The sequence below is a fragment of the Haliaeetus leucocephalus genome, unplaced genomic scaffold, assembly GCF_000737465.1.
Source record: "Haliaeetus leucocephalus isolate CR32 unplaced genomic scaffold, Haliaeetus_leucocephalus-4.0 Scaffold168, whole genome shotgun sequence".
In the NCBI taxonomy this organism is placed as follows: Eukaryota; Metazoa; Chordata; class Aves; order Accipitriformes; family Accipitridae; genus Haliaeetus; species Haliaeetus leucocephalus.
In genome coordinates this window covers 1,776,893-1,848,981 of record NW_010972604.1, presented here as the reverse complement: position 1 = coordinate 1,848,981, position 72,089 = coordinate 1,776,893, and the positions used below count along the sequence as shown (strand labels likewise).

Sequence of the window (72,089 nt, the reverse complement as noted above, 5' to 3'; positions counted from 1 at the left end):
CCAATGTCCTCTCCTGGCTGGTACAGCTGGTACATGCTGGGATTTTCATCTGCCATGAATCCGGGATTTGCAGAGGTCCAACATCTTGCTTTTTCCATCTTTGTTTTTTTAATGCCACTTAATGCCAGTATCACCATACCATCCAGTCTCCTTGAAAGCTGCTGGGCTCCTGTCTATTCCTCTTTTTGCCTCAAACTCATAAACCATCTCTCCCCATTTGTCTTGCCTGGAGAAATAAAGATCATTCCCTTCTGACGGCTGGACTTGGTGGGGATCGCCAGGGTCCAATACGTTGCCAGCAGCCTGTGGGAGATCAGGATCTAACTCTAGAACCGTGTCGTAAATATGGCTGAAGGAGTCCTCTTCTGGGGCTTTGCTCCCCAAGTCAACAGAGTCGTAGTCCTGCATGTCAACATGAGAAGGCACTGCTTCAAGCCTGGCAGCCTCCAATTCCCTTTGGAGAGAGGAGAGAAAAAGTGATGCTTACCCACATCCTGCTGCTAGGCTGTGATTTGGCCAAATGCTGGCCTATTACCCCAGAGAGGTACCTCTTTGCTGGACTCGTGGCAGGCTGACATCGTTATTCAGAAGCATTCAGCATCAGAAACTATCATCTACCTGCTCCTAGCATGAAGCACCACATGATTTTCCCTCAGCGTGGAAAGCTGTGGGATGCTCTGGAACTAGCATGTGCCACATGCTGCCTCAGTGTTGTTGCAGTGGCAGCAAGCTGCTGGGCTGGCAGTGGTTGTCACACACAGCATGCGGTAGGTAATGTGGAGCTGTGCTAATCTCACTGCAGCAGCCTTACGTGCTGTCTTTTAGCTCTTTTTAGGGCTTCTTTTTTAAGATCAGAGGCATTCTGTTGTAGATAGGTCTCTGTGTCTGCTTTCTATACCCTGCACTCAGATTTTAGGAGGTATTTTCCATGAAAGCACAGATAGAGACAAGCAAAAATGTTTATAGCTGTCTGTTGGGTTAAAGACTTCCTCAAGCAGGCAACTCTGTAGGACTCTGTTTCATGACCATGCCTTAGAAAACACATGCTGAAATTTACCATATTTTAGCATTTAAAAACTTTTAATGATGACACTTGTGGCGTATCTACAATGGACACCAGATCTCTATCCTGTTGAAGTGAATGGCCGAATTCCCCATGATGCTGGTGAGGCTGCGGTTTGTCCTGTGGAGGGAAGTGATTTCCCCTTTGGAGCTCTGTGTTCTGCAGTGACTCTGTGAGCTAGTGAGTGAAGGAGGCTGGCACCTATTTTTCTGCTGCTTTACATTATTTTTATATAGGCTAACAGGAAACAGTATAAACTCCCTAGTAAGCAGACAGCAAGTCTCTGTGCCTTGGGGAATTTGGTGAAGGTGAATGCGGCAAACAGAGCCACTCCAGGACAAGTTATCTGACAGCAGAGTATTAACTCCATTATTATATTGTTGGTACCTGAACAACCCTCCTTCTGATCTTCCTCCTCCTACCAAGAATTTGGAACAAACTTTGGGCAGATATTGTGAGAAGCCTCCATCAGAATGTTCTTCCAAGATTATGAAGAGGCAGATTGCACTGGGGATGCACATGCAGGAAGGCACAGACCTCCCACCGTACTGAGCCCACTCCACCAAGACCTATGTGGAGCCCTGCAGAAGCCAGGCTCCCTGCCTGCTGCTCTCCTGCCATGATGGTCTGTCTTTGTGAGACAGCATAGCAATGCCTGAGGGACCATGAGTCTGCTTTCCTACTGCAAGCAATTACCATAGCAATATATGGCTCCATGCTGTCTCATTTACCTCCTCACACATAGTACATGGTGCAGAAGACTCTTGGGTCTTGATTAGACACTAAACAATTTGTCTGACTGGTTCTAACACAGCTCTACCCAAGACAGTTCTAGCTCCCCGCAAAATGTCAGCCAAAGCACAAAAGGGCACTTGCATAAACTTGTCTCCCCTTTCCTCCTCACCTGCTCCTCCCACACAAATTACATCTTTATCAACACAACTATTCCAGAAAAAAAAAAAAAATCAGTGTTGGCCTTGATTGAGTCTGTGAGTTAAAGGCTGGGGGACTTCCCTGGTGTAAGAGCAACCCCTATGGATATTACTAATCACTCACCAGTGGGACTGAATGTCCAGTTACAAAGCTGTGCAAAAAAGGAGTGCAAGTGAATATTGTTACCTGACTGCTTGTTTTTCCTGTTTGATCATCTCTAATATGGCAGAAAATGCAGGTCTCCTGGTGGGGTTGTGATTCCAACAGGCTTTCATGCACCCAATCAGTCTGGTGAGGTTTGGAAAACCAAAATCATGAGGGATACGTCCTAACTCCGTGAATTTTAGAACCTGTTTTTATTTATCCAGACAACAAAAAAAATGTCGCATTAGCTTTCTGAGAACTGGTGGCTGGATGTGCAACTTTGCCCTACAACAAACTTGCTAGCAATAAAAATGGTCTAGCTTGCACTGAATTGCATAATAATTGCATAACAAACAGTAATTTTTATGTGTTAATTGAAGTTAGTGGGAATAAATAGTTCCTTGAAAAGTGGTTTTGTATGGCTATTGTGTAAATTCTTTAGCAATGTGTTTAAGTTTACACTGCAGCCTTTCATTACTGAAGGCAATAAACTGTGTTTCTTCTCTCTGCAGAGGGAATCATCTCCAAAAATGTTACAGGAGCCTAATAGCATTGAGATCAGTACTCAGCCATCACACCGAGAGAACAGGTTCAAAAGTCACTGTAGTGGAAGAAGGGACAAGGTTGTTGACAAACTGATGGACAGAGGCAGCACAGCACAATTAAATAGGTCTCATGCCCTCTGGACCAGACTTAATGCATAATCAAGGAAGGAGAGAGATTCCCATGAAGCCTGAACACAGCTTTCATATGGGAAAATAAAGATGAAAAGAAGAAGAGATTATGGGTAAAAATGCACTTTCCTGTCTAAGAAGGGAGTCCCATGACCAGCATTGCAGGTGCTACACTCAGAAGATTGTGGAATATTTCTCAGTCCAAATATTGACTGAATTATGAAGGAAATAATGACCTCCTGATATAGGCAACATCCACACTTGGGGTGGGAGTGGGGGTTTCTTTCCACACATGGAGGAGAAAATTGGAAAACGGGTCTTCCCATCCCTAGCAATGTTAGAGTTATAGAGAGGCTGATACAGAGTTTCCCCCCAAAACACCCTTACCCTCTTTACCTCCCTGCTGTTCAGTGAGTGGAAAGGTTTCAGTGGCTTGTACATGTGCAGGTTGGTCAACTGTGCTGTTAAAGCTTCCCATATCATAATCCCAAAGCTAAAGACGTCTGATGCTCGGGAGTAGAGCCCATCATTTCTCACTTCTGGGGCAGCCCTATTGAAGAAGTGAACAGGTTGTTGGTCTGACATGTTTCTGTATGCTGTAGAGCTGAGGAGCAAGGCAAAGCAGAGTGGTTCATGCTTTTCAGTGTGGATCCAGACACTTCAGTTCATACTTTGCATTAGTGGCTATGGTTAAGTGTCTATGTGAGAGAATAGAAGGGGGGAGGGGGGGACGACGGGACGGACAGTGGTGCCTCATGGGACAAATACCTAAGCTGTTGAAGAGAAAGGGGGCACAAGGCACAGCAGCATTTTTTTCCATGTTCAGAGTTACAGGAGAATTCGATTTTTGCCAGAATGTCCAAGTTTTCTGCTGGACAAAAAGCCACAAGACAGTTTCTCTGAAGCAAAGAAACAGCCATGTTCTGCTCTTTGGACAGGTACAAGGTAGAATATGGAAAACACAACTTTAAAAGAATACCCCCAGGATTTTCCACATTTTCATAGGAGCTGTAAGAAGCACGTGGATATGTGAAACAAGATGGTGGCTAAAGCCATAGATGGATAAGGTAGAGTTTGTGATAGGAAAATAGGCAGAAAAGAGGGGGGAAGTAAAACAACAATGCACTTACCACTTGGCTGCATCAGTTGGCATAACTTTGCGCACGTAAGGCTCAAAGAGGTTGTCATCTGTCCCTAGATGTGGCAGACAGACTGCTCTTCCCCAGCGACCAACTTTTGCCATCACCTTTCAGAAGACAAGGGAAAGAGAGGGGGGATTTAAATCCACAGCATTTATCCACTCTTCAGCAAAAGCAGCGAGAATTCAGTAGTTATAACAGTGCAGGGCTTGCTGGACAGTTTATCTGTGTTCTGAAAACAGTGACCAGCATCACTGCTTCCCAGTTCAGGGATGAGGAATGATGGATTGACCTGTCTTGACACTCATCTAAGCTAACCTTTCAGAAGTTAAGATAGTCAATATAAACTTTTTATACAGCCTTCCTCACAGGACAGAGCTGAGCAACTCCAGAAAACAATTAGACACTTCTTCCCCAGAAATCTACCTTGACATATGATGAATCTCTCTGGGGTGATTGCATTACCACCTGATTAAGAAAAAATTACTAAAGTTTTTGCAAATGTCCCTGTTAAAATGTAACTAAAAATGCATGCTTCAACATGTGACAAACCAGACTATGACTGTAGTGCTGTGCTCCATAGCATCCATCTGTGTGCACTTTCCTGCTCATTTGCCAAGGGCTCTCTTTGTACAGGGATCTAGCTGGGTGGAAGTAGATTGTCGTTACAGGCAGCAGTGGTCCAAGCAGAGTTAGGGAATAATCTGAAACAAGACAGGATGAGTAGAAAGAAAAAAAATACCTCTGGGCAACTGTGATCAGAGTTAATGTAAATGTAACTACACTGTAGGTCACAGTGTATGATCCTCCTGGAATGAAGATACGCCATGGCAGCAGCAACCTGCTCAAGGCAAGCGAGAAGTTTGACATCATCCATGCTAGGACTTGCAGCAACTTCTATTAGGGACTTGGGGTTGCCATCAAGAGGCTCAGAGATCTGCAAAAGGGATACATGAGAAAATTAGGGAGAGGAGTCAAAGGGCAAATGCTTGCTAGCAAGTTATCACAAACAAAGCAGAGCTCTGCTTCCATATGTGCCCCTCACAGCAGTTTCCCATCTTCCAGGAGTGAATAGCAAGATGCCCCAGATCTGTGTGGTTTGCCTACTTTGTGCACGTGTGATGTGCGGAAGTTCCTGTGCTAGCCCTGAGTGAGCAACGGGCAGAACTTGAAGCTCTGCAAGCCGGAGGAACACACCCAAGCCAACACGGAATTAGCTTGTCTACATTCAGGAGGATGTGTTTAGTGTGGCATAGTGGGGATGATATTTCATCCTTATCTGATGGGATTTCAAAACAACACCTTCCCCAGACACTACAAACAGTAGTACAACAATCACAACCACGTACTGTAGCAGTGCTTGACGAGGGCACCACCTTGCAAAAAACTGGGACAAGGTCTTTGACTCACAGAGCTTACAGTCCATTGCCAGAAAAACAGCCCCTTTCTTTAATTTTTCACTCACTACTGTGCTGCTCTTTCAACCCCTGCTGTGGCTAAATGCTTTGTAAAACACTTCACAGTCTCTCAGTAGAAGCTGGCAGCTCTTGCCACTGCTGTTCAGCTCCTTGAATGCACGAACGGCAGAGTAGCCAACAGCCATTACCATGAAACACTTCATGAAGTTACAGCTACATGACGATTTCCCTACTCAAGGAAGGACTAAGCAGCAGAAAGACTGCAAAGATAACAGTCTCATTTCTCTATCTACCTAGAAGGATCCTCTTACATATTATCTGGGATCCCACCTCAAGACATGACAAACCCAGACACCAGGTAATATGTCAAAGAAAATCCTTGTATGAGAAGGGACTCCTTCCTCCACCACACTGGTATAGATATGCAGAACTTGAATTTGGAATAATCGCTCCTGGTTAACATAAGAGCAGAATTATCCAGTAAAATGCCTTCATCATCTGCAGAAAGACCTCTCCATGGTATGGTAACTGATTTTCAACCTTGGCCTGGCAGGCCCATGGGAAAGGAAAAATCTATGATACAGTTCTGATGTGATTATGAAAGACAATTAATTATAGAGAAATAAGCCCATTGATAACAAGCTGAAAATCATTCTGCTGTGGAGTTACATCTTCACCTCCCTTGCTTACAGGAAAAGTAAGAAGCACACAGATAACTACTAGTTCCTTATTACTACAGTGAATATTCCTTTTCTGAGGTCTCCATCTCTGCGTTCTGAGAGAAGATAAATGACCTTTCTCTCCCTGCTTTGCTTTGGCCAGCTATTTTCACACGGGGTCTGTACAAACACAGACTTTCTAACAGGAGCAAATTTACACTTCGTGCTTCCTAGAGCCTCTTGTTTCTGCCATTGCACACACTAATACATGCACACTTGCTACTATCAAAAGCCCCACAAAAATTGTAGCGGAAGGTTGCAATTGCAAAATGTTAGAGATGCACGTAGAGACAGAGCTTAGGGACTGACTGGTTGGTGACATGATGTGTCTGAAAGCACTCCTGTAGTCACAGAGCTTGGGACAGACCTGAAGGCCCCGCACTGATTCCTGTACCTCATGGCCACATCACTGCTGCTGTGGGACTGCTTTTATCATCACCCATGGGGGTCTCCTTGCGCTAACTCCAGAAATGACTGCTCTGGTGTTTCTGCTGTGGCTGAGAAAGGAAGAGAGTCTTCTGTGTGATTGTACCTGGAGGAAGTGCTGGGGACAGCTTCGCCAGCAGACATCACCAATGTGTTTTATGATCTCAGATAATGAGGAGTCAACAGGTTTCATCGAGAAAAAAAAAATGCTGTACCCACCCAAGGCATGAGAATAGTGTCTACACAAAATGACTCAGTGTTTTTATAGTGATAACCACTGAGTGAGAGAGATGAAGCCAGTAGTAGTCAGCCACGTAAAGCCATGTCTGCGTGATTATAACTGGAAAAATCACTGTACCAGGGGAATGTCAGACACATCTAAGTGAAAACATAAGCTCCTGGAAACTCTGAATCTGAGCTCAGAGCTGATTCCAAGGGAAATCAGACCAGCAAGATCACTAGGGACAACTCTACGACTTGCTGAGATGTAAAGAAGGGACATCTCAGTGCCATCAGCAGTAAAAGTCTATCAAAGAAGAAAATCCTATCCATATGCTTATACATGCTTTCTTAGAAATACTGTAGTGAGATGCCAGAGCATTTCCTTTACTAGGCAGTAAAGATTTACAATGCTGGCAAAGGACAAGAAACATTTCTAAAAAATGCTTAAGGTGATCAATATGATCTAGCGGCAGCAGAGGGCACCAGTCGCAACAACATCTGACTTCTTCAGAGCCCAAGAGTAACCCTGCCCGGGGCAGACCCCTCCAACTTGCAAGGTCCCTGGAGGCTCCGGCAGTTCTGCAGGACTCCCCTTTGCATCTCTGCCAGGCTGCTTCCTTTCTCCAGCCGCTCAGCTTTGGGTCCTGCTTCAGTTCTACTCTTCTCTGAGGGTGCTTACCCCAGCTCGTCTCTGTTGTGATCCTGACCCACGCCGTGGCCGTTCCCACTCTCACAGCTTGTGCTCTGAGCCCCCTTGCCACCCTCCCCTCCTTGCTTCAGGTGCCGCTGCCCCAGGTGGAAGGAGCCCCATCAGAGATACACCTCCCTGCCTGCCCCGTGCCCTGTGGGACCTCCCCAGGGATGTGCCTGCCCCACGACCCCCACTCCAGGGCTTCCACCACTCCTTCCCATCCTCCACAATGACTGATGCCTGGAACTTGAGAGGTCACGGCCACTATGACTCTCATTTCACAAATCTGTCGTAAGACTCTCTGCAAAACTCTGATCTCATCATTTTGCTATGAAGAAAGCATTACTTTTTCTTAGCCCTCCTGATGATCTCCCAGAGCACAGTGGACTATCTAAACATAGTCACAAAGCTACTTCCAAACCAAACCACCTTCTACCTGAAGCTGGTAGTTTCAGGTACAACAACAACAAGCTGGGCTTCAGGAATGCAAAAGAATAGTGGTGACAAGCCATGGAAGACCACAATATTAAAGCCACAAAATTCGTCTCAGAATTCACATCATACCCATGTCAGACATTTCTCTCTGGTTTTCTTCACTGACTCACATCCAGACCCTTAAAAACCAAAAGCCTTCTACAGCTGCATCACATCTGCCCTCTCTTATCTCCCCTCCAGGTCTGGACACGTAGCCATCCCCTGCCAGCACTCTATGCACAGAAATTCAGGCCACAGACATTGCTTGCTTGGTGACACAGAGCCCTGGCAAAGCTCTCACAAATCATTCCTGCTGCACTCACCAGCGTGGTGGTCATGGGGAAGTAGTGCATGATTTCTTTTACCGGCAGTATGTTCTCATGCTGTAGTGCGTGAAGAGCCATCTTGGTCATATGGTTCATTCTGAATGACACCAACTCACACAAGCAGTCATCCTGTAAGAAAGCCTGAAAATCAACTGCCAGTAACAGCCAGATGCCACCACCTTTATGGAGAAAAGGACGGAATTTGAATCTTACGCGTTACGGCAATGAAGAGCCAAGCTCTTCCTTCAATAACCTTAGTGAAACCCAACTGACTTTAAAGGAATGACTGGAGAATTACAGTCTTTGTAATGGAAAAACAGTTGCATTTACTGGTCCTATCAACTTAATTAGCTTTGTGAATGACTGAAGAGTAAAAGAACAGTTTGATGATTTAACTTTGCATTAGGAAGAAACAAGTGAAATTTTCCAGCTTTAAGTGCCCCAAAATTTTGAAAACCAAAAATTCACATCCAAAATATATTCTGAAATGTTATTGGCCTAACAAGATTTGGTGTGAAAATACCATTTGTTAATTATACAAAACAGGTTACTTATAGGAAACCCAGTTTTACATGTGCTTTTTTGTCAGTGAATTTACTCATAGTGAAAATGCTCATCTTGAAAGTCCCAGAGACAGATGAACTTTGGCAGGTCAAACTATACCAAAAGGAATAAATAAAACCATAAAGAATTATCACAGAAAAGCCACAGATATGTAACTTCTTCCATCATATTTCTTTTCCAACTGTCCAAGGATTTTGCCTTATTCCCCTGACTCCTCTTAAACTGGCTTCTCCTGTTAAAATGTGCATTTATAAACGATGAAGCCATGAACAACTAATGCAGTTTGACTTGATCATCTCTACAGCAAAGACAAAGAATTTTTGCTTGTTAGACTGCCAGTATAATCTTTAAAGATTCAGCCAGGCTGAGTTAAAAAATTGCCAGCGATGATAAACCTACCACCAGTCCCACTTCTTACCTGAATTTTTCTATCTCTAGCTACTGGCTCTTGACATGATTTTGACCGCAAGGTTTAAGTATTTCTATTGATAAAGCAGATAAAGTTTTATAAGAGATAAAGTGATAATAATGAAACCAAAGCGCTACCTTTCGCCCAACAGTGTCTTCACACTTCTCTGGAAATATGTTGAGTGGATCACTCTTCTTGAAGTTGCCTGAAGAAACAGCAAGACAAAAATACAAGGAAGCCTATTTCTCCTCATATGTATACCAGCTGTATGTTGACATACTGGCATAGATGTCTGAAAAGTTGCTCTTCACTTCTCCCTACCAAAGGAAGATCTGTATCAGTCCTCAGATTTTAATAAAGTGTGTTTAACTCTACACCATGGCTGAGTCATACAACCACATGACCAGAACATGTTCTTGCAAAAAAAATGACTCCCTAGGAAAATAACTTGTTCAGAGTCATCTCCCAACAAAAGGACAAGCTCCCTCCTCCCCTCTGTGGTGCTCCCATTTCCAGTACAGTATGTTCTGTCAGCCAAAGGTGAAGGATGTGGTAATGGGGAAACTTAGCCCAGGCAGTGAGGTTGCACTGGGTATTTCTGAAAGCAGCCACGGCCTTCAGGCAACCACCTGCTTGCGACACCCTTTATTCTCATCATTTCTGAGGTCTTTCAGGAATTGATCTCACAAGATTTCAGTGTTTCTAAAGTCTTGAATTCCTAGTGTTGTCCCATCACCCATGCTCAGTCCCACTGAGTCTCCTTTGCAGTTTCCCACATGCTGGGTTAACTGCTGAAGCACAGATTGCCTTTCATGATTGATAACACCTGTTCTGGGAGATTTTTCACATAAACTGTTAAAGCCAAGCAGAATCTTCATCTAGACTGTGGGAGAACTGCTAACTTATCCCCAAACTTGCATTTCTGGATCCCCATCTGTACAACTCTGAAAAACCTTATGGAAAGACCTTTTGTCATTAGATGTTTGGATCAAATCATACATCCAAATAAGATCCCAGTCTGATCCGTTACTTCAGCAAAGCCCCTGACCTTTCTGTGGGTTACCCAAATGCCGCCCAACCTGCTCTGCCACTGCTCTCTTCAGACTCTCCTGCTTCCAGCACCTGCCTTTCACAAAGCCTCCTGCATCCTCCTGTTATTACACCTGTTGATTTCCTCTTGAGACACAAGTACTCAGTATTAAGAAAGTTTTCTCGCCAGAAACATTTGTCATGCACACTTTGAGAAAACTAGTTCATACCTTTGCTGTCAAGGTAGCCCTGTAAAACAAAAGGGAGAAGAAACATAACTAAATCTTGACCATTCTTAGTTATTTTTTCTGCTTACTTCCATCTATACAGACAGAAATACCAGTACTCCCACTCTTAAATCACAAGGCACTCATTAGCCTTTGAGATCTAATGATGCCAGAAAAATCAGGTTTCAGCAGTGCAGATCCTGGGGAGGAGAAGGCTTCCAGATGGCCTTTCATTCCCCAAACAAGAAAAGTCTGCTGTGAAATGCTGGTGCTAGAACAGCTTGAGCATACTGAAACAACCCAGGCTTAGGTAGAATCCCAATGGTGTAAATCCATTGCTTTTGGGTTAAAATTTAAAAAAACATTTTTCTTCATGTCTGAAACCAACCTGATTTTCTGTAGTCCACTATCAAGTCCATTAAATGGGTACTTTTACTTTGGGCCAAATGCAGTGGCCAAGTGAAAATAGGGCAACATTTACATACTTCCTATAAACACATGGGACCAGCAAGTCTACTTCTGACGTTCTGCTTCCACAGGGCCAGAGAAACCAGATCTGCTTGTTTTAGGCCTGACCAAACATAGCTTTCTTACCATTTGGAGTTCAGCAGTGACCAGGCAAGTGCTGGACAAAGCCAGACTGTTCAAAGCTTTACACAAACATTGTGAGACCTGATCATCAGAGTATCAGGCAGGCTTTCTCAGCATGCATATCTGGTTTTCAACAAACATGCCCTCCAGATAGATTACCCTGCAATTATTAGGATAATGATTAATGCTGATTATTGATTACTGATTAACACTGATTGCTACTAACCATTAGTAGATGTAACATAAGTAGCAGCAGCCAGTGCCATAGACACCGTGCTCTAGAACATGCAAAAAAAGATATTTACAAAGCTGGCAGATCTGGAAAAGTTACTAAGCAGCTTTGACAATTACCCTTATAATATCTTCCTCACGGATGGGAGAGAACTGGCTTATTATCTCATGTGGCTTGTCCAGATCTGACCCTAGAAAAAGAAAAGAAAATAAAGGCTGGAGTTTGTATTTGATACTACCCAAGCCTTGAAGGCAGGAATAGAGCTCCCTTTGCTGTCATGGCTGCAGTATCTGAGGCAAGTGGTATGGCTCAGCTTATTGCTGAACTGAAATGAAAAATCTGGCTAAGAGCTGCAGGCTGCAACCGAAGAACACTGTATTATAGATAAAGTACCTAACAGTCATTTAAGTGAGATGAGAGTCATCCATACGCTTAAGCCCACCCCAGAGACAGTGGCTGTTATATTATTGTGCTTCCAGCACAGACGAAAGGACTCAGACTCTGCTGCCAAGTCTTCTGGAAGACCGATGTACCACCCGCCTATGGGGATTTCTCCTGAAATGGATCCTGAAAAGGCAGCAAGTGGAGAGGGAGGAACTATGTGTGACAATTGTTGGCGTGCACATGTTAGTCACCATGTGTGTGGGGAAGGTGCTCAGATAAGGTACTGAAAAGTGAATAAAGAGCTCTACAGACAAGCACCAATTTGGGAAAGAAATGACTCTTCAGTGACCCATATAAAAGGATGTCCTCAGTCTAGTTCCCATCGCTGACACAAACTGCGGTAATTACATTGAGTGTAAAGCGTTCCTCTGCTGTATCTGTGCAGTTCTGCTGAACTGGCTGGTCAGACTTGCCAGAAACCTCTCCTGTATACTGGTATATGCAGGCAGCCAAAACCTAAATTAACTTTAGAGTGAACCCTGATTAAGTAGGATATGGGTTAAATATTTCTAACATTGGAGGCTCACCTCTGTTGATTAAAATGTCTTACAACTCCTGAATCAAGAGGCTGCAGCAGGTGACCACTAGGCAGCAGAAAGCACCACAGGCATGTTCCCATGCTCTGAGTGAGCACTGTAAATAATTACAGGAAATATCTAGGCCTCTCCAAAGACCAACAAGTTCCTCTGTGAAGAGGAGACTCAGAAACACTCCCAGATGTGGGAACAGATGGATTCATCAGTGTGCTGTGTAACCAGAGAATTGGATCAGAGGCTGGGAAAGGACCTCGTGCCTCTATCTCTGTAGGGCTGGCTGTTCCAGGCTATTTTGTCAGGTTGGTGACATCATGCTCTCAAAATTCATTGTCATAATCTGAGGAGTCTCTTATTTAATAGCTTCTGTAATGAAAGAGAATTCAACCAGGGAGCTAAAAGTGTTGTTAGTTCAACTGGAAATCATTAAGACCTAGGTGAGTAATGTTGCTGAGACAGACTTCTATCCTTCTGACTATGCAATGAGCTAGGTAAGTGGGTTGAATGAAATCAGATCCCACTGCCTAAAAGCCAATGTCCCACTGTAGAAGACATTGCAAACACAGAGGTAGACCTGAGCCTTCCCTTGAAGAAGAGATACCCAGAACACAACAGGGTACAATTGTGGGGCAGGTTTGGTGGAGAAGTTTACCCAGACCCTGACTGCATCAATGAATAGAGAATTTATCAGTCAGCTGTCTGTCCTGGTTTCGGCTGGGACAGAGTTAATTTTCTTCTTAGCAGCTGGCACAGTGTGTTTTGGATTTAGTGTAAGAATAATGTTGATAACACACTGATGTTTTAGGTGTTGCTAAGTAGCACCTATCCTAAGTTAAGGCTTTTTCAGTTTCCCGTGCTCTGCCAGCAAGTAGGTGTACAAGAAGCTGGGAGGGAGCACAGCCAGCACGAACTACCCAAAGGGATATTCCATACCATAAAACGTCATGCTCAGTATATAAACTGGGGGGAGTTGGCCAGGAGGGGCGGATCACTGCTCAAGCATCGGTCAGCGGGTGGTGAGCAATTGCATTGTGCATCACTTGTCTTTTCCTGGGCTTTATTTCTCTCTCTTTTTTTTTTGTTGATATTCCTTTTCATAATTATTATTGTTGTTCTTGTTGTTGTTATTATATTTTCTTTTACTTTAGTTATTAAACCGTTCTTATCTCAACCCATGAGATTTACTTTTTTTTTTTTTCCTCTCCCAAGTCTCCTCCCCATCCCACTGGAGTGAGCGAACAGCTGCGTGGTGCTTAGTTGCTGGCTGGGTTTAAACCATGACAATATATTATGCTATAGGGAAAATTAACGCCATCTCAGCCAGACCCAACACATATATATAGTTTTTAATGCATTAAATGGTCTGCTTGGTCACTGTTACTGTCACTCTGGAAGTTGTAAGTGAGCTGGGAAGGTGACAGGTACTGGCATACTGCTGTCTGAATTCTTCAGACCTAGCTTTTGACAGCATGAGGAATTTTACACTGCTGGCCTGGTGTTATGCTAGTAAAAGGAAGGATCACAAGCAGGATCCTGGGAATGAAGGAAAGGATGTCCCTAAGGTTAGGTCTCTAGTTGGTGGAGCTCCTCCAGCTGCAGTGCTCTGCTCGCCTGCAGGAGGGAATGAACACATAATTTTCATGGCTACATTTATCTTAAAACTGTAAACTCTGTAACTCTGCATCTGCACAACCCTAGCACTGCCCCTTGACTGGGTACTACAATGCTACAAATGACCAGTACTGCATTAAGTAGCCATTGCTACAGTGATGCTGGTAAGACACTAGCCAGTTACAGTGATTTCCATACCCAGGGTCCTCCCGTAGTTTTCCAGGTGCTCTACCAGTGCCTCCATGGATGTACGCTTTGCCTCATCATGCTCCAAGTTGGGGGCTATTATGTCCCACAGTTTCAGAGGAATTGAGTCTGGTCTTTGTGCCCTGTGCCCACTACAGACCTAAGAGGGGAAGACAAAGAAAAGGACCAGCCATTGATGACTGCAGCTGAGCTTGACTGCAAAGCAAAACAGCCCTGGACAATGCTTATCCTACTATCTCAAGGTGGTATCATAGGTTACGGAAATCTAAATGAGTCAACTACTGATTTCCAGGATTATACCAACATAATGGAGGAGAATTTGACCTATCTAAATACAGCTTTCACTCTTCCAGTTCCCCAACACCACTGTGAAGCACCATTGAGATTTTTTAACTGCTGCTGTTCGGGTTCACACGTAACATTTCTCTTGATGACTTCACGCCTGAAAGACCCAACACTATCCTTCTGCCTGTAATTAAATCCCTTTATACCATAGCTGGTCCCACTCTGGTCTCCCACCAGTTTCCAATGCAGCAGTCATAGATGTTTCAAGCACAGGGGTCTCAGACACTACTCTCATCCCAAAGTAGAAACAATATTCAGATACAGATGGTTTTCATTGAATGGTGATACAATAACAGTACAGTACTCAGAGCAGAAACTTCAGCTTTAGTTTACCCTACACAAGCTGCAAGTCCTTATGCTTATTTAACCAGATTTCCTTTAACAATATGCAGATTTTTCCCTCTGATTCCCATAAATGTCTGCAATTTCCTCTCTCTTTCTGGATGACTCAATCACCTCTCTGGAGCCTTCATTCCTCCATTTACCTTGGGGAAAATGGAGTTTCTCCAGACCCCACACATGGATGTGTAACCAGATAGATAGGAACCACCTATTTGTGTGGCCAAAGATTGTTCTTCATGCACTTTCCCAGATTCAGATGTTTTATCAAGCTCCACAGGTTTTTCAAAGACCAAATTCAATGCGAACTTCAGTGTCTCAGGCTGAAATAGGTTATATTTGTCATGGATCCTGTTCATTTCTCACTGTTAGTGTCCCCTTCATACCCTTAACACCCTCTGGCATTAAGAACACATCCCTCAGTGGGTAGAAGAGATTTTTTTCTGATCCCCTATGAAAGCGACTTACCTCTCCTATGAATCTGGACACAGGCAAGTACCTGAGCTCAAAGTATGTTTGCCCACCATACAGGAGGATGGAGTAAGATGTTGCAGCAACAGCCCATGCATCGGAGAAAGCAGAGAAGATGTGATACTGCAGGGACTCAGGAGCACTGAAGTATATGGACAGTGGCTCCTCACTGTCTCCTGTGTTAAGACAGAGATGAATCAGGACAAAGGCCATGACCAAAATTCTCTTGCCCTTGCCTTGGATTATCTTTGTAACCATCAGTAACCGTCCTCACAGCACCTGGACATGGCCAATAAGAAAATAAAAGAGGGAAAACTGCTCTTAGCAACAACTACTAGACATCCTATAAGTTACTCATAAGGAGGGTAAAGAGAGCAGAATATGGAAAATAAGTCATACTGTCTGTATGAGACTGTTTCTATCACACCTTCATAATTTAGAAAAAAGTTGACCCCTTGCAACTGCATTTGACTGAGGGATGGAGGTCTCAGGGGAGTTCTGACAGGTGTGAAAAAAAGGAGGTTTTTTATAGTGACTTCACTGAAGGAAGGCTGTGGCACGACTCAGCCTTTACTACACATACAAGGACCCACTTAGACACTCACCCTTATAATATATTCCTGGGCCACCAGGCTTGTGTGGCTCCAGTAACAGCGTGGGAAACTGAGTGAATAAGTAAGGGCTTTGCCTAGGATTTCAGAGTATGAGCTGCAAGGCTTCAGAGTTTACGTACTCGTGAGCATTTCTGGGACAGTTTCATTCTTTAACCTTTGACTGGCATTGTTTACAGAGTGAGTTTTCTATAATTTCTGATGACTCAGTGATTTTAATCTTAGTCTGTTATGACAGCTTCCCAGGCAAAGCTGCAACAGGTGTCATACGCAAAGACTGGCTGAATTTTTATATACTTCCTGAACTGATTTTTTGTTGTTGTTAAAGCCATTTCCTTATAAGAGGCACATGATTAACCCTATCTACAGCAGGTTTGGATGCTTACTGCTGCTGTGCACCTATAAATCATTCACAAGAGCCAGCCAGCCCTAGCCAGGTACTCAGAATGACTGTCAGACTGCAGCAAAAAACAGCAGGAGAAGAACAAGCTGGGGTCCTAGCAGTTGAATTCAGTTGTTTCAACAGCAGTCAGGGTAAGAAGAGGTGCTCTCTGAGGCTTCCTACATTTCACTCTCAGCCTTTTTGCATATCCATATCATTAATAGTGTTAGCTTGCATTTATCAGGGCTCTCTAAGTTCTTCACAGATACGGGGAAGGACAAATTCCCTGCGGATACTAAACCTCAAAGCAGAGAAGCAACTCACAAAAGAGCTGTTCAGTGAATAGCAGCCCAGTGAAAATTATTGACTTTTCCCAATCCCATCTTCACCCCACCAGCTCCTCACATCTGTACCTCTGAGCTGTCCAGATTTGATGGTTTCGTAGGGACAATCAGTGGCTGAATAGTATCTCTCATCCTGTGGGGGAGCCAGCCTGGCCTGGAAGAAATCAGACAGCTTGACCTGCACTCGAAGTGCTCCAGTTCCTTGTCGCCCACCTGCGACCACAATGAAGCTGGCTGGAGTGATGTTGCAAAGTAAGACTCTTTTCTGGTGACATGACCCAACAGCTCTGGCAATATCTTTTAACATGCCTATTATAATGGATTGGGTGAGCTTATTTCTTTTTTCCTGCAAGAAAGCCAAGAGCGGGTTCCCATCTTCCATCATGTACAGCGGAGGCACTCCACAGGCACTGGACATTTGCAGCTTGGCAATGGACTCCCTGTCTTGACACAGAGCCACTATTTTGATCACCTCTTGAAACCTCTCACAGTCACTGTCAGTGGCATTTGTCTGCAAGATGTCATTCAGGGTCTGTTGTTTGGCTATGTAGATCTTTGCATTGCCGACAGGTGTGATACCTTGCACAACAATGCTACTGGCATTTGTCTTCATCTGTCCCTTGAGGGTAAGATCAGGGAAGGTGACCTTCAGATGTTCTCGGAGAGCTGCCTCCACGTGGCTGGGATCAGCTGGGATCACCTTGTTTCCCAGCTCAGTAGCATGTGTGTATGTGCCATCTTTGCTAAAGAGTAATGGTGCAATGCAGTGTCTCACCTCACTCAGTGGGTGGTAAAGCAACTTTTGGAAGAAATGATTGAGAATGATCCTTGCCAAAGTTGTCTTCTTTTTAGTGGCAGTTGTCGTCCACCATTCCCACAGGCTTTGGAGAAGATGTAGGCACTCTTTTACTGCCCCTGTGACACAGATATGTTCTGTTAATGCCACTGCAGAGGAGCCACTATATCATACACTGCAGACTTTTAAAAAGAATGTGGCATCATGGTACAATGATTTGAGACATGAAAAGAAGAAAAATATTGTTTATCTGCTGTAGCATTGACTAAGCAGAGCCCAGTTGCCACAATCTCATTGAAAAGGCTGTGCCAGGTTGGACATCTATAGGCAACTGGAGTGCTGGTTTATGTCTCTAGTGAGAGTTTTGTCTCAGCAGCACAGGGCTCAGTTCAATGGATAGAAAAGCAATCAGCTCAGAAAAATTGGATAGTGAAGATCTCAGCTGCTTTATCTAAGAAACTGAAAGCCCAGTCCTGCTTCTTTCTGGAAGGTTATAATTTTGTCATTGTCATCATCACCTTCCTCAATCAAGTCAGTCAGTGGTGAATGCTAGACAAAAAGGGATAATAACTGGACGTACAGTCTAGTAAATAAAGCAGCAGAGACCTTATGGAATAGTGACCAACAGAGCGGTGGCTGTTTTGCCATTGCCTGAAATCTGATACCCGAAGCAAGTACTGGCTTTGCCTATGCCTCAGGCCAGTCCTGCATTTCCTTACCTTGTGTGTGGCTGGCTTGGATATGTTCAGTGATGCGCTCAGTGATTTCCAGTAGAATCTCCCAGTGTTTTTTCCCCAACTTTGTGCACACATGGAAGAAGAAGGGCTGGCTGACTGCAAGTAGTTTGTCTTCAAACACCTGGAAAATACAGAGAGTAACTGAGTTGCTCACATTTACTGTGAGCTTCATTCATGGTGTTTGCTTAGTTTCATATTAAGTAGCAGACTGTACATCCAACTAAAAGGATGCATAAAACAAGTCTCTTGCCCAGAGGTCATGTATTTGCTGCTCATGGAGTAATGTCACACCAGTGAGAGGTGGACGAGTCAGGAGTTACAAAAGCAATACTAGGATAGCATGATTGGTTTGTTATGCACCTTTTCAGTAAGAACAAGAATAAAGATATGTCTTATCATCCAGGGTACTCTCTGAAGCTGCTTCTGGATGAATTGGAACTGCATGACCCTCTGGTTTGCACAAGTCACTTTTTTCCCCAATGTCTTAAGGAAACTTTCCAAGTGCTTCAGGTACGTTTCTATAAAATTTGGCCAGGGTATTTGTTTTTTTACAGCAGTGGAGATGGCCATTCTGATTTTCTGGTAGGCACTAAAGCACAGATACTCGTAATTTCTCTCCTCTGAAGGTCCAGTGTATTTTGCAAAGACCATTCCCCTCAACAGAGCCTTCAGTTTTCCATTGTTTGTTGTGGAGACATGAACAAACATTGCTGCCAGAATCCAACAGTGTAGTTTCTCCTGCTGAATGCGAAGCTCCTGGTTGGAAGCAGAGCTGTTGCATTGGATGAGATTTCTTACTCTCAGTTCTAAGTTCTCCAGGTTTGCCAACCTAGAGAAAGTCAGAAAGTCCCTCTTGACGTTTTTGACCAACATCTGACAGATCTGTTGTCTGATCCACTCATTGCTAGCATCCCAGTGTCTCATAAAATAATCATCCAGCTCTTGAAAAGATATGTAGGACATTTCTTTCAGGATGTCTTCAGTTTCTGGACAGAAAATATAACAAACATATATCAGCTGAAACCCTCCCAGAGTTTCTAGCTGGTTTTCGTACTGCATCACAGCCTACAATGACCATTAGTCAGTTTGTCTTTCCTCAAAGAAGAGGATGTGGTTGAGACGATGCTAGGAACGTACCAATGAACATGCTTACAACCTACCAGAAATCTGAAAAGAGAAGAAGAGAGTCACTCCTTACTATTCTGTTAGGCATCCTGACCGAGCCTTGCACATAATGCTCCTCAAAGATCTCCCAGAATACAAAGCCATATACATATTCCGAATGTGGTACAGTGGTCAAAACCTGACTACAGCTTGTGTTTTTAATGAAAGAGCCGGTCTATTGCCCCCTTGAAGAGATAAATTGGAAGAGATGAAGTCTTGCTATTGACTATGGTAAGAACTGAAGTTGCCTCACAGCATTGCTGAAGCAACGCTGCACAGGCATGAATGGCAATCCATACTCTAGTTGATTCTTGTCCATTAAGACAATATAGCCTTATGAGACTCAGTCTGAATTATAACACCTTTCTTATCATCTCGCTTGTGTTTTATAGTTCAGCTAGCTTCACCAGGCAGTCAGATGTACACTTAATGCCATAAGCAAGGGACATGCAGTTCATGCTTGCTTTCCCCATCAGCTCTTTCCTTTGCAACGGCTCCTGTGCACTGTTTATTAATCACCGCCACCTGAGAGCATTATGCCTGTACGAATCATCCTCCAGTAATTACTCTGGTGCAGCTAAATAGGGTCTTTATTTTGAAGCTCAAGAGCACAACTGCAAAGGCAGGACTCCTTGTGTGGGACATGAAAGTTCCTAAAGGCTATTGCAACAAAGTCCTCCCAGCTGCTGCTGCGTGGGAGTATTACATGAGTGGGAGCACCCTCACTGGGAGAGCATTACCAGTACGTGGGAGTAGTCTGTGTATGGAGTGTATGTGCAGGACCAGTACCTCTGTGGGGAAGCACTCTGTGCTGCAAGAATGAGTTGCTGAAGGAAGAGGTGCAGTGATGTCTCCAGTACGGTCTGAATGACTCCCTTGATCTATCTGACCTCCTGAAAGGGGCTGTAATACAAACATGGAGCACAGAGATGTTAGTTGGCTAAATCTACCTCTGTTACCCTGCAGACACTCTGCAGTAAGTGCATGCTCAAAAATGCTGGTATCACTTACAATCTCTGCCTATGGAGGATGAGAAGGGCGAAGTAGACTCTGGAAAGAGAAGGCAGGAAGTTAAGGAGAGCAAGCTCTTCTCCAGGATAAGCCAAAATATAAACAACCAAAAGGCACAACCGTGTCTAATCTGAGATGGAATAATCAAGCCAGTTTGTGACTGATGTTTAGTATCTGGCCCTACGTGTGTATTTACTGCCAGGTGCAGATACCCAAATCAGTGCAGACCTGCTTCTTTATCATTATGCAGACACATAGGTGTCATTAAAGGTTTAGGATTTTAGAGACAGCAACTCTGCCTGTCCATCTATTTTGTGAAGTGTTCAGCACAGTGAAGGGTGCCGAAGGGTTATTCCCCAAACCAGGTCAGATATTGAAAATCTATCATAAGAAACATGTCCTTTATCTGAATACTAAACTGGTGGCCAGAAAGTCATGGTCAGTTCTACACAGCAGTAGCTTGAATATCCTACATCCCCCTGGCTATCTGGAGAGTTTCATACTATTGGAAAGAAACTATTTCAGCTTCTCCTCAAGATATGCATATCTCGCTGGAGCACTAAGATTTCTTGGAATTCTTTAGGCAAGATATTTTAGGCTGACTAAAGTTATTTCAGGTTGCATTAGAGAGCATTTACCTTTAAGCAGAATATATTCTTTTCTCTCCTTCTGGGACCAAAGATCTAGATTTCACAGATAGAGTTTTGAAAAAACTGCCACAGGACTGTTTTGGTAAAGCTCTCAGGATATATTACCACCACCAAGTGCAGACAGTGTGTCTGCTCTGCCTGTGTTTCTAGTTGATGCAACATGACCTATGTCTATCTTAGAACCCATTTATGAGCACAGAACTGTGCCCAGATTAGACAGTTCTATCTCATCATGGGGTCTGACTATGTAGACATAGCCTTAGACATTTTAAAGTAAGGCGATCTGTCAAAATCCTCACTGAAGTGAGGTACTTATATAACAAACTGTTGGTCCAGCTCGCATCCTGGACTTATGCAGGAAGCCTCGACTGATAGAGATAATCTGGCAGAAACTTGCACCAGTATTACTGAGTAATCCTTAATGTCCCATACTAGAAACTGCCTCTTCCCAAAGCTGTCACCCTCCTCTCCCTCTCGAGGGCAAAATAAACATCAAATTTAATCAAGCCAACAGTCAAACACGACAAGACCTATGATCTTACCTGTGTCTATTTCCCTCAATACTATCTGTTTCCTTCTGCTCAATGGAATCAGTTTTCTATGATGATCTATAGTTTTCTTTATTTTGCGCAAAAGTTGTGGGTCATTGACTTCTACTGAAAAGCAACATTGCCATAGATTGGGCAAAGTATAAGTAGCGTCAAACAAAAGCAGTACAATTCTCCTCAGTTTATCTGCAGTTACAAGTATGTCTAAAAGAGTTCGGAAGTATTGGTCTTTGTAGACTGGTATAAGTGTAACGGGGATAATTTTCATGGGTTTCTGCATGGCATGTATGATGGTATCTCCACCAACAAAATTCCTGTAACCATGGTAACAGCAGTAATCATCGTTCTCTAGGACTTCCACAATCTTCTCATTAATAAAGTTGTCAACAGCTATCTGCTCCTTGTTCCGTGGTGCAGGGGCAGATGGGATGTAGAGGTCATAGCAATACAGTTTATGGCAGATGAGGTCACCTGAAACAATACAAGATGAGTAGTAGTACAGCTCACTCCACTCAGTCGGGAATATTGGTTTCACATGGGAACATCCTCCCAGGTAATCCAGTTAACATCACAGTGCAATGACTGCTCCTTCACTAGGAAGAAGAGTGTTACTTTTGCCTACTGCAGATGCATTTGGGCAATGTATAAGCAGGTATTAAGGTCTGAGTGAAATTCTATACTTTGAATGAAAGAAAAAGATCATAGAATCATAGATTGGGCCAGATTGGAAGGGATCTTGAAAGATGATCTGGTCCAACCTTTGTGGGAAAGGGAGCCTAGATGAGATTATCTAGCACCCTGTTCAATTGCATTTTGAAAACCTCCAGTGATGGGGACTCTACCATGTCCCTGGGGAGGTTCTTCCAGTGACTGTTCTCACTGTAAAAAGTTTCTTTCTTCTATCAAGATGAAACCTCTCCTGGTGCAACTTGTACCCATTGCTTGCCCCTTCTCTTCTCCATGTGGCTCCTTGTGAAGAGAGCCTCCATTCTCTTTGTAGCTGTTCTTTAAGAATTGGAATACTGTGATGAATCCTCCCAAGCCATCTCTCCTCCAGGTAGAAAAGACCTAACTCCTTCAGTCTTTCCTTACAGGGCAGGTTCTCCAGCCCTTTTATCATCTTTGTGGCCCTCCTTTGGACTATCTCCAGCCTGTCCGCATCTGTTTTGAACTGTGGGGACCAGAACTGGACACAGTAATCCAGGTGTGGCCTGGCTAGCGCTGAGTAGAGTGGGATATGGTTGTCATTCCAGGTGCAGGACTTTGCATTTGTCTTTGCTAAACTTCATACAGTTCTTGCTAGTCCACTCTCTGCTCTAGAGGCCTGTTAGAAGATCACAGTCTCTGAATGAGTTTTTGGGATTCTTGCATTTCTCCTCAGGACTGTCTAATGTTTTAGCTTAGCTAAAAGGTCAAGCATGGAGCAAGATCTGATTTTGGTGGACTAGGTAATTTTCTTTTCTTCCCATTTTATTCTATACACTCATAATAGTTAACCTGAAATTGAGATAAAGTTCTGGGAGACAAAAATGACTTCCCTTGGGTGCTTTATGAAGTGACCCTGAAGGACTAATTCCAAAGTTACATTAACTGAAGTTAAACTAAAAATACCCACTACCTTCAAAAGACATTGATCCAAGAAGCAGTGACATAATTACTAACCAATCTGAGCAGTGACGCTGCCACCCAGAGCAGCCCTGAGCGAAGTTCAGGTTCTGCACACACTCCGATGTTGGACAAAAACAGATATGTATTTCGGAGTAAGGTTTTACTCACTGAAGTCACTCTTGCATTTGGTTCTTGTTAAAAATTAGACTTGGCACATTTGTAAATATTGCCGTCAAGGCTTTGATACTTGAGTAATCAACATTTGCTCTAAAGTTCCCTGCTAATGATTTTAGAGAGAGTGATCACTTCCAAGGGTTTCTCTTTCCCCACCTCTGATCTACCCCCACAGACCTGGAAAAACATTGATCTCCTAAGAGAGGGCTTGAGGGATGTTCCTGGTTCAAAGCACAATGCTCTGAGCCTGCAGACCAGCTGCAGGTTGCAGCTGTCGTGGTTTAACCCCAGCCAGCAACTAAGCACCACGCAGCTGCTCACTCACTCCCCCCCCATCCAGTGGGATGGGGGAGAAAATCGGGAAAAGAAGTAAAACTCCTGGGTTGAGATAAGAACGGTTTAATAGAACAGGAAAGAAGAAACTAATAATGATAACACTAATAAAATGACAACAGTAGTAATAAAAGGATTGAAATGTACAAATGATGCGCAGGGCAATTGCTCACCCCCCGCCGACCGACACCCAGCCAGTCCCGGAGCGGCGATTCCCTGCCCCCCCACTTCCCAGTTCCTAAACTAGATGGGACGTCACATGGTATGGAATACACTGTTGGCCAATTTGGGTCAGGTGCCCTGGCTGGGCATGAGAAGCTGAAAAATCCTTGACTATAGTCTAAACACTACTGAGCAACAACTGAAAACATCAGTGTTATCAACATTCTTCACATACTGAACTCAAAACATAGCACTGTACCAGCTACTAGGAAGACAGTTAACTCTATCCCAGCTGAAACCAGGACAGCAGCCTAGATAGACTGGTCTTGGAGACCCTTACCACATTTCCTTTCTCCACACTGCTGACAGGTTTCTGTCTCACTGTTGGTATTCATCCTTCTCAGGGCATGCGTAGAGTCACAGAGCAAATGGACGGAGCATGCGCTTGATCTCTCCGCTGTACTGTTCCCTGTGGTATTTTCGATCAGGTACAGTTGTTAAGCTGAAGTAGATCACCATGGGCTGACTTTTTGTATTCCACAGCCAGACCAGAGCCAGGGATCAGGATCAAGCCTGGAGATCAGACAGGTTAAAGGAAATGGTCAGACAGTAAATGTTAGGAGCTGAAGAATTCTTACAAGAACAGTTTGCAGGTTATCAGACCCTAACAGGCAGTGGTGATCAAGGAAGAGTCCTTTCAGCTCCAGGCTATCACCTTTTCTATGCGTTCTAGCTCCTGCACTGTGGTATCACTGAGGTCTTTGTGGAGGGGACATAAGATCAGGTTCTACAAACATTTATGGCAGCTTCCACTGCCATAGGAGGCTCAGTTTGTCTTCCCCTAGAAGCATTGGTAGGGAGGTCTCAATTGTTCTCCTGCCTTGCTTTGCAAGTATTCCTTTACAGATATCCAGGTGGTAACTTGCATGTCCTTGAGGATATTGGCATGCACCAGTGCAAAACACCCAGAAAACAATGTTCTGTTTTTTTCATTTACATCTAGCAATCCACATTTCTTCCAGTAACTGAAAAGCTACAGAACAGGACACAGCAAGCTGGGCCTTTTCCTTTTCATCACCATAGTAGGATGTATCCCTGCTACGTTTGCAGTTATGCTTGCTACTTTGGCTCAGATTCCTTTTCCAACTCTTAGTCATGCTGCAGCGGGAAGGAGTTTTCCCAGTAGCCCTCCTCTTAATAGGATCAAGGTTTATTAATATGAAGCTAAAAATTAAATAGTGAAACTATCCAACTGCCTCCTGCTGGGTCCCAGTTTCTGGAGCACAGGACTTTCTCAGAGCCGCCTCCTATTCTCTCCCCACCAGGCAGTTCTCTCCAACCTCTCCAGACAGCTCCCTCAAACTGTGGCCAAGGCCACCACAAACCCTTTGTCTAGAACAGCTGATTTGCCTTGCTTTGTTGTACCACGCCTCACCTCTTCAGTCTCTACATTTCTTTCTGTGACAGACCATACCACACAGCTTCTGGATAGAGAAGAGCACTAATTACAGGAGTAACTGAACTGAAGACTCATTTAAAAGGCCGATATTTGTCTAGCATGTTCAGCATCTCAGAACAGACTGATCACTGTTGAGCTTAATTCCTGCTTTGCAGGTGATCAGATCTTGTTAGAGTTTCAGTAGAATTGTGTTAGCATGGGTCCTCTTTGGGTCTATAGAAATTTTCCACAAGTCCTTATATGCAGAATTTACCAAATTTCATCTCCCACTAGTTCTTAGTGGGTACTGAATGCTTAATGCCCTTTGGCAGATGAAACAATCCTGTTCTGCCAGTAAATGAATAAAAAGTTCTGCTCAGGAGCCAATACTACATGACTCATTTCTATTAGCATTTTTGAGTGCCCACCACAGAACTTGTGAAAAGCCAGGGGACATAAAACATGGGTAGCTTCCAAGAAGGACACATTTTGTAGCGCAGCTTTTGAATGTGAGCAAGGTATTGCATCCTTGTACTCCACGCAAATCACTGAGGAAAAATACGCATCCAGATATCACTGCATTTTGGAGAACATCCTGTCAGACTCAGGCTCTGGTCCTAACCACCACATATACCCCTGGCCTAAGCAGTCAATCTTTAGTTCCAATCTACATGCAACTGCTCTGACTTGGTGTTGTGGTTTAAACCCAGCCAGCAACTAAGCACTATGCAGCTGCTCACTCACTTCCCCCCCACCCAGTGGAATGGGGGAGAGAATCTGAAAAAAAAAAAAAAAAAAAAAGGTAAAACTTGGGGGTTGAGATAAGAACAGTTTAATAAAACAGAAGGGAAGAAAGCAATAATGATAATAGTAACAATAATAAAATGACAATAATAATAAAAGAATTGGAATATACAAAACAAGTGATGCACAGTGCAATTGCTCACCACTCGCAGACCGATGCTCAGTTAGTTCCCAAGCAGCAATCCCCCCCCAGCCAACTCTCCTCAGTTTATATACTAGACTCACGAACTCTATCCCAGCCGAAACCAGGACACTTGGCAGTGTAACAAGGTCAGGCAGAGATCTTATTCTGCCACAGGCAAATCAAGAACATTATAGATTACACATTAGTTTCTACAAGTGTGTTTGTTTGTTTAGGCATATGTGAAAGATACCATGGTATGTGAGAGCAGCTACACACTTCTGAGAATAAAGACTTCAAATCCAAGCCATGGTGGTTTCCTGTGTGTTGTGTCACTGAGCCGCCCAGTCTGGGATGGGAAAATATTAGTAAGGGTAAAGACTAAGAGCGTCAGGATGACCCCAGGAGTTCCAGAGCATCTCTTACCACATCAAATCCCACTTCTCACTTTCTCTTAGACAACTTGATTTCATTATTGGCCTGGAAACACAGGTAACATGAGGGAGCACTAATTGCTTTTTCTTCATGGTTTTGTTTCTGAATGTTGTTTCCAGTCAAGTAGGCAAATAGGAAAGAAGAAATCTGCAGACACAAGGTCTGCCATTTATGGAAAGGAAAAGACACTTCAGGAGCAACACCTGCAAAATAGATCTACCAGTAGATAAGTCTGAGGAGGTGAATACATTATTAGCAGTAACTAATAACCCATCTGCAGCTAGGAGGTTTAAAAGAAAGAAAAGCATAGCCTATACCAACAAGAGCCTATGTAATTACAGTGGGATCTCTGGCTGAACCTGCCAGTGAGTCTTGCCTGGTGATATTCTTCCCAAGCACTTCTGTCTCGCAGTTACCGAACGAACACGACAGCAGCTCAGATTTGGGGAGCTGAGCCAAACAGCGCAGTTCATCCCTCAGGGAGCATGTCAGGAAGGAGGAGGAAAAAAACACCAAAGCCAGAGACAAATTAATCTTTCCTATAAAATCACTGGGGAGTTCAGTGGTTAGGATAGAGATACATGTTTTACAGCCTCCACAAGAAATAAAAGTGATGTTACTTACCACATGGTGCTCACAAGTCCCACCAGGATGTCTGCTCCTTGCCTTTCTTATGTCTTGAATATGGATTTTATAGACAGAACAAAACATTCTTCCTGGTTTCTCCCATTGCCAGTTCCTTTTCTTTCCTTCTTCCCTGTAAACCCGAATCCTTCTTATGTCAGCAGCTGCCTGGGACAGCAGTGGAAAATGCTGGTGCTTGCTAGCAAATCCACCAGAGGCTTGCTGGATGTGTGGTAAAGTATTCAGGGCATACCTCTCTTTTGAGGCATGGCTTTGCTCTTATTTCAAGCTTTTTTCACCTAGTCTTGGCATCAGTCCAGCTAATTATTGGAAGAGGTGGAGATACGAACTTTGCACTCATAGATGAAGCAGCTCAGTGCCTTGTTTCTTCCCGCAATATGTAAACAAATCATGGCAGGCTGACTTGCCATCTTGTGGTGCTCCCTTGGTTTCGGCAGAGGTCTTCCAAGAAGGAAGCCTATGAAAAATTGAGTTTACTGACTTCCCACATAACTTTTTCTTGTTTTTTTTTAATGAGGTCATAACTCAGCTACGTAATTACAGGTTGAGCCTAATCACCAAGTACTGGATTTTATACACTGCAAAACTAAAGTTAAAAGGCTGCTGGATGTACAGTTTTAGTTGTGCTCACCAGGGAAGCTGAATTTGAAGCTGGATAGAGACCTACCAAAGTCCTGATGTTAAAACTAGGATATTAGGTTCCAACTCAACTCTTACAAGGAAATATTTGAACAACAGCTCACTTACTATTTATCTCACTGCACTGAAGGTATTCAAGCATTGTCCACCACTTGCATACGTACAAACAGGAAATTTGTTCAGTAACAGAGATAATTGCCGTGTGGATTGTGAAGCAAAAACCAGTTTTCGAAACACAGGATGCAATCCCCGACGTGAACAGTAGAGGACAGCTCCAAAAGAGGCACTAAAAACCCGTGAGCCGACACATTGCTATCCTACTAATCTGACGATTTCCTCTTAGCCGGGTAGTGACTATCTCATGCCCTGAAGCTTAGAGATAAGTAAATAGACAGTTAGAGATGGACCTGAGTAGAAAATCTGACTCTCTCTGGACTTAGAGGCAGAATTACCCAAAGCTCATGACAGTTCAGATCTAGAGTCTTCATCCATGTTTCTGCTTTGTTTGTTATTCAGTTAAATTCAGTTAATCTTATCCAGCCTTTTGCCTTGACATTACCTAGTTGCACTACTCTCTGCAAGCGAAGAAAACATACTTCTCTTAAATGAAGAAAAATGAGGGTTTGGGCTCTGACCCACTGAACCAAAGGCTGTTGCTATTGTAACAGTAGAGACGTTGAGTCATCTGTTGAAGCTGAAGGGACTTAGTCCAACTTGATTTTTCCCGCTCTCACTGACTGTGGTGTGAATGCAGGCTTTTTGAAATCTACTGCAGTTATCCTCAGACCCATGCAGTGTTTAGGAACTCTAATCCCACACACTTTTCTCTGTCACCTAAAATGCTGAACTCTTACTGTTTTGGCCTTGCCTGCCTTAAAGAGATCTGTCTTTATTTTATATGAAATAGAAAAAGCTGAAGCTCTCAAAAGTCTGCTTTCCAGAGAGTAATGCTAGATAACCTGAAAAGCATCTAGTCTCCTCCTGGGAAAACTCAAGAGCAGAAGCGTTGGATAAGATGATATCCCCTCCAGACCAAGAGCTGGCACGTGAACACCCTCGTCAGAATTGCCCTCCTGCCTCAAGTAGAATTGAACCCGGCATGCAAAGTACTTAGTATATCAAGGCAAGAGCCATGTCTGAAGTTGCCAAATAGATGGCAACAACCCAGTTATGACAGTATCAGTAAGGGCTGTCCTCTAACAGTGCTGCTAGGAGACCCCATGTGCCAGGAGGTGGCCAGCAGGAGCAGTGGGAAAGCCTCAGACAAGCAGATCTCCTGAACAGCAACTTGCGCACAGAGGGAGCCTCTTCATGGCCTTCCACCTAAGTGTGTATTTAACTAACAGGTGGTCTAATGCAAAGACAGAGGTACTAAGTACAAGCCAGCACACCATACCCAAGTGGCAGGCTTCGCATGTTTGAAGTCTGCTTTAGTACAGCAAAGGAAGAATGAGGACTCATTTAAAAAATTTTTAAAAATTTAAAAATCAGTGATATGATGTTGGCCCTAGCAATCAGAATTGTGACTGAACAACATTGCAGGCTCTGTTGGAGAAGAGGTATAGTAGGAGAAACCAGGGCTCATCTTGCTGGTACCAGTATTGTCCAAGGCTGGAAAAGATTTATCTTAATATAATATTGCTGCCCTCTAGTGCTTTGGAAAAGAATCAGCCCACAATTACCAGCCGTAAGGGAAGCATGCCATTTCTAGGAATGAACAGGAAAGGATCAAAATAGTCAGCAATATCTATAAAGGTAAAAATTAAAGACAGCTCTGGGTATAAATCCATATAGCCATCAATTATTTCAAATTAGCTATGTCAGTTTAGAGCACCCCCAGAATCTTGCCCATTTCCCAACAGACTATCAACAAACAGATCTTCTACCTTCCTTTTACTGTATCCTGAGGCAAAGGCTTTCATCAAGAGACTGGTAGTTGTTGAATGGCCAATAATCCACAACACCTAAAACTGCTCTTGACACTAAAACTGACAGATGGTACAGGGACAGTCTAATATACTATAGATATTAAATTATCTTCTGATCTCAGTGATAACTTCAGGTCAGCAGTCAGAACATCCCTCATGGTCTCCAAATTATGCTCCATATACCTCTGCCTTTGCTGCACCTGTTCTGTGGCTAAAGAAAGTTCATTAAAATAAACTATTGTGCAAAATAATCTCTACTAACATTTGCTTAAAAAAAAAAAAAACACAAGAAAAACCACCAAATGAACAAACACTTAAACCGCTCTGTTGCTTCTGATTTTACAAGTGATAGCACAGAGAAGCAGCTGAAAATGACTAATTCAGTTACCTCCCCCCCCCGCCCTTCCAAAGCAATTTATTGCATATCCATTCAATTAAAAAATTTGTTTTGTTAGAACTCACCTCACAAAAATGAAAACTGAACATCTCCAGTCTGTGGGGAGATCTGTCAGAAGGAGCAGCACCTTATTCAGCATCCCCATCTCACTGCACAGGGCAATTAACCTTCCCAGTGTTTGCCAGATAAAGGCATATTGAGACTGGAATTTAATTCTTCAACTGGTAAAGCTCTTCTCTTCTGCCACTGCTGAAGACCATCAGCATCTTACCCATTACTTTGTCCATTTATCTGGACAACTGCAACATCAGCTTTTGCTTTGCAAGGGAACTCTAGCAGTAAGGGAAGGAAATTCAGGCCTTGTGGCCAGATCACAGAACGGACACCCTTGTTTTTCTGAGTTTTGCCTCTGATTTTCTGAGTGGTTATGGACAAATCCCTATAGACTGTATTTTCCCTCTGTCTGTATAGTTGACATATATTCTGAGATGTCTAGTAGCACAGTAGACATGTCCTTTTGAAGTGGCAGTAATTTCTCACAGTCATGAAAAAGCCTGGCTAATCTTTTATTAAGCCTTTTAGACTCTGCTGTCCAGCCAAAAGCCAAATTCAGGTGACAACTTTCTGCCTACCTGAAGTTCCTTCAGTGTCTGTGATGGTTTACCACATTACTCTGCACTTCCAGTCATGTCACCTGCTTGTGTCCTTACGATATATTCATATCCCTGTATGCATGTACCTGCATGTATGTGAACTAAGACAAGCTGGTGAGCAGCCAGTCCCTCCCTTCCCCTGCACACTGGCTGCATGCACCAGTGATGGCAGCACCTCTGTGAGTGCATACGTCCCTGCCCCTGGCAGGATCCAGGAGACAAGGCTTCCTTGGTGCGCCCATCCTGCCTCCCGCTGCCCTCGGCCAAGGCCACTGCTTGTGTCAGCTGCAATGTTCAAACTTGGTTCCTACCACCTATCTGTTTAGCAGAGAACACAGACTTGGGGTGGCAACAGCAGCTGAATTTGAATGTCAAAGCTGGTGCAATGAAGAGGTTGCTGATAAACCACACGAACACACTGGTGTCCTCCAGTAACTGGAACTAGTAAGGCTGGGCCACTGAGATTTGCATCCAGTCCGGATCTCTTGAGCTGCTGGTCGCAAGCAAACAACCTGTTGTGTTCATTTTACAGGCCAGAGACCTAAATCTATGGACAAACTGCAGACATATAGTTGCAAGCAGGAGGAAAAGCAGCCTATGAAAATAATGGCTGAAATAGCCATTGACTCATGGTCATTGTCAGCTGCCCACGTGTTGTCCACACAGTGGTAGTGGAAAAGAGGTTTAAAGAAAGTCTTACAGCAAAAAGTTCCAGGAAATTAATCTATTCAGTTTACCAAAAGAAAGGGGAAGGATGTAGTAGGGAACTGGTCAGAGAAGGATCTTCAGTCACACAAAGCTACTGCAAGAAGCTGTTGCAAGAAGCAAAAACTGAATGCACACAGAACTAGAAACACAGCACGAGGGATTCACTGGTGAGACAAGTGACTCAGGCACCAGGGTGAACTGTGTATTTCAGTAAATCATGAGTGGATGTTTATACAGAAGATAGTTTCCTAGATCAAGCACCCCTGTATTGAAGAGGGAAATGCTTCAGGGAAATCCAAAGATCTGTGTTATGCTGAGATCAGTCTAAGCAATCATAGGTACGTTTTCTGGCCATAAAAACCCATGACACAGTTAACCTCTAAACTTACCAGCCATGTCTGATTGTGCAATATTTATTCCTGTTTATAGTACAAATAAAGCAAACTAAGCACTTCGTGATACTATCTCAGTGTGTGCAATAACTTCCTAGATACCACGTAGCTACTATTGTAGCAGGAAAGGCCAGCTGCTGATTAAAACTTGCTTGTTAGAAACAGGTCTTCTGGGGTCTATTCCATGTTCTGCCCTACATGCAACAGAGCAAGTAATTCTGAGTAGCCAAGCCTGAATGTGCTGTCTGCTCTCTAGAAGGCTAATCAGCATGCTGCAGGTAAACAACTTTCTCACAATCTTTCTATGAAGGAGGCACCTGAAATCAGTCCTGATCTGCTGGATTTCATTGCTCTTGTTCCATTTCCCCACCTGTAAAATGGGGATTGATTGCAAAAAAAATGGGTAGCTTACTTCACATGGGATGACTATGAAGTATGTGTGCTTTGTTTCCAGGGCCAGTGAGAATCATATTATTGCAAGACATGTTTCAGGGTTGGGAAAGGTAATGTCCCAAAAGGAGTTTACAGGGGTAAACTCACCCTGCAAAAAGAAGAAAGCATGGGAGGTCAGTGATGAGAGCTGGACTGGCTGCAGAGTGCTCCAATGAACCCAAAGAGTCAGACTTCAGCAGGGAAATGCCTGCCTTGTCCCCTCATTGATGGTCTCTCTCCATCTCAAGGCCTCCTTTTCTCCTTAAGGAGAGATTTTTTTTTAATCTCCTTGGGGAGAAAACATCAGGCTCTCTCTATTTGTGACAGTCCTTTAGGACAACCCTTCCCAGTTATTTCTCACTAGCACTAATGGTGTTTTACAGCTGGAGTGCCCTCTCCTGTGACCAAACACAAAGAGGAAGGGCTGAGATGCCAGAGACTCCTGAGTTACTGCCAGGACTTTCTGAAGGGAAGTCTTCCAGTTCAATCTTCCATCCAATTGAGAATCACTGCAATTGGAAAAGGCAGCAAGGAAGCTCGAGTTGAAGAGACAGGCAAAATTCCCTTGGACTGGCCAGCAGGAACAGCCATCCAGCCAAGACGCAGGCTATTGGCTGTCAAACCACGTTAGAAATGGTACGATACACATCAAACAGTAATATCTATCACAAAGCTGAGTACATGACCCACTTCAGAAACTGCTGATCCTTTCATTTCCACCTAGGAGCGATCCTGCAAGCGGACACCGTACCTTAGTACCATGACTTAGGAGATACCTCTGTGCAAGCCATGGCTAAAGATGGAGGGGAGGAACCCATGGCCCATGAACAGGAAGATGACTTTCTGGTGGATGGTGACCAGTCGAAAAGGGAGCAGGGAGTGGGACAGCAACATGTGTACCCAGACCCCTGGAAGAGTAAGCACTTTACTATTTTCATGTATTTGCTTCCTTTCTGGTGCCAGTGTTACTTTTAACGTCCTTACCTCTTTCCACAACCTCTCCTCCAGCTGTATCGGACTGCTAATATCAGCCTTCAAAGCTGCACAGTCAATTCCCTAAACCTCCCATCAACCCTACTTGTATCCCAGGTCCACAGGCTAGAGCAGAGGGAACAGATGCAAGAGAACAGCCATCAGCCTCTCTTCCCATATTTGGTTTTCTAGACAGATATTATGCAGATCATTATCATATGAAAGCTGAGGCAAGAAGACATTTGCTGTATGCAGGGGAAGGACAAGAGTCACAGCTGGCATATTGGATATATTGCATCAGCTTGTTGCATTTTTTGCCTTTTGCACTGAAGTTGTGCCTTTTTCTTTTCTTTTTTTTTTTTTTGTGGCTTGCACGTTATGGTCTCTGATCCTCTGGTCCTATTCCAGTGTTGCTACACAATTGCATGTCTTGCCTCCTATAGTCATCACTTCTCATGGTTTGCAGTAAAAGGAAGATGCAGAAGTCTTAAATGTACTTCCTCAATAACAGGAAGTGGTCTTACCTTCCACATTTTTGCTGAAACTCTTTAGCTGGAGGGAGAAAAAGGCAATCAGTTCACTGTAAAGGGTCTAAAATCAGTTTCCACGCCTGTGTTTCATATGAAACAGAAAGGGCATATAATTTAGTAATACCCTTTTCCAAATCACATATGAATGATAGAAATAACTATATTTCTCAAAGTGCAGGAGCTTCATTTCTCTACACAGTACACTGTGCTTATTCCTACAAGTTTTTTGAGAAATACAGGATTAGATATTGAGTTAAGAAATAAAAGTTAGATGTTCTTGTTCAGTTTTGTTTTATTAGCACAAGAAGCTTTCTTATGTATTGAGAAAACACACTGCAGGCTGGTGAAGCTAGTACAAGGAACAAATTCTGGGAAAAATAAACCAAAAATGTTATTAACAAAACTACAACTCTTAAATTTCCCAAACCATAAAAGATTAAATTTTCCAAACGTCGTTTTAGCTTTCATTATCTCAGTGACTCTCTCAACTTTAACCACAGCCCAAGTATTTGAATGTAATCACCTCTAAACAAAACAGACAAAACTCAGTTGTTTCTAACCAAGGTGGAACATGCCAATTATGCTTAATTGGCCAAATCTAAAGATTCCTCTTAGAAGCTGCCAATTAACCCTTCTCCACAACTTTTATCATTATACAAAGTAGCCTCTTCATCCCCCACAAAACAGAAGAAACTATCCACAAAACCCAGCAGTCTCAGCAATGAAACAGAAATCAAGTGTAAGCGCTGCTAGGTCTGTACTTGTTGCCATTGTGCTAAGCAAAACATTTGTCTGTACGTATGAATGACATCAAACTCTGCTGACAGAGGCTAAAACAAACCTTCCTAGTTTTACATAGAAAATATATAGGTTTATGTAGGTAAAAAATCTTCATCTCTTGTGAATCAGGCGATCTCATTTCACACGAACTCAGTAAGAAAGTGATAAAAACCCATCAGCTATATTAAGAACATGTTCTGCTTCTACCTTTACCCTGATAATGACATGAAAATATTTAACATTTGTTTTAATCAGATTAAAAACAATGCATAAACTTTAAAGATTATATTTTTATATGTCACCAGTGTCACCTATTAAAAATAGGAAAGATTTTAAAGATGTGGCTTGCTTATTGCTTGTGATACTATTTTCACTGAGTAAGATAAGCAAATCTGTGATTATGCTGTTTTGACCAGGAGAGGGAAAGCTAACAGAAACATGGATACTGATTCTAAGATTAATTAAAAAATCTTGGAAAAATAAACTTGTAACAAATTTGACCTAGAGGGTCGTCAGCTAGGCTTTGTCTGCAAGATCAGTCATAATCAAATTTGTTTTGAAAGTCCAAATAGACTATGGGTCAGCTCGGATGGAGAGGGTGGGTTTCTTATTTTATCCATTTCTGAAAGTTCATTGAAAAGAAGCATATGTAAACAGGAAAGCATCATTAGCTTTACATGCCTCCAAACTCTCCTGGGTATCTGCTCAAACAGCAACACTGTTGGGAATGCGATCTGGGGAAAGGTAGTAGTAAGGAAGCTTTTTGTTCTTGTTGCGCTCGGCGATGGCGTTGACGATCTCATCCAGATTCTTGCGGAATTTTGCCATAGCCTCTTTCACCGGCTTTTCCACGAAGTGTTCATCTGGGTACATGCCTAGGAACAGCTAATTGAAAAACAGCAAGAAATCATGCTTTGAGAAAGCGAAGGCTATTCTGTTTCAACATTATGTCATCCAGCAGAACAACACCCAGAGCCTCACAAATGCTACTATTAAAATAGTACTATCAATATTTAAGCTAGCCTACATTGGCACTGCCAATGAAAGATGCTGTGCCATCCTCTCTCCACCACTGGCTGCTTCTTTCCATCCCTGCATCTTTCTGCAGTGCTGGTTCAGGCGGTCTGTGTGGCATCTCCTACACTTGCAAGGAGCTGATCCACTCAAAAATAAGCACTTTTATTCAGGCTAGTGGTCAGCCAGATCAGCTTCCCAAATGAGATCTCTGCATAGGCACTCAAACATTTGTGCTGCTAAAGTAAAGGACAGCATGGGAGGGGAATTAACAGCCAGGGATGAAAAAGGAAGATGTCTGCTTCTTTCAGTGGCAATGGAAGTTTCTGTTGACTTAAAACTGTCCTTCAAAGATCAACCTGACAGTTGCTTTAGTCAGCTTAGACTCTAAGGGTGCCCTGAATACTGTATTGCCAATATGCATACTGGCACATTACCTGCTTTAGGTAACTATTTCCCATGATACCAGCTGCCCAGCTGAAATCTGCTTTCTTCTTAAAGAGAAACTTCATTTGAAGTACCCTCTGCCCATCATTTTCCATTTAAGGACTTCAAAACACATCCTCCAGGCACAGCCCTTGGGTGAGACAGCCAAGTACCTACAACCTCATTTTACAAGAGGGAAATGGCTATAGACCATGCTTGCAAAGCCTCCTGTAGGCTTATTTTGTTTGCGCTCCACAACAGCCAGGCACAAGCCACAGCTGTAGTGCACATAGCACTGGGGCAGATTTTCCAAAGGGGCAGGACATGGGGACACTGGTGCTGTAACTTCTCCACCAGTGCTGCTGGGAAAAGGAGTGGAGAAAACGACATGTGCCTCTGCACCCCTCTTCCTCCCACACCAGCATCCTTACTCAGCAATGCCATGCTTGGGTTTAGAAACTTTAATTTTGGCTGAAAACCAGCCTCAGCGTAAAAATATGACTTCTTGCTCAGAGTTGATTTACACCAGGCAGAACAAGGGTAAACCCACACCACTGATATCCCTCCACAGAAAGGCAAACATGGTAAAGTAAAGAACAGAGCAGCACTACAATCTTGTGAGTCTGTGTGGTCTTGCCACGGCCCTTGTTGTCTCACCTACATTTCCACCACGTAGGGAAGGGAGGTCGACTTACTTCATTGTCCTGGAATTGGCTCAGGGCCCAGACAGCTCCAAGATGCCAACAAGAACGTCCCCTGTCTGGCAGACTCTCCACAATTTGCTCGATGGTGACTGTCCCCTTTTCTGTCGGAGGAGGGTGGCGCATTGTTGGTGGGGCATTGGGAATCCAGGAACACCAGTCATACTGCACAACAAAGCAAGAGAGCACAGTGAAAAGCTACAGTGGCTGGTATTTAGGAACACTGCAAAGAAAATCAGGAGTCTTGACACCAGGGAGTTTGCTTCTGTAATATGAGCCTCTCAGAAAGAGAAGATATGAACTAAAGGACAGAGAGGTGCTCTAGAGAAGGTCTGAAGGAGACAAGGAAGTCCCGACTGTCTTTCTCAGGATCTCGCAAGGGAGAGAGTTGGATTGTCTAAATAGGAGTAGTTATTCTGCTAACCACATGCATGGGCCACATGGCCCAGATTCACCAGCCAGGCTAAGGACTTAGCTATTTTATTAAACAAAGATCTCTTCTGATAATCTGAGGCAACCTCTGATAAAAAAAATCTATAATTGATAAAATCTCCTTTTCTCCAGTTGCTCTTTTCTGCAAAATTTGCTCTAAGAACATGCCCACAGTACTGTGGTCAGGCAGTAAGAGGGGCAAAGGATGCTGGTGCATCATGGAATATGGCATGTGGATGTGCCCATGGTGAGTGCCAGACTGGGAACTCAGAATCACTTCTGGCCAGCTTTAGTGTTGTGGGATGGTGATGTCTCATTTTGCCTCAGATATGAGCCCAAGTTTTGCCGCCATCTGAGATGCTGCGCTTACCATAACTCTTTCTTTTCCAAGCACTTTTTCATTACCTTCATACATATCCCCTGCCCTGCCTGAAGAAAAGTCCCATCTCAGCTGTGTGCCATGCTTACACTGTCCTCAATCTGTTCTCTCCAATGCATAGCCATTTCCTCCTACCCTCAGCCCTCTCTCTGCCATTTTTTCCCATGGCTGAAGACCCTTTTGCTGATGGGCTGAAGATCCTCTGCATGCCAAATTCCACCTCTCATTCTCTGAAGGCTCCCTGCTAAACCCTAATAGCCTGGACAATATTAAGAGATGGTTTCTTAGTGGTACTTGAACAGACAGGATTTCCTGAGGGGGAGGCTGGGAGATGTCTTAATCACTTGTAATGACAGGTTAGAAGTGAATAGTTGCAGAGGTGCCTGGTCACGGATGTGGCACAGGAATAGTGTGGGTTCATTCGACACCTGGCTCTAGACCTGCTCCAGGGATCCTGAGCTGCAGGGATGGACAGGAGGGTCAACATGGAGAGTGATGTGGGATGTGTTTGGGAATAATTGCCATAGGAAAGATGGTCTCCCTCCATATCTGTGAGATCATCCATGCCTGAAGCCAGAACATGTGACAAAAAAAAAAGCTCATAGAATCATAGAATGTCTCAAGTTGGAAGGGACTCATAAGGATCACTGAGTCCAATTCCCTGCTCTCTACAGGACTACCTAAAACTAAACCATATGACTAAGAGCATTGTCCATATCCTCCCTGAACTCTGACAGGCTTGACACCATGACCACTTCCCTGGGGAGCCTGTTCCAGTGACCAACCATCCACTCAGTGAAGAAACTCTGTTCAATACAGACTGACAAAGAGATTTTCTTCTGGCTGTGAAGTCTGCTTTCCAAAATGCCTTGATGTTGGAAGAAACAGCATTTGAAAGGCAAGCTGTTACTATAGTTTCAGGGTAGATATATGTCAGTAAAGGCAGGCAGGGATAACACAGGCTATCAGTATGTGACACATTAAACATCATAGAGGAAGCTCAAAGTTGCCAGTTGGCTTGCAAACTCAAGAAATGAGCAGCAATGCCCTTTCCATGCATTGGGAATATTAAGCACATTGGTGCTTTTGAATGACCACACATGACCAAAGCCTTGATCCTCACAGATGTACTGCTTCAAATTTCTATGTACACCAATGTATGTCAGAGGGAGCATCAATTTCAATGTATGTCAGTGGAGGTTAAGTATCTAGATATCATTGAAGATCTGGACTTCTATCCCACTGACTTCAATGAGACTTTACCTTGTAGAGGCTTGTCTGTGTTGCTGCAGAAAGTAGAAGTGGAGGTCCTGCAGATGTGCAAGGCAGCTTTGAACTAGTTAACTCAGGACCCTTGGTAAATGCTCCATCAGGCCAGCTAGATCTGTACTGCTGGAACTGAGCTGTTGGAAACAGGCAGCTGCACCAACTCAAAGACAGATGGTGTATGCAGCTACATGGACTGCAGTCACAGCACTGAGCTGCGCTGCACATGTTCCCTAAGCCACATCTGAAGATGGGATGTATGCTGCTTTGGCACAGGCACACTGCCAAATTAGCACAGCTTACAACAGCAACCCACAGTAGTCACCCATGCATGCATTCACAGCAAATGCAAAGTAAAGCCACTTAGCATAAGTCATTGCATTTCATTGCAGGATGTGCCACAGACTACCAGCACATATCATATCCAGGCAGTTCAGGTGATGTCTGGAAAGCATGGTAGCTAGAATGTGCATCTGAACCCTTCACCATTTCTGAAAGAGGTCTTAGCAACCCATTTAAATGCTTAAAAAAGTTGTTCCCCATAATAAAATCACTAAAACTAAAATATACAAGTTAGAATCCCTAAATTTGAGCTTTGGTACATATTTAGGACTCAAAATGCCTTTCTCAGCTTCCAAAATACTTCAGTTTCCACAGGCTTCATGGGGATTTGCAGATGGCTCTGCAGTTATTTTGATGAGAAAGAGTAATGTAATGTCTGTACATCTACCTAAAACCATTTCTCAGACTTTGCCCTGGTAGATGCACCTCCTAGCCCAGAAAGAAGAACAGTCTTCCCAGAAATTCCTACCTGACCAAAATTCACAGCTGCATGCTGGGCCGATGTGGTGAATATTATCACTGTGAGATATTCTGCTAGCTTCTCTCGTGTCCTGATCATCTTAGGAAACCCTAAATGAGGGAGAAGAAAAGCTTAAGTAACCCAGCTATGAAGTAACCCAGTGGTAACCAGCTACTCAAAAGGCATGAGTTAGAGGACTGTGCAGCAGTCAGGGAAGAGCAGGGAATTCTCTTTCTGAATCTTGCTGTGTGGTCTAACAGGAGCTACTCAACCTCTCTGTGTCTTGGCTGTCCAGCCGTAAAAAACAGAGTGATCCTGCCTTACCTCATACAGGTTTGTGAGGCATCACCACTGTTTGCAAAGTATGTGGCGTTCCTTAAGGGAAAAGCAAAAAATAATTACACCTTTAAATAATACTGTATCCTTGTCCTCTCACCCTACCTACCCTGTAGCAAGGAACACAGAGAGTCCACAGGGCAGGGGCCTCAGATGCTCTCTTTTTCTTCAGTCTGCAGTGCAAGCAGGGAAGGTTCATGCCAAGGAGCAAATAACCATGTGCTTGTATTTATAAAGGCCCGAGGCTCAGAGATCAAGTGCACTGTGAGGGCAAGTGCAGGGAGAGCTTATTTGCTGAAATGGGAAGTGAGGAAATGAGAACTTCTGAAAGAGAAACAACAGAATGAGGAACAGAAGTAGTTGCATCAAGCTGTCTTTGAAGGGGAATAATCAAATGGAGCTATACAAAGAAAGAAGGGAATACTCAGGGACTAGGGAAATATTTTGCTACCAAAGCATCCCCAAGCCTGTATCTCTCCTATCCCCACTACATCACATTCCTGTGCCGTACTCCCTATCCCAGCCCAATGTGACCACAGGTCCCAGGATACCTAGAGACCTGTCAGCACCCTAGGGTGAGCTGCCCCTGCTCAGACTGCCTGTGCCAGCTGCTTCACATCTTCACCACCAACCTGATGCAGACGTGAACTCAACCTGAGAGGGGGAAGAGGCACATGGTAGCTCTGGCCAGCCACCAAGCCTGAAGAGGAGAGGATGCACCATCCCCTCCTGCGTCCTGCTATCCTAAGCACATTGTGCTCATCTTTAAAGGGGCTTGGCATGCTCCCAGTCAGAGCAGCCCTCCCAGGGCAGGAATGGAGACTGCAGGGGGGGGCCCGGGTGCAACAGCCTCCCCCATTCATCCTCCTTCCATTCTTTACAGACCAGCCAAGACCCCCTGCTCTTTGCCCCAGCCCTTGGAGTGGCAGCAGTACAGACAGGGATGCTGCAAGCCTGGCAGGTTTCCCCCTTTAGTGGCAGTCCTGCCACCAGTGGTGCTTAGAGTGTCCCACCCCAGCTGTAGCCCTGGAAAGGGTCAGTACTTGTCCCATACAAAGATGCTTAGGTCAGGCATGAAGTTCCTACTAGCAGGCCATTTCTAAGCTTTTCCTAAGAGACAACTAGATAAGCAAAAATGATAGCAACTAGGTGTCCCCCAATCCTTTGCTTGTCCAGGCAGGTAGAGCCCAGGAGGCTGTTATATACCAGTGCATACTGGTAATGAGTGGAAACATCATAGTTTTGCCTGGAGGTCTCACACACAAATATGTGTGCATGCAATGCCAAAGCCATCTGCCCCAAATCACTGGCCAACAGGTGCTTCCAGATGGAAATCAGTCAGGACAGTATGAAGAATCCCCACCCACCTGTATAAATTCCTGAAAACCTTCTTGGACAAAATGTGAGTGAAAGAAAAAAACATCTTTAGGGAAAGGCAGGAGAGTGTTAACTCAGGTGGGAGAATAGAGCCATGTTATGGGTGAGAGCTCCCACAGCCAAGTAATGGTTTGCAAGAAATGAGAGGCAGTGAGAGGAGACAGAGCAAAAGAAAGTATTTCTTGGAAATAATTATGGGTATCTTCTCTTGAAGAGAGAAGAACAGCTCAACGATGACACCGATGCTGAACAAATGCAAAGTGTAGCAATATACTCCTGGGGAGGTTCTTGTTCTTATTTCATGCAAGGTTTGGAGGAGAGGATTCAAGGGGGTCTCGCTGCTCCTTGTGATTTCTATCAGTCTGCGTGGTGGTTCCAACAGCACATACAGACAGCCCCTCCCCTAACGCTTAAAGCATGAGCAGACAAGATCAAAGGACCAACCCCCAGTGTACAGAGAGATTACATGAGTTGCCCAAGATCATGGTGAGAATCTGTGGCAAAGGAAGGACCTGTCTCCTGAGGGAGGGAGGGCCTGATCCAGGGTCTCACCCATAAAACTGAGCATCTTTGGGCCAAGAAGGGAGAGGGTCTCCAACAGTCCAAGGCATGCTGTGCATGCAGCATTGCTGTCAGCAGGGACTTGACAAGCTGCAGACCTGGCTGGGCCATCATACGTTACCTGAGGCCTTCACGCCCCTCATCCCATAGACGTAAATGTCTTTGACGAAGGCCTGGAGCTCCACATCCTCACACACCACCTCGTCACTCTCATAGTAGATTTGAATCACATCCTCTGCAAAACTGCAGACACAGTAACAAATGAACAAGACGAAACAAAAAGGAGAAAGCAAGCCTGTCATTCCCTGAAGACCTTCTACTGACCTTGCAGATGCTGCACGGGGAAAGAGAGAAGGGCAAGAACAGGTCTCAGCACCCTCCTACCTCCTTCCCACAAGCAGTGGGAATGCATAGAGGCAACTTTGACTCATCTCTGACTGCAGCATCACTTCCTCCCCCAACAAAAAGATGCTGGACCACACTGCTTCCCCTGAACAGTCCTGTATGCTTTATTCTCTTATTTGAGGCTTTGCTCCTGCCCAGACCTCTCTCATCACTTTTCTTCACTTAAGGCAGACTCCCCCTGGCATATCCACATGGCTCTCACACTGGTAACAGGGATTCCCAAATTGTGATACTGGCATATCCCTAGTATGTGGGATACTCCAAAGCTGCTCCTGAATACCATTCAAATAGTTGATCGCCTTCTACCGCACATCCTTTTTACAAAACCCAAGTGGCATACTCCAAAGCCCAGGAAACTTCTCTTGGGGAGAAGAGGTCTAGATATTTTTCCTACACCCACTGCATACAGCAGACATCTCCTCCCTGTTCAGTTCCTCTTCTCAAAATCCCTCTTTCTATAAAAGCTTCCCAGGCTAACTCACCTCAGAAAGAAAGGCTCTTGGTTACTAAGGTAATAGAAATAGTTCTGAAAGCAGTAAAAATAGGTAAGCCTGATTTCCTGAAGCTTTGCATTTCATGACTGAATGACTGGTTACCTGAGCTATGCTGAGATATTCTGTTAGCTCTGCAGGTGTCTATAATCTCTCGCTAAATATTTTGACAACAACCCAGAGGGTGAAACATTTGACTGCAGAAGCTGACTGATGGGATTAAGAACTGTTATCCAGTACAGATTTCTCCCCTAATAAGCTATCAATTTATTGCAATTTGGAGACCGTTACAAATCTGTCAATGTGGTTTCTACTAGCCAACCAGGTCAAGAGTTGCTATTGAGGCAGACAAACAACTGCATAAAAACCAAGAGTTTAAGTAATTTTGGCTTCCAGAGGAAGCCAAAGGAAAAGAAAAACCCTGCAACGTGCAGAGATAAAGCTGCCCTGCATGAGCTCTACATCCACAACCTGGCACCTGTGCCAAATGCATACAGAAGGCAATCCTTCTCTTACACAACGGCAGTATTTTAGACCCCCTTCCATGCAAATATAGATCAGTATGTGAACTGTGGATGAGGCTTTTTGGGTTGGAATGTCTATCTGCAGTTAGATCAGAAATAAGAAGCTGACTATTAAAGAAGGGGTTTAAAAATTTGCCATGTGAGCCTCGTTGTTTCTATAGGGACAACCTTATCAGCTTTCTTAAGTCTAGGCCACCTACCACATGTGAAGCACTGCTGGGGATAGAAGTTATTTCATCAAAAGAGTGGAGACTGACACCCCTGCAGAGTGTAGGAGATTCATGGTGACTAGACACATGCATGACCATGGGTTCATGAGTCAGGATATCACACACTCAAAAGAGTACTGCCCATGCCATTTACAAACCAAATTATTCACTTAGGAAGGATCTCTCAGCTTGAGGCAGTGTAACACCTTCCTCCAGTTAGGTTAACATCCACAAACAGTCAAACTAAATTGAGTTTCCTAAGTACTACCTGGTATTTGAAAAGGCATATCTCAATCAGCAAAGAAAACACAGGAAAGAGAATAGGGACAAAAACCGGACTACATCAAGAAAACAACCACAGAAAAGTTATAACTTCCTTTCCTCTCAAATGGGCACTAACAATTGCAGGAAATATTGCAAGATAACCCCTTGCCAAAACACAGAGAAAACACAGGAGACAAAGATGTACCCAACACTTTAAACATTATGCTTGCATTATAAACCCCCTACTTTGTGTACATAAAAGATCTGATTTTTAATGAACATGCTTTTCAAAAGCCATGTGACCAGAAACAGCTGCATATTAGCAAGCAACTTATGCCATGCAAAAATATGTTTGTTAAATGAAATGCCACTGTAGAATAAAAAACATATGAATCATTCCATTCTGAGGCAGTGTTTCATATCTGAAAAGGAGCCACGTTGGTGTGGTTGAGCAGCGTTGCAGTACCTCTCCTGACTCAGAATTGCTGCCCTTCCTGAAAAAACTCGGGCCTTGCAATTTTAAGGCATTTTAAGAAGGGTTTTGCTCAAATCAGTTAATGCCTAATTTATTGAGTTTCAAGACACAACTCTTATGCAAGCCAAGATTACATTTCCACTCCACAAGAACCTTGGTGAGCTCATGTGCCTGGCTCAGAGAGCTGGGTTCTCTCTTGGTTTGTGCATAGCTAAAACCAAAAAGCTAATTAAATTCCCTTTGCAGGGCTAAATTCCAACTCACTAAGCTCTGTGAAATCCTATAGAAGAGTACATACTTATAAAGGGGCCTCTGAAATACAGAATGCAAGAAAACAGGGCTGAAAAAAGCAGGAATTAACAAGGGTGTGTGCTTGACTATATATTTTTCCTCAGATGAGATACGCTGGATTGAAAAGGCACCACATGACTAAACAGCCCAGGTGCTGTTCACAAGGTTGTGATGAAGAGCAGAGTGATCAGAGAGAAAATGAAGTTGTGTCTCTGTGACAGTGACTTTATTAGCCATTTCTAGACCTACGGTCTCTTACCTCTTTATAGCCTCCCAAACTTTAATGCCGTCATCCCGGTAATAGTAGTAGGGGACATCCTCTTTGCTGTCCATCCCTTTAGCTTTGATCTCCTCAGGGAAGCAGAGGGAGCTATAAGTCAGATCCTTCATTGCTTTCTGCACCATTTGTACATGTCCTCCTCCACCTGTAGCATTTGCCTGTAGGAAGAATGGCAAGACAGGAACAGTAGGAGATTATGTTCACTTTTTGCTGAGACTGGCTCTCCAAATTCGCAGGAGATGCTATTCAAAATGCTGGTGAATCTGTTTTTCAAGGAGAAAACCACATCTTCACACAAAAAAAGTACCGAAGTGCAGAGGTCTACCGCAACTGTGCATTTTGACATCACAGATTTCATACCTCTCCCATGAATCACTGTTAATATCCACATTTTCTCCACAGGTACAGCATCTGCTTATAATGGAATAAAGTACAGCAACATTGAAGTATCAAACCCAAAGCACTTTCTGCCAGCCCTATGCTCCAGAACCAGCATGTGTATGAAGGAAGGAAGGCAGCCACGAGTGTGTTAGAACAGGACTTTTGCTAAAACACCCACGGCTGCTACAGAGTGGTTTAGGAGAAAGTGTTTAGGGATGCAGGCTACCGTTAGCCATCCTGGGATTTAAGCCAGGAGATCAATCCCGCTGGGTGGCTACTGATGAGGATTGGCCAGAGTTTCAGTATACGTTACTTTTGGAAAACGCAGCATGTCCACAACAAACAGGACTGCAAATCTCTTTAGATAATCACTGCACAAAAGCTCCCAAATGTTGCTTTTCTATAGCATATGATGCTAGTGTTGTAACAATAGTCAGCTTACACTTATAGTCCTCTGGTTGTGCATCTACGTTGGAACCAACAAATTCTGGAACCCCAGGCTCCCCACTGGCCACACACTCATCCCACATGCATGGGGTACAGACATTATGCTTCTGTTCAAAGGGATGGGAGTGCCTGCCAGGTCTCCACAGTCAGCAGTGGAGTACAGAAGACAAGGAAGGTGCCTGGATTTAACCTCTCTTTTCTCCTTGGGTGAAAAACTCTGCAGCATGGATGCTATTTTTTGTCTGGTGCCAGAGGTGTAAGGAGGACAGAGTTGTCCTGAAACACAGGCTCCCTCTTTGAAAGGGCTTCTGAAAGCTCCACAAACTTCCCATTTGCTGCTAGCATCCTGTCACAGACACTGCTGCATGCCAACCTGTTGCGGTTCCTAGATGCAGCCTGCCATTTCTCGGGGAGCCATGGGAGGAAGGGCTGGGCACATGTTAAATACCAGTGCAGTCAGGTTTAGATGTTCAGATTTGACCTAAAAGCTGCACCACAGTCCATGATATATGGCTATGTTTTACTGACTCAGACAAAAGCTGAATTTTAATCCTAGCAGATCTGCAGATCTGCTGTTTATGGCAATTCAAGAAGACAGGCTGGAATCTACACCCACTACTTGTGGGCTTAGAAATCTATCTTATCTACACGTCTTTCTCTGATGCAAATTTCCTTTTGCAATCACAAATTCTTTTGCTCACCACCCTGCCCCAAGATGAATAACTGAGTACTTAAAAGAAATTGGGGACTTAACTGTGTGCATATATGTGCAGGGATGTATGTGCATATTATGTTACCTTGCACTCCTATACTCAAACCCCAAAGCCACATCAGCTATGAGTAAGTGAGATATTGACTCACTACTGACATTGACCAGTTCTGAATTGGCTACTTAGAGTTAAAAGATAACATCTTTAGCACACCACGGTATCAGTTCTGTGTGCCAGTTTCTCAGGTGATATTAGTTATGTTTGCCCCTTAGTAGAAAGGTAAAGAAACAAGGCAATATGTGATGGTAAAGGAACCATACAGAATCATGAAGAATAATGAAGATTCACAAACGGGATTACTTACCTTGTCAAAAAGGCCACATTCACAGATAAGCTGTTCTCGGGCTTTGGTATTGATGGCTATTGTGAACCGCATGTGTGGCACCAAGAGCTGTGAAATGGGATGAACAATGAAAGAAGGCAAACTCTCTGACTGAATTCAACAGCAATCAGGTGTAATGTTTGAAGTCCTGGAAGTTCTGGTGGCTTAGCTGTATGTTGCCTTGCAGGGCAGCCAGCCAAACTATCTCAGCTGAACTATCATCAGGACTTCCTTTTGCTTTGTCAAACTAATGCGATAACCTCCCTGACTCACATACATCCCTTCATGCAAGAACCAACCTTGAAGAGGGGATGTACAGCAGGCAGCTGCCGGAACATAGCTATGCTGAACACCTCTGAGACTAAGTGTGTCCGTAAGAGATGGGTCACTGTCTGGTGGATGTGGAAATCAGATGAGCGAACCCAAATTTTAGCTAGCAGCCAGTCATATGTGGCATCTGAAGGAAGGAATATGGGATTGTCTGGCCCAGGTTCTTGACCAAGCTGAAAGATATAAAAAGAATACAAAACCCCAAGTCATTCGTGTTTAAGGTGAGACAACAAGCAATGTGTCCCTTTAAAGACCCTGATAGTAAGCCCACCTGGATTGCAATGGGTACAATTTTATTCTCCAGATTCTTATACAGCAGACAGATGGGTGCAGCCAAGTACTGTATTGTGCACGGGTCTGTTTTATTGGCATCCACACCATCCAGCAGCTCGTAGTCCACAATGAAAATGTTTCCTTGCTGAGGGGGGGGGGGGGGAAAAAAAGCATGATGTGGTTTAACAGAGTGCAAGCAGCAAGGCTCAGAACAAAGATTAGGAAGTCTTGGCCAAAGGCTGGCTTGTGCCCTGTGGTTATGAGCGGCCACCAGCCCACCCCTTGCTCATGGTGGCTCAGGGATGATGCCATTGAGACAGCAAGCACCTTTACACAAACTACCTGCCTTGTGTCTGCTGAGTCTGATTTGGCATTCATACAGTGACACTAAGATGCAAACAAGTTTCACACTGCCAGCTGAAGAGACCCCCATGCTCATCATACAAACAAAAGCAAAGCACCATCCTTGCAAACCCTTCTTTAGTATGTTAGTTCAACTCTGCAGGTGACAACAGGGTAAGACCCTACCAGGAAAGGGAGAGGCACTTTTCCCCTCTGAGGCAGTAGGTCGATCCCTAACCTTTCAGAGGAAACTGCTGAAAAGGACTGTTCACCTCCTGGTGACATCTCTTTGATTGGACTTAGAGAAAGGCATGGCCTGCAACTCCAGGACAGCAGGAGAAAACAGTCAGCAGAAGTGTTGCCAGTCTGCAGAGACAACTGGCTTTGCCATGATCAACCATACAGCCTAAAGAGAGGAGATGTGGCTGAAGGCAGTTAGAACAGGGTTTGCAGGTTAGAGGATATGAGAAGGAACAGATGGAGTCCAACCTGACTCAGAGCCGTACCTTCACTTCCTCCTCCAGGGTCAGGTTCCTCTCCAGACTGCATTCTACCATATCCATAGTCACTGGCAACTTCTTGGGTATCTCTGTGCATCTCCGGATCAGCACAGGATTGCATCCATTCAGGAACTGGTAGCCAAACATAAAATCTTCCTTCCAGTGCTGCATCACATATTCTAAAGGAAAACCAAGCCTGGAGTATCAATAACTGCACTGCATCAATATCCTACCGCATTGTAGGATTCCTCCTTTCCTCCCCACTTTTTGTTATACTGCACTGCAACTTTGACTAAAGAAAGTAGCAAGAAAAGGCTTCAAAAGGTGCCATAGAATTTTAAGAAAAATCACTTAAGTTAAATGGACAATATAATCTTTGCTTTTCACTTTGAGAAGAATTAAATTGATAATAATTTGTTTCTCCATGTACAGAAGCAATGAGGAGTAAAATATTCCACTCCTATGAAAAATACTCTCTCCATCTGCAGACCACCTTGTCAGGTCTTCCATGATATATTTAAATCTCACTCTTCAAATTCTCAGGGTATACAATACAGAGGGATGAGTCCAGAAAAGATGGCACAGGCAGGAGAAGAGAAATACAGAGCAATGTGGGTAGGGAAAGAACAGCAGTGGCTGGAGCAGTTCTCTTAGGTGGAGCTGGGTGAGGGACACCTGGAGAAGGGGTCTGACTTTGACTCAGTAAAACTGCTCATTTTTTTCTTTTGCTTGTTTAACATTTATTTTCCTCTGTTTATATTCCAATTGCTAATGTAAACCCAGATTAACATCTCTTCTTAATAAAATACAGTTTGGGGTACTCCATCTCTTTACTGTTGCATATGTAGTACTACCGGATGTTTCCCACAATTGCAGTGTTCTGTTTCGTAATGTCGTGTCGCAACTTCAGCCTACAAATTCAGAGTCAGAAAAAACATGATTAAATGTGAAAAATCCCATTGGTGTCTTCAGGGGAAAAATGAAGCAAGTACAGTTTTCCACTGATGCCTATTTTCAGATAAGGGAGAACTTCTGAAAGCAATTTATTTTTCTTCAAAGAGTGAAAGGATGAAAAAGATAGGCCTGAAGGAATGCAGTAATAATTAAAAAAAAGTCTCAAAACTCACAATGCTTTCTAACAGAGCGGAAAAAAGTTAAGTTTACTTAAAGTTGACATTTACATCATCTCTGTCAATTGCATAATGAGTCTGGAGCTGTATCTGAAGTCTACACCAAGCAAAAAATGACTCATCACCTTGGACAGAAACTTCATGACTGAAAAATGCCTTGAATGACCTTCTCCATTAGCCTTGTTTCTGCCAAGGCTTGCAAATAAGCAGATTCAGAATTGCATTAATGTATCTGAGACTGATGCTTAACGTTTAAAACTCACAGAATTGGAGCTTTCCTCATGAGCATGGAAATGTTATTAATTAAATTAATTGTAGATCATATCTAATTCTTGTATTAAAAGTTTTAGGAAGCAATCTTATTAAGTGTAAAAAAATGCTGTAATTAGTTTTTAATAGCTCTGGCCACCTCGTGTGCTTTATTTTATACCCAAGACCGCAGAAATTACTCTTATTTCTGTTAACTGGTCCTTAGGCAGCCTGAAGAGGAGCAAAACTTGAGAGCAGGAGGAACTCTGCAGAGTCTGAACAGGCTATTCACACACATTTGTGGAGCCACACACTGTGTATCTATTATATCCAATATTACGGTAAAATAAAGTAAAATAATGTAATCATGGGCTATAGTGGAAGATTGGGTCTGGCTCACAAATCAAAAGCTTCCCAGCCCTGCTTTACAGAACTGACACCACAAACTTCAAAACCCATGTCTGCCTGCAATTCTTTTTAGTGCATTTTCAAGCAACTGCTCAGATTTCCACATTGAAAAGGGTTAAAGAAATTTTATCTTTGATATGTTAATACTACATCAATGGAGTTTTTAACAGTATGAAAGATACTGCAGAAACTGAATGGCCCTGAATACAAAAGTGAAACTCACACTCTTAGAGAGGGATTTTTGTCTTCTAGTAAGAAGATGCAAGTATAAAATGGAAAGCACAGCAGGACATTTAATGCAGTATGCACAACTAATTCTGACACATTTTTTAAAAGAGATGACATTTTGGATAAATGCCACAAGCCTTTTCAGGCCTAGCTCATGCTAATTTCCCGTAAGAATCACTGTTCCTCAGGTTGTGGTCTGACAGCCTGTCCTGGCTGCAGCAGGACCAAGTGAAGAGTTACAGCTCTCAGGTCATCCCCAGCTCTTTGCAACCCTATTGGCCTAACAACATGGGCTTTCATGCCTTAAATGAATTCTGTCAAAATGACCCCCGTTGGGAAAAATTTTCCACTGAAAAGCATTTGAGCTGCCCCATATATCATTACACAAATGGCCCATGAGAACTGACTGAGGGGAGCTACAGGTGAGGTTATGACAGCAGAACTGAGGTAGTGGTACCCTTCCCTTGTTGGGACAGGGTCAAGAAGCATTCAAAAATGCTATAAAAGATAATATGCTCTGAAAAGCGCTCCCACTAAGCTATCTCTAGGTTTAGATGCAAGATACTTATGAAAATTTATCCTATGAGACTTGCACATATCTGAAAATACATTTCTAAAAGCCAAAAGGGACTAAGATGCCCAACTGGCCTGACCTCCAGTACAGCTCAGGACAGAGAAGGCCACTGAGCGATTCCCAGTAATTTTAGTTTGTGTGAGGTCTTAGTTTCACTTTTTGGTCTTGCAGGCTGCTGGTGTGATCAGCAGTCTGAGATTACACTTTATTTATGAAAAATCATAGGAGAGCAGAAGTGCGGGTCAGCCACTTGCATTCTAATCAGATACGTACCAGACAACTAATTAGTCATTCTATGATGCAAACATGAGCAAATGCTGACAAACCCACCAGAGATTGTGTTGCTGATTCTGACAAAGATCCTCTCAAAATCTGCAAAATCACTCCAGGAGGACTGGAACATGTGCATGAAACGGTTGACATAGAGATTCTCCATCCTAAAAATAAAACGAAACAAAACATCTCTGAAAAAAATAATCTCCAGCTTCCTCAATACTCTTCCCCATTCTTTTCCACCCTTTTATATACCTGCACACAATAAATTTTTCAGTGGTGGAATGTGAGATTGGTCACCCTACAGAATTAAATTTGGTAACTGTACCTTTACACACAAGCCTGAAAGGCATCTCAAGGGCCCCGTCCCTGCTATTGCATTTACTGAACTCCATTCTAGAGTTGTTCTAGGCAGTCTACAATGGCAGTGCTTTAAGACCTATGTCATATAAAAACTATAGTCAGAAAAACTAGTGCTTCACACATTGTCAGTAGTTAGCATCAGCTGAGAGTGCCAAGATCATTATTAGCACCAGTTCAGAAAGGAGTATGGTGACACAAAGAGATTGAGTGATTTGTACAAAGCCCGAACAAACATAACCCAGGATCAGTCCAGCCGGTATTCCTAAACAGAGAACAGCTCCTGTAAGTTATCTCCACGACCAAGGCCATACTGGATCCCACACAGCGTGAGGCCTGAGTTTTGAGAGCTTTCTATTTGCTCAAGTAAATAGAGGTTAATGCTGGTTAAACTTGATGCTCATCTCTAACCTCAGGAATCAAGTCACTTGGTTGCAGACATCACATGAACATGGAGGGCTGGGAGCCGGAAACATCTGACTTAAAGGGCTAATTCAGCAAAGTATGCTATCTACAACAGTCAAGCAAGTTCACCTCATATGAGATGACAAGTCCTAAATTGTTACATAATGCTAAACTGTTTTTATTAAATAGAAATAATTTATTTTGACTAGAAAGCAAATAATGAATTTGAAAAAGAAAGCTGGCTTTCCACTAACACTTCCACTAACACTAACAAATGCACAAAGAAAAGCACACACATTGCACAAAGAAAAGCAAGATAGATAATGGAGTAAAGAAGGGTCACAGTGTTGCAGGAAATCCTCCCAAACAGAATTTGAGGGAGGAAGAATCTCAGGAGGGTGGATTTATAATCAGTAAACTTAGACTAAGGCACCTTAAAAAGAACTGGATTAGAAGTGACTGAAGAGGACGAAAAGCCTGGAAGAACAGCAAGTGGTAATCTGGAGGAGGACTCCAGACCAGCATGACCATAACCCAGACAAAGGAGCTGCTTCTGCACTGAGCCCACACAGGGTGCGTATAGAATGGACTGTTTCTACTGCTGCAGGTGGCAGTCAAGGTTAAGAGGTGCCTGGAGGCATGTTAGGGAGTAAACCTCAGGCAACTGTCTAGCCTGGAACAGGAGATGGCCTCTCCAGAGGTCTCTTCACACCTGACAGGGACAAAGAATGATCATACAGGGATCAAAGAGAGGGTAACTACTGGGCAGGACTTTCTGGATAGACACTAGGTGTCTGAATCACAGATGAACTTCAAGAGGAAGCATGACCTTGACCAGAAGTTTAAGTGATTTTAAACAACATAACTCAGTAGCTTGAGAGGAGTTACTTGAGACTGTCTCATTTGAGAGTTTCCACTAAAGGTCTTGTAGAGCCTCTGCCCTCCTTCAGAACTGCTCTGAGATTAGGAAACACTAGGCACATGAACCAGTATGTACTGCTCCTCTCCTGCCCAGGGCGCTCTTCCTACCTGGGGCTATTAGTCTGATCAAACCAAGCAGCAGGCACAGCACCTGGGATCTAGTCACAAACCTGCTACGGTTTGACCTGCTGAATGCCAGGCATACATTCATTCTCAGATGTTTCAAAGATTACTTCCTAAAGGAAGCAGTCTTTCACATTTCCTACCTTGGAACAAAATTCCAAAGGACTTAGGAAATAAAAGCCTGTTTTCCCCAAGAAATCAAGTACTCAGATGTCTCTGGTATATACTAGAAACCAGAGCAAGGAAAAAATGGCAAAGACTTGCTTGTAGAACTTAATCTGCCCAAATGCAAGACTAGTCCAAAATAGCTACGCAAGCGTGAGTTTCTGGCACAGAATCCAGGATGAGGGTTTCCATTTAGTGTAAGTCACGTCAGCATCAGAAACCTTCAGGATTATCCCCACCTACACATGATTAATCCTGTAAACTTAAAGAATTATCCAATGCCAACAGCATCTGAAGATCCAACCTTGCAACAGCAGAAGGAATCTCTGAGACATATCTCCTTCTTTGTAAGTTCACTTTTGCATGTCCCAAGCAAAAGGGCTTTCCCCTCCCCTCTTCCATTACCCCCTAAGTCTCATCTAACTCTCACAGCTCTCATATTTTTCCTTAAATGTGCTTGCTGCCCACTGCTATACCTGCCCTTGGATTTCCAAACACACCTCCCTGTCTTCCTTCCTACTGCACTCAAACTGAAGGAAGACCCCACGCCTTCCCCTATGTGTCTCCACTCCATTCATGCAGATAGTTGCCCCAAGCTCCCAAAGCACAACAGGGTAGCTAGATAAGGCCTATCAGACTCATTCTCCAAAGCTTTTCACGGTTCACCCAACCAAAGACATAGGTCTGGATTTTCAGCCAAATGTGCCAGGCAAGAAGCATTCTTGTTCCTTGGAAAAATCTCTTGTGTGTCATATCAGTTCTCCAGAATAGCTGGCTATCTTCAATAAAGTTTCAGGTTCCTACTTCATGGGGATGTGCCCTTATAGCCAATGACAAAAATAGATGTTCCTGCATTCTGTTGAATTGTTTGCAAATTTCACTTAGCTGCCACTCAGAATCTCTGACGATATGCTACTGACTGGCAGGATGGGATTGCTAGAAAGGGAACGTAGCCTCCAAATTGGTTATGTTTACTAATGGCAAATTAGTCATCTCCAGCTTTCAGATGCTGCTGCTCCTGCATCACTCAGATCTCCTAAATGAGCTGGGAAACAGCTGTTTCACACTGGTTAACACCATGCAAGAAGCAACAGCTCTTGGAAAACACAGGATTTGTAAGTTTGGAATACCATGCCATTGCTAGGGTAACAAGAGAAGATCCCAATGATCCTGCATGGGCTTTGCATATTTTCACACCTCTTCTCTTCCCTTAAAGGAGTTATTCCTTGTGTTTTCTGAGCTAGACTGTTTCCTGAAGCTGGGCCAAGAGAAGAGCTGCACAGTGTTTGCTTTCTTGCCTTGCTTGGAACCTCTTCTTGGTTTTGCCACAGTTTTATTCACAACAGCACAACACAACAACTATGATTTTTTTTGCCTTTTTCAGGATGGCCTCACCCCTGACTCTGTTTCATGGTGAACAGGTTGTATTGTTGTCCCACCTGATTGAATCTCAGAAGACTTCACAGATATGCATGGGGTCTTCTCCCAGCACTTTCTGGGAGGTAAAGAAAGTGAAATTATCAAATTTGATAAATTCAAATTGATAATCTAATTTATCAGTTTGCACACAGAGGGAAGATAAACTAAGAATTAGAGATTGGCAGTGGTAATCTGGCCTGCATTGTATTCAAGTCCCGATTACAGATCAAGAATGATCTCTTCTGGCCTTATAAAAAAATTGACTTGCCCTTTAAGCAACACTATGTAAACTTCCACACTTTTCTTTCTTATTTTTCTTGCCTTTTTTTTTTTTAAATTTATTTTCCCAAAGAACTATTTCTGATGGCCATTATCAAGTTCATTATCTGCTGACTAAAAGGCCCCTGCAGGGCTGGGTTCTAATACCTGTCTGTGGAAGAGGAACATCAGAGTCTAGGGTTTTCCAAGGATCTATGGTCAAGGCCCCAGATTCTTTAAAACTTCTTAAAGCTTTAAGAATCCACTGAATATTAAAGGACTACTTGAGGGTTAAGGTATTTCATGAGGTGAGACGGGACCTCAACTTCTGGCTCACATTAAAGATGAGAGATTTGGTTCTTCAGAAGTCTAAACATAGATATGAAGTTGAGGCAACACATGTGCCATTGGGTAAGCTTGGGGGGCAGGAAGTGTCTGTCTGTCTTTTGTACCATAACTCCTTGTGTGATCCCACAGCCACTTCTCTGGCATAAGAGCTAGTACTGCATTAAAAAGCTACAAAAGCACGCACTCTTCAGCCTGTTCCATTATTCTCCAACATCCTAGTTTGCATGAGATAGAAAGCTAGAGATCCCTGGTCTTCAAAGCTATTCAGCTGCCTTACTCCAATTAGCTCTGAAAGATCCAGGTCCACCTGGCCATATGTGCTGTGGAAACACACCCATCACCCTGTTCACACCTGCTGGAGATTTATTCTCCCGAAAAAAAGAAGAAAGATTTGCTGATGTTACAAAGCATCATTCCATTGTGAAAAACAGATGCCGGTGTGGGGGAGAGAGGAGGGAGGGAGAAGTCCAGAGCAGAGCTAATACAGCCAGGAAAAACATGTGTTCTTTGAAGCTTCCAATTTTCCAAACTAGAAAACAAGCAGGTAGATTCTCTCAGAACAAGCCATGCAGTTTAACTCTGTGTTAGTAGTGAAACTCAGCTGCATAAAAGTAACACTAAGAATGCTCTGACATGTAAGGTTTCTGCCACCATCAATTGCCCAGATGGACTCAGATAAGCAAGTATTCACTCTTATTAGCAGCTGTAAGTTTCTCAATATGGCTATTAAACGTCCTAGTTCTCGCCAACCTGTGCTTGATGATATAATCTCTAACTGATCACCCAAATAACGGGAGGAACACCTTTCCAAAACATGAAGAGACCAGCACATTAACAGAGTCACAGATGTAGAAGTTGCGGGTCACCTTGGACCAGCCTTGTCTCATCTCAGACTATCCCACCATCTGATAGTATGGTGGGTTGTCTGAGATAGTGTGATGTGACCTGGGTATGCGAGACAGATCAGAAGGGGACTCACAGGCCAGAGGGGTCCTATTTGCCTCATTAACCCTGTATTATTTCAAAGAGCTCTGCAGGATTGATTATTCAGGCTTATCCAATGGCCAGGACTCCCTTTTTTTCAATGACATGATACATGCAAGTGGGTGGATGGTGACTTTGTTGCCCCAAGCAGATTACACTCAGATGTGGTTAACTGATGAGCTGCTCAGAACAGCTTTTCTTCAGCAGGATCTCAAGGGTGCATTGATACCATCTTCTTTTGGTATGTGACTGAAACGCTTAATTATTGCAAATAGTCAGGTAGAGAAGTATCTCTAGGGGGCGACTCTGAGAACTAAGTCTCATGTGCCAATAGTCGTTCTTCCTATGCTTTTCACCAGTCCCTCCTCCATCCGTCTACAGCCAAAACAGTGTCTAATGAGAGTGCAGAGGCTCAGTCAGTTCCCAACATGAAAAGCTTAAAATATTGATATTTAAAAAAAAAACCAAAAAACACCCTTCAAATTCTTTCCTACTTTGATTGACTGCAGATCCAGCTGGGAGAAAAGAATCAATTGTGAGATTTCAGTGAAACCTAAAAGGTGATCAGATCCTTACCCTGCCCCAAAATAGATTTTGCAAAACTCCTACAGTTCCACAAACACTTACGCTTTAGAGTAGTTCAGAATGAAGTCAACTCCTTTCTCATTGTCAAACTGGATGTCACGAGGCAGGTCACTGTGAGAATGGGCGTCGATGCTCAGGGGAAAGCCTGGATGCCACTCCTTCCAGCTGAGAAAGCAAGAGAGGTTGGATTAACCATACAACCTTACCAGCATGAGAGCTGTGTCATTCCTTTACCTATGCTGCTTCTGTGGCTCAACTCTATAAAGTAAATTTGTGGCAGACTCATTTGGGCCAAAAATAGTGACTTGTACCACACCAATACCTACCAGTACCCTACAGAATCCTGAAGTACAATGGAAGGCATCTACCTGGCCACCTACCTTCACAAAACTTGAAGCAACTTAATATCTGTGATATTTCCAAACACTTGTCACATTTGGTTGAAATTGGCAGTAGCTTCAAATGTATTGGGAGGGGAGGGGACAGAGAGACAGACAGCTGCCCAATGCACACTCATTCTTGGGGCTACATTTTTTGCAGAACTGAGATACAGCAGCTAAAAGTACTCAGACATGTATTTAGGTTCCTCCAAAAGGCAACTCTGAGAGATGCAGACAGTCTTGATTCAGCTCCTCAGAACAGCCTTACCTCCTAGTGGTCACGGCACACATTCTCTGCCATGTATGTTCTTGCACTGTGCCCCATTTTTACTTCAAAACAAAAGAAGGGGATTTGTAAGAATACTGTTTCAATGGTATTTCCAAACTGCCCACCACATGCAGACTGCATTGTGTGTTATCAGTTATGCATCTGAATTGTAAATAGCTGTTTCCCTGGAATTACAAATGGTTTTGCCTTCCTTTTTGCATATGTAAATAAAATTTTGTGCCATGCCTCTTTTTGAACTATATTTTCCTCTGCTCTATTTCCCATAATTTGTAAGTAAGATCCTTTCTTAGTCAGATGATTATCAACAACTCATGTACCAAGCCTCAATCCATCAATTCGGAATGGACCCTCTGTCCTTCTGATCCTTACTCTCATGATAAGGAGATGCAAGTGCAAGAAACTTTTGTTATTTTAACAGAGAGTATGTCTCTAGGGAAAGGAAATGTCTAATGCCTTCTGGAGATACCCATTGATAAAAGATAGCATTTTCTCATTGTGACCTTGATTAGGAAAAAAAGTCTACGACAGTGTAAAGGTGGGTGTCACAACTGTGTTCTGATAGCACATTCCAGTCCACTCAAACACAGCCAGAACTTCCACTGCACCCCAGTGCAGGAAACAATGAAAACTAGCTTGCTGCAGCAGCCAAAAAGCTCCGGTAAGAGCTGACATGTTCGGATCATGTTCCAAAACTGGAGTATTGCTTGTAAAAGGCAAATGAAATCTGCCTTCAAATCTTCCTTGAAAGTACAACTGTGTGCCAGAGGGCCCACACAGAGACTGTACCAGTGAATTCCAACTTAAGCCTTCCAGATAGGCTTATCTGGGATTCAAGTTATCTCATAATGCCACTTGCAGCAGGATGATCATCACTTACAGTGAATTCCATCTAAGTAAAAATCATATATAGCCATATACCATATATGGTAACTGATGCTTTTTCTTCTCCAGCATTCCAGTAACTAGAGCAATATGATAATCTGAACATACTCTGCCAAACTGTGACCTAAAGAGAACAGGCCCCAGACCTTCTGAGGAGCTATAGGAAACTCACCGGTACGTTTTTTGACGGGTCTCAAGCTCTTTGCGTCTATGCTGTTTGAGAATCTGGGTCTTGTCATCCCGGGGGAGCTTTGCTGTGAAACAGGAAAGAGACAGGTTTATGAGGTTCCTCTACCTATCTCTGCCCAGGTCTTGAGAAGGAGAGCAAAGTTTCCAAACCTTCAAACTTCTGATCTATACCTTTACAAAGTTTCTGTGGGAAATGCTTACATGATCCAATTTAGTACCTCGAGTACAAACACAGGTCCCTAGAGAATCTGCGGAAGGAGATAAGCTCCAAACTTGGTGCCTTCAAGGGGCAGTTAGGTCAAGCTAGGAACATCTGTCTCAACCATATATAAAACCTGGATTCCTAGTGTAGACACTTGCTGTACATATCTAGTGTTAAATGGTCTGAATAGGGTCATGGGAATTAATTTTACATTTCAGTGTCTAAGGGAATTTTCATCAATAAGAGAAATCACAACATTGTTCCAGCTAATTTTCTCTGCTAAAAGATGTCTCCAGGAAATATCTCCTATCCTCTCTCCTTGAGCTGTGCTCTCCGCTGTCAGCTTGGGGCAATAATCATATCTTCTTATCATGAGAACAGGAAAAAAACTCAGTGAGGCTTCATTTCTAGACAGCTTGTTCTTCTGACCATGCATTCAATATACCATTAAATGACACAGAGACTTCCTTAGTGATCAGAGAAAGGGCAAGTTACGTGACTCACTTTACATACACAAATGGGAAGGCAGATAAAGCCAGCAGTTTCATGGAAATAGGTGTTTGGGGTGTGGAGTTGGAAATATCAGAGGTAATACAACTGATAACATACATGGCTAACAGTTTCCAGCTGGTTGTGTTCAAGTTACTAATAGGGTTTCACTTGCTTTTGTCCTTTACCTCACCATACTCTGAAAGCCACGCAAAGCTGTTTTCCACGAAAGTGTTACAGTTGTTATAAATCAAATTATGAAAAATGGAAAGTCCCTCTGGAGATCAAAAATAAACTGACACATAGCTGTGATTATAGGACAAAAGGCTTCATATGCAAAATTCCTCAGCCAGGAGTAGCCAAAAACTTAATGGGAAGATAAACATTTATTTCCTACCATCTCATATATTGTTTCAGCTGTTTTCAGGCACTCATGCTGCAGACCACTACAGCAGCCAACCTACTCTAGGAAGCACAGAGGGGAACAAGAAAACATCAGTGACAAATGTCTGCCCCAAGCCTGATCACAGCAAGTAGGTAGTCAGAGACAGTTAAAACACAAGTTTCAGGTCCAACAGGCCACTCTGAACACAGCACAGAAGTGCTGTAACACTTTCCTCAGTTGGTCACCACTACTTGCAGCAATCATATCCATCTCACCCTGCCTTCTCCTGGACTTGACAGCATGCAAAGAGAAGGGGTGAAAAGTGAAGCTGCTGTTTCAAGTCAGTCCTTGCACCTTCTGAGCAGCCTACTTTGGGATTTTATTTCACTCTCATGAAAACAAGACAATTTACAGGCAATTAATCATGGGCCACTTAGGGGCTTAGTAGGAAACAAAGACAGGACACTAATTCTAATTAGATCAAAAGGGCTTCCAGCAACGGAGATGTGGAGCAGACAAAAATTTGGCATTAGGGTCAGCCTTCAAATTCAAGACCAGTGTAACAAGCCAGCGTAAGGACTCTTCCTTGCATGTGCTTCCCAAAATATCCAACTCAACTGCCAGTGCCCAGTCCAACAAACTGCTCAGAAAGCAGTTCTAGTCAGCAGGGAAAGCCCATTCCCTAGGATGCAGCAGGGGACTGGCAGTGGGGCTCCATGTGAGAGAGAAGATTGGGAGATACATGGGGAAAGGGGAAGGAGAGGTAGAAGAATTCTAGATGTTCTGCAGGAGATCAGGTTTCTTATGGCTCTCACCTCTCCCATCTCGAAGGACAATCTCTTTCTCATCTGTAATCCAGCGGTAACATGGGAACTCCAAATAGTCACCCACTGGCGTTTTGACAGTCATATATTTAAGGTACCAGTCATCCTGGTACCAATATTTTCGTTTCTCAATTTTTATTAGCTGAATTTCTCCAAGGTCTTCTTCCACAGTCACGTCATAGGAGTCAACCTACAGAGCAGAATACAGTCAATGATCCACTGCATATGCAGGAAGCACAACACAAGCATACCTGGCCTTTCCTGATATGGCATGGGCACAACAGAACTTTCCAGCTTCTGGTGTGTGAGAAAAAGAGGACCTATTACTGGACTTCAATGCAACAGAAAAATTAATAAAACAACAAACAAGAACATGCAAAACACTCCAGAAATGGAGAAACATTTTTGTATGCAACCTAAAAATTATATTACTCCTTGAAATGTTTGCAAGTCTGACAAAAACATGCAGACCATGAAATCATTTACTGCTCTCCTAGCAGTAGCTGAAAGTGGTATGGCTAGGGCACATCTGTTCTTGCAACTGGAGTGGAAAGATGATCATGAGATTAACACATTGGACTAGGAATCTAAAGACCTGTGTGTATTAGTCATATGTGCTTCAGACTAAGGACAGCATCCAGGCCACGTAAATCTCTTTTGGTTTGGGCTTCCTGTGGCCGGTCTTCTTCAGTTCTCCATTTTTAAAATGAGGACAATGGTACACTTGGCTCAGATTTGGACAATGACACATTTTATGTTTGTACAGCTTAGATGTTCAAAGCAATTTAAGTAGCTAATTGAAAACAAGGTTCACAAGAACCCCATCTAGATCTGGAGGCACTTCATTCTTTCACTGTAAACAAGCCAGCATGTGGAAACATGGTTTAGCTCCTTCCTCAGTTTGGAGTTAACTCAAAGGCCTGACTCCTACAACACGGAGGGACCTCAGCCCAGACCTGCACAGCAGCTAGTCTCTTTAGTCCTTTCCCATGCTAAGGGTCTGGTCACAGGGTCTTTCCACTGAGCTGGTACTGAAGGCTAGGACCACCCATACCTGCTCCTTCAGGAGTGCCCTCATCCGTGGCCTACAGGGACAGGCCCCTGAAACCTTGAGTTATTGGCCATGCAGTGATCCAGGTGAGGAGCAGACCAGTCCTGGTGCTGCCCCTACATCAAGCTTTGCTGAGGTGTGAGGGCTGCAGCTCTGAACCTGGTCAGGCTGAGGAAGCAACTGCATACCATGCTTTCCCTTTCTTAATGACTGCTCCAGCAAGGCTACAAAGAAGTAGCAGTGAACATTTCCTCCTTCCATTTGAATTACAATGGCTTTGACTACCAAGCTCAGCATTTCTTCCATGTGGTAGGTCTGTTCTCAGCCCACAAATATGATTTGGCCTCTCAGGGTTTCACCATCAGATGGCTTGAAATGGATGGAGCCACTTGTCCCACCTTAGCTGCTAAGTGCTCTAGCTACTGAGGTGTGACGGGTGGCCTCACTGAAGGCCACAGAGAACTAGTCACCTAGACACACCAAGGTCAGGCACCGGTTCACTGTGTAAATAGCCTCTCCCACAACACTGCTTTCAGTGCTGCAGCTACATGGCCAGGCCTGGGAGAAGGACAGTTGTGGACATGGTGCTTCCCTTAGCACTTCTTGCCCATGCTAAGCACCCCTGACTCAGCACAATGGCTGTTATGAATGCTGACTTAAGTGCCTTGCTAAATTGCCTAACAGATTTAGGACAGTGAACACTTATCCCAGAGACGGGTACTTCAGTCCCCTCATGGGACTAACTTCTCAGGGATGCATGCAGTCTCTTACTGCATGTGGGAAGAGCACCCAGCAAATGACAGTTCTGGTGGCACTTGCACTGTTAGGCAATACCAGCATAGGAAGAAATGAGTAATTGTTTCAAATATGACCAGTAAGACACCATGTCATGCTAGGCAATTCAGGAGATCAGGAATTGACTCTCACTTTCCAAGAGTGTAAACACCTCAGGGCAAACCAGAGTAGCCAAGTGCTTATTGTCACAAAGCTGAGTGGGCTATGGCAACCATGGGAGCAGCAGCCAAAGCCCATTCTGCTCAGATGATCCTGCTAAGCTTCATGTGTTTACAAGTAGAGACTTCATTCTCGTGTGGTTTTTCTCAATGCAGTCAAAAATTTTAGAAACCAACCAGCTGCTGATATCAAAAGGATGAGGTGCTGCATCGACATGTTGCAGTGCCTGTAGAGACTCACCGGCCTCTGTGAGCTTTGTCACTTGGCTCCTGATCTAGACACCACACTCTGCTTGCTCTTTTCAGGAGCACTTTCTTAGTCTTCGCCAGGCATTTGATATATGCCCATTGTTCCTGTCTTACTTGCTAGAGAAAGGCTAATTCACATAAGGACCAAAACTGAAAAGTGAAGAAAGATTAAATTCCCGACAAGAGAAAGGAGAAAAAAAAAAAGTAATTTTTAAATGTCTTCAGATGGCACTTATTAATTCAACTGTTACAAAAGAAAGATTCATAGGAACTTGCACACATGTGACTGGAAGAACAAACATAAGAAGGATCCCTCGGCATCCCTTCCTCTCCCACTTTAACCCAAGCTTCCCCCATTATTGATGCAAAGTACCCTTTTCTATGAGCTATCCATGAATTACCAGCTGTGATGATCATTTTGGGATGAAGACATCTATCTGTCCATCAAAGTTTGGGATGACAGACCTCAGTTCTCTCATAACCCATTACATAAAAATACCAGCTTTCGTAAAGTTTGTCACATCTAATTGACTCACAGAAGCCAGAGAAAAATAAAAAACCCTTTAGGCTTTGAAGTCCACCCTGCAGACAATGAAACATTGTCCTTGCCTGTCTTTCCCTAAAGATGTTCTTCAATCAACTTTGAAACTGTCAGGCCATGATTGCTACACTGCAACTCATAAGAGGCTGTCTCATACTAACAAGGATATTGGAATTTCTTCTACTATGCAGCCTAATTTAATTTTAGGTTCAAATATTTAAAATGGGCGTGGATAGTGCTTATTTTGATTTGCTGATACTTAACAGACTAATCTTTCTGAGCTATATTCTCCCCATGTCTATTAAAGCAAAAGACATTGAACTGTTTCTTTTAAAAAGGAAGCCCATCATGTCTTAAACAAAAATTTGCAATGTTTATGTCAATAGCACACCCATACACATCAGGTGGTAACAAACAAACTGCTTCACAAATAGCATGGCAGTCCTTAGCAAGCTTGGGCTGACAGCATCTGTCTGCTAGGATGTGAACTGAGAGATGAAAATCACAGAGTTGAGATTTCAATGAACATATTAAAATGATGCTTGCCATTTTTCCTTGCATCTCCATAGCAGAAAAAAAGATAGTTCCTTCTGTAGAGCCAATAAATATACTAATTTTAAACATTTTTTTGAAAGTTTATGTTGCTGACTCTTCGATGCCTCCACCCCCACACTATCCAGAACAGCTAAAAGGATCATGTGTAAAGGTAAATTCATTCCCTTGATGGTTCATGATTTTGAAGCAGCTGGGGAGACTGAAAAATGTTGAGTGGCTTTTCTCAGAAATCACATTAACAGTGCCTTGAGCCACAGCTGTGACAGTCAGTGACTGTAGGTCATACCCCTGTGCTCCTGGCTAAGTGAATGGAGATTCCTCTCTCCCACAATGCTGGTTTCAAACACTGCCCTCATCTTTGCCTATCACCCTACACCCAATATTCTCAGCTTCACTCTTGTCAATTGGCACAAAGAGTTCTGGATGATGGCTAGAAAATGTAGATAACATGGTCAGATTGTTTCCCATTCTTCAAATCTTCTTTCCTGAAATAGGCAGCACTTGAACCATTTCCATTTCATGTTCATTTACCTGCAACTCCTGGTTTTCTCAGTAAAAACAGCATCAATAAACTCTTTACCAGGCTTGGGTTTCGCACTGAGTCAGTACTTCTGCAATTTCGTACTTCTTTCCAGGACCAGACAGCACTTTGCAGAAGAGTCCCTCGTCACAGGCTGTCATATCATGTACCTCAAACTCAGCCACTTCCTGCTTGTACACCCCTTTATGCAACTGCAATGCAAAATGAATTATCTCTTTCAATTTTACCACGATCTTGGTGCATCTGGCAGTCAGGAGCTGGAAGTAGCCACCTCGCAGAGACACAGTCCAAACGAATCCACAAACCTATGTGAATTATTACCTATTCATCACTACAAAGAGAATTTAAACATGTAAAGACTAATGCAATAACCTACAGAAGCAAATGATAAACTGCATCTGGATCAGATTCACTTTGTATTCAGCTACTTGGGATTTTTATGCTCCATCTTCTCACTCACTTCCAGTTCCAGGGCTAGCTGTGTACAAAGGAAGAATAAGGTGACCAAAGCCACTGTCTGGATAAGGGAAACGTACTGCGTTATTTTTAGCTCAAGTCCTCATGAAAACCCATTGCTGTCAAGTAATTAGTATGGCACAGAAAGTCTGAAATTAGTCTTATTTTCTCATCAACTCCTTGTTGCCCAAGATAACTGACTATCCTTTTTTAAATTCATCTTCTTTAAAGGTTCAGCTAACAACTTCATTTTTTAAAAATCCTCATTTCCACATATGTATTTCTATAGTTCTTATGATGTCACACCTATATATGTATATACACATCTAAGATTTAAATTAAAGAGCAATGTGAATCAGAACCAAAGAGTTGTTAGAAATGTCACATTAACAGCCAATCTTTGGAAGAAACTTATTCCTCTAGTAACAATCTCTTTGCTAATATTACAAGAGCCCTAAAATAGTTGCACAAGTCACTGTTGATGTAATGCAAAAAATTAGCCTAAATGTTCCAGAAGGTTTTTAATCTTTTTATGACCATCACAGTTCCCATTTTAATGGCACTTCTGAAAGTGAGGGTTCCCTCCTGATGTCTCACCCAGCTTTCGCTGCCTCCAAGCCAGCAATGCCATGGGCTCGCCTGAGATGACAATTTTGCTAATGCAGTAAAGGTGTGTCAGGTTACAAAGATGGTACAAGGTCCAGGTAAGACTTGACAGTTGGTCGCTCAAGGTTTCTATGGCATTTGTTGTATGAGGTCTCCTGATAAACACATGGCATCCCTGATGACTGCACAGTGAGCCAGAGATGCTAGGAGTTTTTACACACTTTGAGTTCAGAGTGAGATAACAGAATTAATGAAGGCTCTTGGACTGTTCAAACTCCCGTAGCATCCTGTTCAAGCAATTTAATCTCACACAAAACGTAAGGTCTTTCTTTTTGAGGAGAGACTCCTACTGACTAACCTGATATTGCCAAAAGGATGACACAGACTTTCTATAAGCACAAAGCTCTAAATGGAAAGAACTGTATTTCCCTTCTGGAAATATTTGTTTGTGTGTTTCTTTCAACAAAAGCAAGATCAGATGAAGGGGTAACAGGAAGAAAACAGAGAACTGAGTGACACCATAACACTTGCTTTGAAATCACTCGGCACTAACAGGAACTTACTCATAAGACACTGAGTAAAGAAGAGCAGCGATGGCTTTCTACATTGCCTGTGTCTAGTACTTGGAGTAAGTCAGACAAAAACTACAACTGAGCTAACATTGTGCAAATCCCTTCAGGTTTTTCCACATCCTTTTCCCTCAATCAACATTTGGCATGCAAATCTCCTACTCAGAACTGGCCCAAGCCCTCATTCATCATATCTAGTAATATGCACAATTTGCATTAATTCAAATGAAGACATTACCAGGATAATGGAACTACTGAGCCTCGCCCAACATTTAGAAAAGAAACTGGAAAGCAGACAAAGCCTTACAAGATAATACTGTAAAATTCTGGTCACCCACTGAAAAAGTGCATTTTTTTGCAAGTGTGTTCACAATTGAATTCTATGCAGAAAAAGAAAATTCCAGAGATGCTATTGAAAGAAACACTAAAGGCAGAACTGTGAAACTAGTTGCTACATTTTACAAACCAACCAACCTGAAAGGCTTCTGGCCTGCTTCAGTTTTATTTTTTTTGGTTTCGTATTGGTATTTTTCTCTTCCTTCCTTTTTTCTTTGCACAATGTATTAGTAAGACTCACAGTGTTTTGGGCACAATGTTACCTGAACAGGTGCCTGGAGAAGCACACTGCGCTCCCCAAGAAAACATCCTCAACAACAAAACTTAGCACATTGTACTTCAAGTGTCCAATGAGACACTTTACAGAACACAGAGTTATTCTCATTCTCCACAATAAATACATGCTGAAAAAACTGCCTGCATATTCGTAGTATCAGACACATAACAATTAATAGAAATAATTCATTTGGAGAGGAGCAAAAGTCCTCATCTGGATTTAGTCAAGAACCTTTGCACCTGAAAACAAGTTTGACAAAAAAAAACCAGTCCCAGCCTCAGAAAGCTTACTTAGCTAACAATGCATTTTATGTAAAATGCTAGGACCCAGATGAAGACCGTCAAATGTGCCTAAAAGCTACCTTCCCGAGGAGATGTAACTAGTCCTTTTGGGTGCACAGATCCTCTGCTGTAATGCTACTAACATCCACAAACCTTCGTTCATCGCTTCCTCACCCAGTGGGGTCCAGCGTTTGCAGGTACCTCTGCTCTTGCTGGACCTGCTCCCACAGCAGTTCAAGAGTTGCTGCTGAGCATGTACTTAATGCTCACATCATGGCATTTTCTCCCTGTGACAGGATCCAATCCAATCGGATGTTCAGAGTACTGCCAGGCTCTCTATCACAGCCATCTCTCAAAGACAGTGAAACCCTCTTTTGTAGCCCAGGGATAAAAGTAAACCGCCTGGTCGCTGGAGACCCTGGTGCTTATCTCCTCAGCTGGGCAGTGCTCATCCCTCCTGGGAAAGCACCCTAACCCTAAGTTTGCAGGACAGTGTGAGGTCTTCTTCAACCTCTCTTGCTAATGTTGCTAAGCTTCGCTTAAAATATGTGACTATTCACAGAATGAGAGAGAAAGAATGACTGAGCGTCCATTTGGGAGATTCAGATAACAAGGTTCTAAGCTAATGAATGTTTAATCATGAAGGAAAGTAACTTCAACAGCAGCGGCGGGTAAGTCCTCATACCTGAATTTGCTAGATCGTCTCCTCAGAACATCAGCTATAAACACCTGGGGACCATATCTACACGTGCCATCAACACTTATTTAAAAAGCTGACTTCTGTTACCCATATCTGTGACGTCTAATGCAGAAAAGACCAGATACCTAACTTAGGCTGTGAACCCCATGGTTAAAAAAAACACACCTAAAGGCAAAGCAGCACCATGACAGTGAAGTCTCACCCGTAGATGCAGTGGTATGTCTCATTTCCAAAGTGACTTATGAGCACTTTGTTAAAACTTTCAAAGTTGCTTAAATCTCATCAGACCTTTTGGAAACTGTGACGTAGGTTTCTAAATAAAATACACATTTTGGGAGGGGGAAAAAAAAATTACCTGAATCTATTATTTTCACAGGGGACAATACGCAAATAAATAAATGGCATTCTAAAACAGTGCTCACAGTATAAGCGATTACAGATGGATAGCCTGGATATTGTGATAAGATCACAGAGAGGACAGGGCACAACACGCAGCAGAAATCAAGGGTAGAAAGAATGGCATAGCCGATAGCCCGGTCCCAACTTCATTCTCACTCACGCTTGCATGTTCATGCTGTTTTCCAACTTTTATTGAAGTTCCCCTACAAACCTCCCTTGGCTGGCGTTGTAATTCCCACTGGAAGCTCTTACCTCTTCGTTTAATTCCTTGGTGATATCAGGGCTCTAATGACTAGTAAATAGTGACCCTAAACATCACCTGTCAACAGGATGCACAACACAACTTTTTTTAGTATTTGTAGGAAAGTGCAAGGACATCTGAAGGCCCGGTCTAAGCCAGAACCAAAGGGCCCCCTCCCTCCCCACGACTGACCAACCGCAGCCAGGGCTAACCTCCAGCACAGGGATGCCAGCGATGGGCGGCCGGGAATGGCAGCAGGCACCTCGGTGCCGGTGTCCCACTCCGGAGCGCCGGCACACGGGGACGGGAGCGTAAAAAAGCCCAGCCCTGCCGCAGTCCCTCGGGGCGCCGGGCGAGGTACCGCTGAAGGCTCCACCGTCCCCGGTCTTGCGGGTCCGGCCCGCGGCACCCGCGAAGGGAGATACGCGACGGCTCGTACGCGGTGAAAGCCCTCGGACGCCGCCGGGGCGGGGGGGAGAGGGAGAGACGGGACACGGGGCGGCCGCGGGGTGCGGGTCCCCCCCCCGCCCCGCTAGACTCACCGCGCCGCGCTCGAAGTCGTTGTAGAAAGGTTTGTCCAGGAGGTGCCTCTCGCTGCAGCCCGCCGTGCCCTCCAGGGTCAGGTACACGTAGTCGTCGGTGCCCGCGAACCACTGGCTGCCCGTGGCCACCGTCACCGTGTAGGACGGCATGGTCCCACCGACGCGGATCGCCCCGGCTCGGCTCTGCACGGCCCCACCGACCCGGCCCGACCCGCCGCTGCCGAGCCGCGCTCCTGCCCTAGCCCGGACCCTGCTCAGCGCCGCCTCCTCCTCCGCCACCGCACGGCTGCCCGCCCCTTCCCCAGCGCCCGGCACACCTACCCCGGTACCCTGCACAGCCCTCGCCGCAGCCCCCCCAGCCCCGACACCCCCGTGCTGCACCGCTGCCTGCTCCCCGCCCCTGTCCCGGCACAGCCGCCCTGCACCCTGCGCTGCAGCCCTGTCCCGCACCCTGCACTCAGCCCTAGTAGCGCACCTGCCCTCCAACTCTGCACCAGCTCCACGCCAGCACACTTTCCACAGCCCTGCGCGCAGCACTTTTCTCTTGATATTCTTCCACAGTTGCACAATCCTGCACAGCACTCGGGGCTCTGAGCATGCAGCACGCTGCTCTGCAGAGGAATCCTGCTCCGGCCAGGCACAGCTGCGCACAGCCTTGCACAGCTCACTCTCGCTCGGCTCGGTATGCCTCACCACCTCTACGCTTACTGGATTTCATCCACACACCCTCAAACTGCTCTGCACTGTCTAACCTCACCTCCTAATCACCCCAGTTTGCAGGCATACACACTCTTCTGTGCCCAAACCTTACACGTGCACTACACCAGCTCAACACACTACCATTATCTACCCCGACACGTACACTGCATATATCCCATTCTCTTTATTGTCCGGAGTTACTCACTCTATACGCACACCATACTACACCCTCATTATATACACCAAATTTGCAAATCCATATACAACTCGCCCTTTTCTCAGGTCTAGACCGCCATGTGCACTATTGCTGGTATGTTTTATTCCCTGCATTCCTCCAAGCTTCTCAAACACCCTGTTGTCTTTGCACAACTGTGCATAACGCTAACTGCCAGCATATCTACACATCAGAGCTGTACACACACAACCAAACCCCCATTTCCACAAAGCACTCTAAAAATCCCACAATTTCACGTTCCCACCCTGAGTATACCAAGCACCGAATACCTGCTATCATTAAGGCAACAGAAGAGCTGGCTGGGCTTCTTCCACAGCCCAACCTACCCCACAGAAAATAACCCCATAGCAGCAACACTGCACACTTAGCACTTAGGCATCAAGACCGCTAATGCTATTCTCCTGCATTTTCATCAGGCAACCAAACACCACATGCTATCACCCCTGGCACCTCACTCATGATCTTCCTTCATGCTGCTGCCAGCAGCAGCTGCATGATACTGTGCTGAAAGGAGCCAGGTTGCCGCTTTTGGAGATCCCAGTGTCATTCCACCATTGCTCTGGGATCAGACCAAGCTCCTTGTTTCCTTGCTGTCAGGCAGTTTGCTAGCTGGCCTCTGTGCTTTTGCAAATTTCTAGTGACAGGTACGCAGAGCAAGCTAAATCAAAACCATCTCAGAAGTGCTTTTCTCGTGGTACACTTGCACCTCAGGTACTGTGCTGGATTATTTAGTGTCATACACATCATACTTTGTTAGCACTTTCAGCCCGAGGCACTCTCTGCCCACAGGTGAGGCTGAGTGGGCATTATCAGCCACCAACCATCAAATACAAAGGAAGAGAGCAATTAAAGTCAACAGCTGGAAGCTGCTGCTGCCTCTACCCACCTCTGTTCTGGTAAGCCCAATTGCAGAGTGCCTCATGCCTCACTCCAGCACGGCTGCTGCATCTTGGATCACTGTGCAACACCTCAAGATATGCTTATGGAGTCTCTGCTTCAGCTTCTAAAATTGCAGCTACTGAAGATACATTGTGGCCCGTCTTATGCACTGTGGCCAGCCAGTGGTGGCCACACAGCAATGGGGACAACCTGCGATGCCCTGGAAAGATTCCTGTTCTTCTGTCACAGAAGTGTGATGTTACTGGGCTACGCTCATCCAGACAAGTCAGGGAAGGTCTTCTGCATCTCTTCTGTACTAATAGAGACTCAACCATTTGCTATATAATGACTCAGATTTCAAGGCTCTCCCAACATTCAGAGTATGTATCTTCATATAGGCATATAAAAAAAATCCACTGTGCCTGCCTTGGCTCTACCGAATTGCTTAGCATGAATTTCTAGTCTGCTGCTACTTTTTAAGTAACACCCAGAAGTGCAAGATTGCCAACTGTAACATGGCGTATCTGAGGCAGCTGCAGAATCCCAGCCCAGAGATCTGATTGCTCCTCCTGAGATTTAACAAACAAGGGATCCTTACTGGTGCACACGATCCCTTCCATCGACAATGTTACCCCATAAAAGTCCACCATAATCTTGGAAGTTCTTCCTTGGGTTCCTCTTTCCTTTACATAAGATTTCAAAAACATCATGCATCAGTTTCGTTTTTGCACAAGTGCTGTCAGCCCTAAAGTTTCCAAATTTAGGTTCACAGCCTTCACTGAAAGATATATCTGAAACCCTTCTTAACACAGCAAGTGCTTCAGAATCAGCTTTTGTCAGACACAAGGCCACCTTCTGGGCACCTTCATTTTTGCTGCAAATATGGAGCAAAGTGGTGTTCAAACCTTGAGCGGTGAGTTTCCATGTTTCTTTGTGTTTCAGCTCTGATGCAGCATTTGAAGTCTTTGTCCTGTTCCCCTGGGTCATCAGTTCTGTTTGTTTTCAGACCAGTTCAGGTCTCTTCTGTACTGAGGTGTGACTGGGGAGTCTCCCTACAGCGTTACAACTCCTCTTACCAACTCATTAAAGAAAATAGTAGATAAGCTCAGTCCTGTACATGAAATTTGTAGGAATGGATGTTACCTCTCACCAGCCCCTTCACAGCTATGTCTCTTTTTAGTCTGTTCCTTCAGCACCTCTCACTTTTATCATGTTTTCCACCTTCAGAGATTTATTGATAATATTTACTGTTGGTAGAATTTCAAATGCCTCACCAAAATCCTGCCAAGCAAAATGGCAGGCAGGATATGCAAAAAACAAATCAAACCGTTTTATCAAGAGACTATGATATTTCACCCCTGAGGAGACCCTCACCGTATGAGACGCCAACACAATCCTCTACCGTGTCTTAACTGATGGCTGCTTGATGTCAAACAAGGAAGACATTTTTGGAAGCAGCAGTTGGATCCCACAGCTGGATCCAAGGTGAATGTCCTAAAGATTAGGCCATGGGATCAGACACTGACTTGCATTGCAGCGTTCCCCCTGCTCCCCCAACACCACTCTGGACCTCCCTTGACATGGCGACCGAACGGCAAGGGGAAGACGGTGCCGCACCGTGCACACGGTACGCCTCCCGGCGACGGAGAGGGAGGCTTGAGCCGTTCGGGCCGAGGAAGACCCAGT

At 43.8% G+C, this 72,089-nt stretch overlaps 1 protein-coding gene across 1 annotated transcript; it reads right to left on the bottom strand.

Annotated features, from left to right (window-relative positions):
- Positions 1 to 34,356: 34,356 nt before the first annotated feature.
- ALOX5 (arachidonate 5-lipoxygenase) lies at positions 34,357 to 68,783 on the bottom strand. Its single transcript, XM_010563509.1, has 14 exons — positions 68,591 to 68,783; positions 60,285 to 60,483; positions 58,377 to 58,458; positions 56,696 to 56,818; positions 51,143 to 51,249; positions 48,230 to 48,402; positions 47,380 to 47,526; positions 47,078 to 47,281; positions 46,761 to 46,847; positions 44,838 to 45,016; positions 42,041 to 42,162; positions 39,655 to 39,755; positions 36,761 to 36,931; positions 34,357 to 35,510 (listed from the first exon to the last, which is right to left on the bottom strand). Exons 1-14 carry the CDS (start codon positions 68,738 to 68,740, stop codon positions 35,331 to 35,333), a joined length of 2,025 nt encoding a protein of 674 aa, XP_010561811.1. The 5' UTR covers positions 68,741 to 68,783; the 3' UTR covers positions 34,357 to 35,330.
- Positions 68,784 to 72,089: the final 3,306 nt, after the last annotated feature.

Coding starts and splice junctions, on each gene's coding strand:
- ALOX5 (XM_010563509.1), bottom strand. CDS start 68,740: ATGCCGTCCTACACGGTGACGGTGGCCACGGGCAGCCAGTGGTTCGCG. Junction 46,848..47,077: donor CTGTACATCCCCTCTTCAAG/GTTGGTTCTTGC, acceptor CCCATTTCACAG/CTCTTGGTGCCACACATGCG. Junction 45,017..46,760: donor AATGTGGCCTTTTTGACAAG/GTAAGTAATCCC, acceptor TTCTTCCTACAG/GCAAATGCTACAGGTGGAGG.